Source organism: Nicotiana tomentosiformis, chromosome 1 (assembly GCF_000390325.3).
Source record: "Nicotiana tomentosiformis chromosome 1, ASM39032v3, whole genome shotgun sequence".
NCBI lineage: Eukaryota > Viridiplantae > Streptophyta > Magnoliopsida > Solanales > Solanaceae > Nicotiana > Nicotiana tomentosiformis.
Window position 1 is genome coordinate 46,457,053 of NC_090812.1, and position 72,089 is coordinate 46,529,141.

At 34.1% G+C, this 72,089-nt stretch overlaps 4 protein-coding genes across 4 annotated transcripts; 3 read left to right on the top strand and 1 right to left on the bottom strand.

Annotated features, from left to right (window-relative positions):
* Positions 1 to 16,437: 16,437 nt before the first annotated feature.
* On the top strand, positions 16,438 to 19,222 carry LOC104119049 (probable WRKY transcription factor 41). The gene is made up of 3 exons (XM_009630451.4): positions 16,438 to 16,973; positions 17,102 to 17,227; positions 18,423 to 19,222. Exons 1-3 carry the CDS (start codon positions 16,648 to 16,650, stop codon positions 19,009 to 19,011), a joined length of 1,041 nt encoding a protein of 346 aa, XP_009628746.1. The 5' UTR covers positions 16,438 to 16,647; the 3' UTR covers positions 19,012 to 19,222.
* Positions 19,223 to 30,092: 10,870 nt separating this feature from the next.
* On the top strand, positions 30,093 to 31,951 carry LOC104119050 (hydroquinone glucosyltransferase-like). Its single transcript, XM_009630452.4, has one exon. It carries the CDS (start codon positions 30,309 to 30,311, stop codon positions 31,743 to 31,745), a length of 1,437 nt encoding a protein of 478 aa, XP_009628747.1. The 5' UTR covers positions 30,093 to 30,308; the 3' UTR covers positions 31,746 to 31,951.
* An 18,269-nt stretch (positions 31,952 to 50,220) lies between these two features.
* Positions 50,221 to 54,328, bottom strand: LOC104092552 (protein trichome birefringence-like 25). The gene is made up of 3 exons (XM_009598176.4): positions 53,862 to 54,328; positions 53,013 to 53,290; positions 50,221 to 51,118 (listed from the first exon to the last, which is right to left on the bottom strand). The coding sequence occupies exons 1-3, from the start codon at positions 54,112 to 54,114 to the stop codon at positions 50,342 to 50,344; spliced, it is 1,308 nt and encodes a 435-aa protein (XP_009596471.1). The 5' UTR covers positions 54,115 to 54,328; the 3' UTR covers positions 50,221 to 50,341.
* Positions 54,329 to 57,306: 2,978 nt separating this feature from the next.
* Positions 57,307 to 58,044, top strand: LOC104092553 (uncharacterized). The gene has a single exon (XM_009598177.1). It carries the CDS (start codon positions 57,307 to 57,309, stop codon positions 58,042 to 58,044), a length of 738 nt encoding a protein of 245 aa, XP_009596472.1.
* Positions 58,045 to 72,089: the final 14,045 nt, after the last annotated feature.

Here is a 72,089-nt window from a genome sequence, read left to right on the forward strand (position 1 = left end):
TTCAATGTTGTGTATTGCTAAACAAAGTCTTGAACTTGTGAATATTTAGTTGGAATAATTTTGAATGATGATTGTATTGTTGATATTATTTTGTTATTGAACATTTGTATTGTTGTTGTTGTGATTGGCGTTGTTGTTGCGGTTGTTATTAGCGTTGTTGTTGTGGTAGTGATTGTTATTAGCGTTGTTGTTGTGGTTGTTATTATCGTTGTTGTTGTGGTTGTTGTTGGTTAATTGTGGTTGTTGTTGGTTAATTATGGTTGAATGGCAGCAATGTAATGCTGCCATTATAGGATGGTTATTGGTTGTAATTGACAGGCGGTGTAGCTAAAAAGCAGGCATATTCTGCTAGGTTTTTACCTAGAAAACCGACCGATTTCAATTAGAATTCTCATATTAAAACCCAGAAATTCATAATTTCCGACCGAATTCGGTCGGTAATTTCAATATGCAATCTGCAAAAATTTGATATTACCGACCGAAGTCAGTCGGAAATAACTTTTTTTTTTTTTAATTATTCCGACAGATTTCGGTCGGTCTGTTAAAATTTAAAAAGAAATACAAAATTATCAAATAATTATATTTCTGACCGAAATCGGACGCTATTTTGAAAAATAAATAAAAATTAATTTACATATTACCGAACAATTTCGGTCAGTATATTTATTTTTCCAACAAAAATTATCAGTTTAGGTGGTCTACCAAAGGTTGAATTAACCGACCGACTTCGGTCGGAAAATTGCGACCGTTTTCGGTTGCCACACCTTAGAACCACTATTGTTTCGACAAATTAAAATCGATCGGAAATCGATCGGTTTTCCTATATTTTCGATCGATTTCGGTCGGTTTTCCCGCACGATTTTTGGCAGTTTTGTAATAGTGGTAGTTTAATTTTAAGTAAGTACATGAATGGTAGGTCAGATTTTTTTTTATATATGAGTTAGCTTGTTAGAGTAATCAGTGTGGACTTTCTATAATTGTCCTTTAATCCAACTAATGAGGAGAGTTGATTCGAATATGGAAAGCTAAACTGAGAATACCTAACTGTTAAAAGAAGCAGCAACACTAAGGAAAAAAACAGGAAATGTCTTGGAAACGGACCAATAAATGCTGGTGGTGACATATGAAGAAAACCTTCACAAACATCATATGAAGTAAACCTTCACAAACATACATTGAAAAAGTTCAAAGTCGAATATGAAAGTCCTCACAACGCAATTCATACCAATTGTTTCATATCCGTATATGCTAGATCCAAATTCCAAATTTCATCATTACCTTTTTTTTTCTTAATTACTTTTTCTCTTCGCAATGATAACGTTTCCTAAACTTGTGGGTAGGGAAAATTACGGTAAAATCGTCACATTAGGCTGTGCGACTCGCCTTTATTAAGGAATGTTTTACCTCTAATGTAAAAAAAATTGGCGCGAATCTGAATTTAATCGGCCTTAATGCCAGGGGCGGCTTAACAGTATTTGTGGCCTAAAGCCAATGTTAGAAACTTTATTTAAAAAAAAAAAAAATCATACACACATACGTGTGTGTGTATATATATATATATATGAATTCTATTTTTCTAATATTTTGAGATAGAAAATTATTAATAACTTTTTATAATCGATCTCTTCTAAAAATATTTTGGACAATATTATAATAGTTTTTAACTCTTTTATTTTAATTTTGAACAACTTGATTCATATTTTTCGTGGCATATTTAAATTCTAATAAATGAATAAAAGACAATATATAACTATGAAGTAAGAATAAAATGAGATGATAATAACACTTGAAAGTTATAATAATAGAATTTAATTCAAGAAAAATGATGACTTGATTTCAAGATATCTATTTGCTCCTTCAATAACACAAAATGCTTGAAACTTCAGGAAAAAACAAAAAAAAATTGCACGATATATGATATCAATAGTACTTTTAAGCTATGGGTTTTCGAATAATACTACTTCTACTAAGTTATCAGACTTAACCTCTGAAAAAAGCAAGAAAGAGAATATATAAGAGTATAAAGTTATGCGAGCGATTAACTCTTAGACAAACCAAGAAAGAAAATGAATAGTGTAAAAATATGATTTAGTACTACATATTTTCTGATGAAAAAATGGGTAAAAAATGGAATATAATAATTTCACTTGTTAGATTTTTTGTTCATACAAAAAAAGGTTTGAAAGAAATTCACATTTATAAAAAGTATTACGCTCACTTCAATTAGTTACACATCTATTCTTTTCTTTTATAAAAAAATATCTAATTTTTAAGGTAAAATCTACTCATTATTTTTCTAAAACAGCCTATAAACCTATTTTGGTATTAAAAAAATAGGGCCCTCAAATTTGGGGGCCTCAAGCATTTGCTTTAGACGCTTTACCCTATAGCCGGCCTTACTTAATGCGGATACTAGACACAGAATAAAAAATTAAAAAATGGGACTGTCGTCACCTTTGCAATTAATAATCTTTTATTCTGGGATGTACTCATAAAGTATTACTATACTTAAAGGTTAAAATCTCTTTCAAGCATACAATTTCCTGCCATTGAGTTAATGCTTCATATTTTGCCAAAATAAGCGAGTAACATTTATCCATTGGTTAGTTGTAAAAGTGAATTATATATATAATTCATATAGAGGGGAATCTATGCAGATTCGAAGAAGATGTCTATACACTGTTAGCAATCAATGCTCCTTTTTGGGGTCTTCTTCTTTCCTTAGACCTAGTAAACAATTAAAGCAAACATTTATACAGTAAAGTTGCTGATTTTTTTGTCCCACGCGTTTGAGAAAATGATATAGAAGGCTTCCTTCCATATGGAAATTATGGTTGGTTGGTATTTTCCTTGAAAACTAAAGTGTGACCCAATACGTGTTAACTCTTATTGGATGCTTCTTAGAATCATGCTACAGCATCTCAGAAAATCTAAACACAAAACTCCAATAACTGCTTTATGTCATATTTAATACTATTACCCGAAGGACTGGATAATAGGGACTAAACATCGGATATGTTGGACTAGATGTTGCCTTGTGAGACCGATCGTTATATACTGTTATTCTACGAATTGTCCCGTAAAAAAAGAAACTTTCTAAATGAGGTATCGTTGATCTCTATAGTGGTAGATCACCTCTACAATCATTTAGTACATTGAAAGTTTGAGTCACGTCAAGTGTAAGCTAAAGAAACTGTTAATTTTGTAAGTGGTGGGGGTGTTATAGCAAATAAACCAAAAAGATTGCCCAAAAAGATCTCGAATTGGCCGTATCGTGCACTTCGGGTTCAGCTCTTTCTTTTAAAAAGAAAAAAGAAAAGCAATAGTGGGTTGCAGCTTACAAGTTGTTTCTGTTCCGTTTTACTTGGTGCATCCTTATTTATTTTTTTGGAAATGAGATTTGAGGATTTGTTTGTCGATTTTTGTCTATCCGACAACAGAATCATCTTAATTTGAAACTCTACTGTTAAATTAAAGTCACTATGTCCCACACTGTTATGGCCGTAATCTATATGATATTACGTTTTTTCAAAATTTTAACGGCGGAGGATTCGAGTAAATGGTTAGTAGATAGTCGAGTTTTGGAAATCGTATATGTTCTTCATTTTTATTATTATTATTATCTTATTTCTTGATTTCTATTACTACTTTTTTTTAATCAATCCATCCACCTAGGATTTCATCTCTTGTGGTGATGGAGGTTTGGCCTAGACCCGTACCTTGTATATTAATAACTATTTGTTGTTTCTTTTGTTTCAATTATCTTATTGCTTTGTTATTTTGCTATTGTTATTGTTCTTATCTTCATTGATCTCAACATGGCTTTATCACTACTGTTTTCCTTTTCAAACTTGCTTTAAAATGCTTTTTTAGCTGAGGATCTAACGGAATCAGCCCTTCTAACTCCACAAGGTAAGATAATGTCTGCGTACATACCAACCTTTCTAGCTGTGAAAATACACCTGATATATTATTGTTGTATTCGAAAGGAAGGGATGAAAAATAAATCCAAATACAATGGAGAGAGAAAGGTGGATAAGGATCGAAGGAGTTCGATCTCTTTCAACTATGTTCGTTTAATCTATCGATTAATTAGAAAAGGGTGAAAATAATTTACACCCCTCAACTTTATTTTAAAAATCAAACTCTCCCCTCAACATTTAACAATAATCATTCCCCTTCCCCCTTTTATGTCCATTGACTTTTTAAAATACCTATTTACCCTTACATATCAACCCCTCTCTCTCTCTCTCTCTCTCTCTCTCTCTCTCTCTCTCTCTCTCTCTTTAAATTTTTTAAAATCATGAAAAATTTCTTTTGTTTATTAAAAGTTATATAACAAAAGTACCTGTAGAAAGCAGAAAAATTATTTTTGAGACGAAAAAAGAAGAGTGAGAAATAGTAATTTAAGTAATATATCCTATAGTAAAATAAATGAGCAGAATACAAATAATTTTATTTTATTTATAGCAATCAAAGCTCTAATATATATTTATAAAGTGACAATAAAAAGGAGTAAAAACTTTATAAACATATTTGAATGGAAGTAATACAAAATAATTAATAAAAATATAGATAAATTTATAATAGAATTCTATATAGATAAATGATCAGTTTTGATCGTTACTGATGAAATAAAAATAGAGATAAATGTTATAGCAGAATTCTAAAAGATTACCTATTTATATTGTAAATGCATTCTAAATTATAATTTAAAAATTATTTCATTAATGACGATCAAAACTCATTTATCTATATAGATGATAGAGAATAAGAGAGCAAAACTAAAATATATGTGTACGCATACATATATACATACATACATACATACATACATACATACATAATGCACGTAAAATTTAAATAACAATTATAAAAAAAAAATAGCGTTAGATTTTGTAATAAAATTATAAAAAGATTATTTTACTTATTATGTTAATAAACTTAAGTAAATCTAATACTAAGAGAGAAAATTATTTAAACTATACGTAGGTTAAAAAATAAAATATTATCCTATTTAATATAAAAAGGTATTACATAGATGGAGAATTAAAAATGTCAAGGGCAAAATTGATATTGCATAGGATAAGTGGGGGAGAATGACTATTGTTCAAAGCTAAGGGGGGAGTTTGATTTTTAGAGAAAAGTTGAAGGGGGAATGATTTTCACCCATTAGAGAATAGTATGTTATTTCCTATGAAGTTGAATAGCGTATTCCTTGGCAAAACGTTTTAGAAACATTAGTATGTGAATAATTTTATTAAATAAAATAATAGATAAGGACTTGGTGAGTATATCCTCGCTAGCAGATTTAATATATTTGAACACCTAAATATCCTTTGTTCGATAGGTGACGTCGTCACTATGTATTACCATAACGAACTAAATTCTTAAAAAGTAACACCTTGGGCAAATGGCGAGCTAAATGAAATTTGGGTAACTTAAAATGAGTTGAGTGACCTTCCCAAATATTGCTTGTATTACAATGGATTAGATTAATCTAGAGTCTGGACTAAACAGTATGTCATAATTCAAAACTGTTTTTTCGCTTGTTTGTGCCTATTTAATAATTATTATAATTACCAAATCAAATAGAAACAATTTATTTATTATTTTAAGATCAAGGAAGTAGATGAAATAGATCTCTTAATTCCCTAACCCAATCTGTTCAAAATACAACAAACTAAACATGTTATATTTATTTGGAGTAAACATGACCGTGAAAATCGGCTTGAAGATAGAATGTGGCAAAAAAAAAAAAAAATACAATGTGCCCTTTGGTTAACAAGTTAAGGTGGAGATATTATTGGGACATGAGGGTCTCAAATTAAAGTCTATTAAATAAAATACAGGCTTGTATACTTAAAGGTTAGTTTGCACTTAAGTATGTTAATAACTTCCGGTTGGTGTTATAACTTATAAATATCATAAACCAAAAAGAAGAGAAACAAAAACAAAAGTTACACACAATCGGTATACCAACCATAATAAATTTAACATACATGGAGTAAATGCTTCAAGTGAAGAGGACAATATAAAACTGCAATTTGGCAATTGGGGTTCCAGTACGTTACGTTGCAGGAGAAGGATTCCCAGTTTCCATAAATAGAGCACTAATTAACTAATGCTCAGCTTCAAATGATTTTGAAGTTGACTGTTCATGTTTGTTAAACAAAACCCCTAGTTTTCATGATTTTGTTTTAAATGGCCTCTACATTATGGACTAGTAACTTAATCCAAGAGGAGGATATGTTAATTATCTCTCACTTAAGCACAACTCATTGCCAGCATCAAATTAAAAAACAATAAAATTGTCTAGCTAGGTGCATGCATGTAATTCTTTTCTGTTTAGATTAAAGAATTAAATGATAAACTGTCATCTTCTTATTGGCCTTAATCTTATGTTAGACTTACATGATACATCTCTCTCTTGTGTTTCAGCGATCTAGGATCTTTTAATTTTACCAAAGCTATATATGACATTAGACAATTCAAAGAATTTCTAGTGATTTATTATTTCTATTTTAATTTTTAATTTTATCCTATATGATATTGGACTAATTAAGATGTTCTAGCTTAAATGGAGAGATCTACAATAAGAATTATCTAAGGTGTATCTTCTTAAATAATTTTTGAAATAGTATCACTGAATATTCTTTAATCAATATGTTTACCCTAAAAAACGGATAACAATTAAATTTGTAAGTGGTTTTAAGGATACATGGATTAATTCGATACAAACGATAAATTGCGTTAGATAAAACAAATAAAGATATAGTACATTCAAACCACGTGGGAGGATAATTCCAGCCTTGATGAGATATCCACCCTCAATACGGATTCACAATGGCTAGCATTGATGAACGAGAAAAGAGCTATGAATTGAATAACAGTGAAAATAATAGTATATTGCTTTGGAATACGTGTTAAAATGTGTTCAATGAATGATCAATCCTCCCCCTTCCCCTCCCCCCCTCCTTTATATAGTAGGAAAATCCCACTCTAGGTACAATTTCATAAAAGGTAAAAATATCCCGTTTAACTAATTACTGGATTTCCATCGGTGCGTGCCGAGATCCGCGCCGTGATACCCGGTTGGTCACGGATATTACGGCCTTCTGTTAATCGTGTTTGATTGCCCAATAATGCTCTCCGAAGTCTTTTGGGATTATGATCGATCCCGGGGTCATAACCTCGATATACTCGAGGGCAGGCGTCGTGCCCCCGGTGCCTGCCTCAACGAGTCCCTTACCTCAATTCTGGTTCCTTGTCATCACGTTCCTTGCTCGATTTATTTTATCGGGAACCAGGCCGGCTTATGGGTCCGATTTCACCCGTACACAAATAGTTCCCTCGTTTCTCGGAGAGTAAGTTTAACGAAAACGATGAGGAACGACATGAGTTCTTCGATCTATTCTTCAACATGCTGCGACACAAAATGACAAAGAAACCAAAACGTCCCGTCAGTCGCGTTACAATGACCCCTAACGCATTTCAGACGTCGGCAGGTCGTGCCTGAATGTGAAACGGCGCTAAGCCCCTATAAATACTCCTTCCTTTGTTCATTTTTTACTTTGGACCAAGCTTCTACCTTTGAGGGTGGCCTCACGCCTCTCATCCAACAGTTCCAGGCTCGTGCTGATGGATTCATCGTTTGACTCTTCGGTCACGTATCGGAACCTGAGACTTGGTTCCCCTACTTCGACCGGTATTAGCGCTTTAGCACCGTAGACCAACGAGAACGGGGTGGCCCCGATACTAGATTTTGAGGTCATTCGATATGCCCATGGGACTTCGGGCAAAGTTTCTTCTATTTTCCTTTGGTGTTGGTCAACCTCTTCTTAAGATTTTGGAGTACGGTTTTGTTCGTAAACTTCGCCTGGCCGATTCCACTAGGGTGATAGGGTGTTGATAGGATCCTTTTGATCTTATGGTCCTCGAAAAATTTACTCACCTTATTGCCGATGAATTGCTTACCGTTGTCGCACATGATCTCGGCCGGCATTCCGAACCGGCATATTATGTGGTCCCAAATGAAGTTAATAACTTCTTTCTCCCTCACTTTCTCAAATGCTTGGGCTTCCACCCATATAGAAAAATAGTTAGTCATAAATAATATAAATTGAGCCTTACCGGGTGCCCATGGCAGGGGGCCAGCAATGTCCATTCCCCATTTCATGAATGGCTAGGGTGACAAGACTGAATGTAGCAGCTCCCCGAGCTGATGAATCATCGGTGCATGTCTCTAACATCCGTCGCATTTTCAAACGAACTCATTTGCATCTTTTTCCATGTCGATCCAGTAGTATCCGACCCTGATTATCTTACGAACCAACGATTCGGCACCCGAATGATTCCCGCATGTGCCTTCATGAACTTCCCTCAAAACACACTCGGTATCTCCGGGTCCCAGACATATGGCGAGTTGGCCATCGAACGTTCTCCTGAATAGGGTGTTGTCCGAACAAGCTGAACCTGGCCGTCTTCGTGTGTAGAGATCTCGATTCTTTAGGATCCGAGGGCAGTTTTCCGGTCTTCATGTAATCTATATACTTATTTCTCCAGTCTCATGTTAAGCTTGTCGAGTTTATCTCGGCGTGTCCTTCTTCCACTACCGATTTCATAAGTTGTACGACCGTTCCCAAGTTAAATTCATAGTCATCAACCGACGATCCTAAGTTGGCAAGAGCATCGGCTTCGCTGTTTTGATCTCGAGGTATATGTTGCAAAGTCATTCCTTGAACCGATGTAACGTCACCTGTAGTTTATCTAGTTACCTTCGCATTTATTCCTCTTTGACTTCGAACGTTTCATTGACTTGGTTCACCACAAGTAGGGAATCGCACTTAACTTCAATCACTTCGGCCCTCAGGCCTTTAGTCAGTTTGAGACATGCAATCATGGCCTCATACTCGGTCTCGTTGTTAGTCTATTTTACAATTCTAATAGATTGCCTAACTACATTACCTGTCGGTGGCTTCAACACAATGCCAAGTTCGGACCCTTTTGCGTTCGAGGCACCATTCGTAATGAGGATCCAGATTCCGGAGAAAGTCCCCGAGTTCAACAACAACTTCTTCTCGACCTCCGGTATCATGGCTAGCGTGAAGTCGGCCACGAAGTCCGCCAAAATTTGAGATTTGATGGCGGTTCGGGTTCGATATTCAATATCGTACCAGCTGATTTCAATGGCCCATTTGGCCAATCGTTCCGAGAGCTCGGGCTTATGCATTATTATCCCAATAGGTAAGTAGTCACGATACATATGGGATGGCATTGAAAATACGGTTTTAACTTCCTAGATGCGCTTAGCAAAGCGAGCGCCAAATTTTCCAAGTGAGGATACCTAGCTTCGGCCTCTCCTAGATTCCTGCTAACATAGTAGATAGGAAATTGCGTAACCTCCTCTTCCCGGACTATGACTCCACTTACCGTTATCTCGGATACCGCTAAGTATAAGTATAATTGTTCATCTGCTTTCGGAGTATGAAGCAAAGGCGGGCTCGAAAGGTACTGCTTGAGTTCCTCCAAGGCTTGCTGACACTCCGGTGTCCATGAGAAATTCTTCTTCTTCTTCAATAACAAGAAGAATCGATGGCTCTTGTCGGAGGACCTTGAAATTAATGGCCCAATGCGACTATGCGCCCGGTTAACCTTTGAATGGCCTTGACATTGTTCACCACGGTAATGTCCTCTATGGCCTTGATTTTATCGGGATTGATCTCGATTCCCCGGTTAGACACCATGAATCTGAGAAATTTCCCGGACCCGACTCCAAATACGCATTTCTCTGGGTTCAGCTTCATATTGTATTTCTTCAATATGTTGAAGGTTTTCTGCAAATGTTTCAAATGGTCCTCTGCTCGTAAGGACTTAGCTAACATATCGTCAATGTAAACCTCCATTGATTTTCCTATTTGTTCTTCAAACATTCGATTTACTAGGCGTTGGTAAGTGGCACCGGCGTTGTTTAGTCTGAATGGCATTACGTTATAGCAGTAGGTGCCATACTTAGTGATGAAGGACATTTTTTCCTAGTCACGCGGGTCTATCCGAATTTGGTTGTACCCGAAATAGGCATCAAGAAAGTTGAGGATCTCGTGGCCGGCCGTCGCATCGATCATGCGATCCACGTTGGACAGAGGGAAAGAGTCCTTGGGGTATGCCTTATTCAAGTCTTTGTAGTATACATACATTCTTAATTTATTCCCTTTTTTAGGGACTTCCACTAGGTTTACTAACAAATCAGGGTATTTAACCTCCCGAATGGACCCTATTTTAAGCATTTTAGATACCTCGTCTTTGATGAATGCATGCTTGACTTTGTACTGGAGCCTCCTTTTATGTTTGACCGGGTGGAACTTCGAATCTAGGCTCAGCTTATGGGTAGTTATCTCCGGCAATATCCATGCCATGTCGATGTGGGACCAAGCAAAACAATCTATGTTAGCCATAAGGAATTTAATGAGGTTTTTTCTGAGCTCGGGATTTAACCCCGTGCCCAGGTATACCTTACGATCGGGCAGATGCTCGATCAATATGACTTGCTCCAGTTCTTCTACCGTTGATTTGGTGGCGTCGGAATCGTCGGGGACTATGAAGGATCTGGGAACTCCATAGTCGTCGTCCTCATCCGTCCCCTGCTTCTCCGATCCGGTCGGGGCCGGTGTCGGTGATTGCTATTTAGTCCCTTCCTTAGCGACCGAACTCGGATCCTTTAGTGTATAAAGTGCGGATATCGGGACCACCTCGTCAACCGCAAATATCTCTTTTGCATCCGGTTGTTCTTCGTAAATTATTTTAATCCCCCCTGGCATTGGGAATTTCAATACATGGTGCAGTGTCGAGGGCACTGCCCTCATGTTGTGAATCCACGGCCTCCCGAATAGAGTGTTGTATCTTGTATCTTCTTCAATTACGTAGAACTTTACTTCCTGAATGGTTCCGGTGGTGTTCACCGATAGTGTTTTCTCCCCTTAATAGTCTCACATGCCATGTTGAATCCGTTTAGAACTCGAACTGCATGCACAATTTGGTCTTATAGACCCAGCTGCCCTACGACTCTTGATCTGATGATATTGGTTGAACTACCTGGATCAATTAACACACGCTTAACTCGAGATTTATTTATGAGTACATATATTACTAGTACATCATTGTGTGGCTGCACGATGCTTTCAACATCCTCATTGTTAAAAGATACGGCTCCTTCTGGCACGTAATCTTGAGTCCGTTTTCTCTAGTAATGGACACTTTGGTACGCTTTAACATCGACCCCTTGGGGACGTCGACCCCACTGATGATCATGTTAATGATGTGCTGAGGTTCCTCTTGCTTGATCTGCTTATTAGAGTCCATATTCCTAAAATGGTTTTTGGCTCGATCGCTCGGGAACTTTCGGAGATATTCGTTGTTGAATAACCGAGCTACTTCTTCTCTCAATTGTCGGCAATCTTCAGTTATGTGGCCGTGAGTGCCATGGTATTTTCACATTAGGTTGGGGTCCCTTTTGGGCTGGATCGGACTATAAAGGTCGAGGCCACTTAGTGTCTTTGATGCTCCCGATGGCAGATACGATGGCAGCGACATCAATATTGAAGTTGTACTCCGATAACTTCGGCGCTCCTTAGGCCCGATGGGCCTGTCAAAATCGCTTCTTCTCATGAGTCCCCAGTTATTTTGACCTCGATCGCTTCTCCTTTCACTTCTCACAGGGTTTTGTCCGATCCTATTACCTCTTCGATCTCCATTGTATGGTTGATACCGGTCCATATCCGATCGTGGTTCACGATCAATATCTCTTTTGGATATGTCAATAGCTCTGACGAGATAAACGAACCCGGAAAGGGCCCTAAGCTGATCATCTTCGACCCTAATTTTTGATTGATATCGATTATGTACCTAGGCCCAAGTTATAGCCGGATACTCTATCAGATTTTGCTTCAACTACTGTGAAGCCAACAAGCTTCGAGTATTGAGTCACTGGGTGAAGACCTGAACGGTGCAATCGTCAGCGACCGGAGGCAAGTCCATTCATTCCATTTGAAACCGGGACACGAAATTTCTGAGCATCTCATTATCTCTCTATTTCACTTTGAAAAGTCCGACTTCCTGGTCTCGACCTTGATGGCCCCGGCGTGTGCTATCACGAAGGCGTCTGCAAGCATAGCAAACGAGTAAATAGAATTAGGGGACAAGTTGTGATACCATATCATAGCTCCCTTTGACAAAGTTTTCTCGAATATTTTCAGCAGGACAGACTCGATATCATTATCCTCTAAGCTGTTCCCTTTGATGGCGCACGTGTAGGAGGCCACATGCTCATTTGGGTCGGTTGTTCCGTTGTACTTAGGAATCTCGGGCATGTGGACGTTCTTCGGGATTGGCTTCGGAGCTGTGCTTGGAGGAAAAGATTTTTGAACAAACTTCTTGGAATCCAGGCCCTTCAATATCGGTGGTGCCCCTGGGATTTGGTAGACCCTGGAATTGTAGGTTTTCACCTTTTTGTCATTGGCTTCGATTTTCTTTTCCCACGATTCTACCTTTTTTGTTAGTTCATCGAGCATTTTTATGATCTCGGGGTTAGTCCCGGATTCGGCATCACTCGGACTCTCCATGACTGGTTCGTTTCTGCGAGCGATTTCACGGGGGCGGCTTAGGCTCAACCCTGCTGGGGGCGCGGCTTTGGTTCTCCAGCTGGGCTATCGCTGCATGTTGAGCCTGTAGCATTTCGAAGATCACTCGCAAGTTGATCACATCTCCTTCACCGTCGTGTGTATTTTAGGTTACCGATCGGACTCTCCCGCGGACGCTGTTCTCAGAATCTGTAGGAAAATTCGCATTGATGGCCACATGTGAGTTAGCGTCAATTGGGTCAGTGGCCGAAATTCCGTTGGGATTGACAGGGGGCACTTCGTTACTGGGTACCATATCGTTGTTCTCACCATGATGACTAGACTCAGCATCCACGTTTAGAGGGGCAGATTGGGAGTTCGACATTTTAAACTTTGACCTGAAATTAAAGGCACTCCAAAGAACAAGTGTAAAATAGGGTGTGTTATGAAAATTTGTATCAAATTGCCACTATTATTCTTATCCCCACGGTGGGCGCCAAACTGTTTACCCTAAAAAAGGGATAACAATTAAATTTCTAAGTGGTTTTAAGGATACGTGGATTAATTCGATACAGACGATAAATTGCGTTAGATTAAACAAATAAAGATATAGTAAATTCAAATCACGTGAGGAGGATAATTCTAGCCTTGATGAAATATCCACCCTCGATCCGGATTCACAATGGCTAGCACTGATGAACGAGAATAAGAGTTATGTATAACAGTAAAAATAATAGTATATTGCTTTGGGTTGCGTGTTACAATGTGTTCAATGAATAATGAGATCCCCCTCTATATAATAGGGGAATCCCACTCTAAGTACAATTCCATAAAAGGTAAAAATATCCCGTTTAACTAATTACTGAATTCCCGTCGGTGCGTGCCGAGATCCGCGCCGTGATACCCGGTTGATCACGGATATTACGGCCTTCCGTTAATCGTGTTTGATTGCCCAATAATACTTTCCGAGGTCTTTTGGGATTTTGATCGATCCCGGGGTCATGGCCTCGATGTACTCGAGGGCGGGTGTCGTGCCCCCGGTGCCTGCCTCGATAAGTCCCTTACCTCGATTCCGGCTCCTTGTCATCGCGTCCCTTACTCAATTTATTTTATCGGGAACCGGGCCGGCTTATGTGTTCGGTTTCACCCGTATAAGCAATATTATCGAAACAAAGTGAAACGGCAAAAAATTAAAGAAGCAGACACTCGCTGTTTGCTAACCCCAGATGTTTATATTTTTCGAATGCAGCAGTAGGATGTTTCATGGCAAGTCAAGTGCAAACAAACCATTTTCAAGAGAATGAGTCAAATACATGAAAATGTATTTACTAGGTGCGTGAAATTTGAATAAATTTCTAAAGCATTTAATTGTACGAATGTCAATAAGCAGATAAGTAATATATATCAAGTTACATAAAATTTAACACGTTAGCTACATACGCTTTCTCGGACAAAGCCAATGAAACTAAAACCATTATACAACGACAGATTCCACACACTCACATAAATCAATAAATTCTGATAGTTGGTCCGTAAATTTATTTTAAATGTTTGACACTTTAGAAAAAAATGAACCATTTATTACTTTTTTGTTCAAATCTACCATCACTTTTCTAATTTGTAAAGTGTTATTAAGTGAGACATTTCAGGATATATATATATATATATATATATATATATATATAGCTATCAAAAAATTTCTTAAGAGGTAGGCAAAAAAAAAAAAAAAAAAAGAAGAAGAAAAGAGAACATATATATGGACACAGATAATAGTAAATTAATGCACTGTTAGTAGCTTAAGATCTTGAATTGCCTCTCGGTGTTAGTCTAACAAAAAATTCAAAACGCAGGAAGCTTCTTGTTGGCTTAATTTTGAGATAACAACAAAATAATATAAGCCACAGAATTATAATAAGATTATATTACATGATATTATAAATGCGAAAATAAGTCAAATGAAGAATCTTCAAACGTGGTTCCGCGTTATTGCCTTTAAATGACGTTTATGGGGTGGCGTCATATATATACAACCCATTTCTTACGTTTATCCAATTATCTCACCCATTATTTATACACTATCACTATCTCAATGCATTTTTTTTTCTCTTATCCTTTTTCATTTTTCTGAGTCCTAAAAATAATATATGGAGATAATTAATGGTTAATATGTGGTCTAATTAGAAGATAAATAATATGGTCGAGATAGTGATATATGTTATCTTATAAATGTGTTTTACAAAAACAAAAAAAAAAACATAGTGTATTTGGTAAAGGTTTTTTTCTAGCTGAAAAATTGCGGCGCTATTTATTTGATCGAATTTCTTCTTATATAACAGTTGGAAATATTTTGTGGAGATACATTTTATTAGTAGCCAAAGATGATTTTTCAGTTGTTTCGCGTTCGCATTATGAAAACCTTTAGGGTTTTAACGTTGTTTTCTTTTGAAAAGGATATCTACAGACATATCTATCGAAATCAAATTAATTAAACACTAAAAATTATTTTTCCAAATAGTAATTCAAAAAAGATTATTCTTCCAAAACGAAACAAAAGCGAATCTATTCTCTATATAATCTAAATGTAGTTGAATATTGAAGCACGTGTTTCCACGTTCACACATAACTTGGACATATAAAATAAAAAATGGATTCCCTATGTCTCTTAGCTAACGAAGATGACGATGAGAGATGCAAAATAGATTTAATTAAGACAGGATAAGCCATAGTCATATATGACGCTATGATTAACGAATCACATTATGAGGACAGCAAGAAAATTAATATATAAATCCTAATAAACGATGATTTTAATATAATTTATACAATAAGTCATTTTGGTTTATTTATTAAAAGGGCAGGTCATGTGTTGAGCATATATATATATATATATATAAAAGCATAACTACATCATTCGATGTAGTTTAAGATATTAAGTTATTAAAAATTAAAAGGTAAATTATATGCCTAAGCTTTTCAAAATATATAACAGAAATTTGCTCAATGAAGAAATGAATGTAGTTAATAACATAAACAAATAATAAATTAATGAAATGAATTATTTAGTGCCACTTAGTTAAACATTAAAGGAAATTATTACTAATGTCCACTTAACTTGATTTTATTTGTAAACCAATAAGCTAATCTCTATAAGTGTAGTTTAGTCAATTTGAATCATATATGGGAGAGCACCTTGATAAACAAAATCATCCTTGATATATTACTTAAATTTGTTATAAGACATAATATGATGTTGCAAATATTATACCGGGAGAAAAAATCTACTAGCGCATATTTTATACAAAACCTAATTAAATCAGATTATTAAGTAAGAAATTATTCAATCTGAGGTCTAATAATTTGTGATAAATATCTTATAATGCTTGATTACATGGCCATGCTCGCCAATATAATAGTTAGGGAGGTTTTGTGTTTGTTTTCTAGATGTGACATTTGTACCTAAACTGGAATTTCCTTCTCATGAATAAGTAAATCAAATAAAACCCGACATAATCTTCAAATTTAGACTATTATTAGTATTTGATCGATTAAAACTTCAACGTCAATTAGTGATCAAGAATGATAAAAGACTAAACCGAGTAAAAGAGGGGAAAAAAGAGGGAGATGTGAACCGTGGTGGCCCGAAAAAACGCCGTTTTGAATCAGTCAGCAGTAGGGTCTCTTGAATATTTTCTGGAATTTAATTCTTCCATAGGAAAAGGAAAAGAAATTCAAGACATTACAAAGAAAAATCCAACAAAGCATAATCACAGTCAATATTTGCTCCCCCTCTCTCTTTCCACTTTTTTCCCTCTTTATATTCCTTTCCTTCCTTCTCTTTTTTCTAAAACTTACAACTCTTCACTTGCTCCCTCCTGCTTCCTTCTTGGCAATTGATTTGAATACACAATTGCCTTTATCTTCTACTTTCTTGTTTTTTTCCTACCCTTTTGTCACCATTTATATAGTTCTTACTCATCTCAAATAATACCTATTTAATTTGTCATCATCTTTTTTGTAAGTTGAAGATTCCAAAATGGAAAAAGTTAAAGCTTTGGAGAAAAAGAAACTGATCACTGAGCTAACACAAGGGAGGGAGTTTGTTAATCAGCTGAAAAAACAGATTGGTCCTTTGGCTTCTCCTGAAGAATGTGATTTACTACTTGGGAAAATACTATCTTCACTTGAAAAATCTTTGTCAATTCTGAATTTGAAGGCACTACTTTTTGAAGGTGGAAATGCTAATTCGACATCTTCATGTTCATCAATTTCATTTCTTGGTAATAATAATAGTCCAAAGAGTGAGGTTTTGGATTCTTCAAAGGATCAATTGGTTGGCCAAAATGTGTTCAGCAAGAAGAGGTAATTTTAGGACTCTTTTGACAATTTTTTTGTGGTTTCTTGCAAATCAATCATTTCTTGGATTAAGGTTCTTTTTCTTCTTTTTTTTTGGTCCATATTTGTAATTTGGAACTTTTTTTGGCTTACAGAAAGACACCAGAACAATGGAGTAAACAAGTTAGCATTTCTGGAACAGGACTTGAAAGTCAACATGATGATGGATATAGTTGGAGAAAATATGGCCAGAAAGATATTTTAGGGTCTATTCATCCAAGGTAACAATCCTTTTGCTTTTATTTCCCTTTATATTTTCCTGTGTTAACATTAATATTTATCTTTTATGGAGTCGACTCACATTTGATCACCAATTTTTACTAGGATTATGCACCAAAACAAAACCATAATTTGGTTTTTCCTACTATACTTTTTTTTAGCTGTTTGCTTAATTGTTAAATATCCTAAAATTGGACTTTTTCTCTCATATACAAACTACGTAATCAACAATTGAATTTAATATAATTTCATTTCACTAATTTAATGGCTTAAACTCAGTTTTACCTGGAAGTTAGTAGTAATAAATAAGGAGGTAGGCAGCTACTGTAATGGCCACTTGCCAGTTGCTCCAAATATAAATTACAGGGAACAAGATGGCAGTAGATGGGATCCCTGAATCATTCTTTTTATTTTCATTATTATTACTCCTTCCTCACGGTTTTAATTGTTCACTTTTGATTTTGTATTCCCTAAAAAAAAAAAAAAAAAAAAGTGTGCATTTTACAATTTTACCCTAATAGTGATAGAAATAATTCAGGGAATAAGTAGTTTATGATAATGGTAAAATAGAAAAAAAAAGATTGTTTTTCTCTTAATTCAGTATAGTAGATAAGTAAAAATAAAAATATATTTTTAGTATAGTAAATAAGTAAAAGCGAGAGAAGTGTAGTATATTGCGACCCCTATAGTAGGTCCTAGGTTTTGTCTTTGACAATTTTGGTTTTTTTTTTTTGGCAATTTCTTCTTTCTGTTTAGGCTACATTCAGTGCATGAGTTTTGGATCATTTCATGTGGTCCCCTCCTAAATAAAACACTTCCAAATATTATGTCCTTTCAGTAGCTGAAGAAAGTACCTTTTTTTATTTCTTATTAAAAGCAAACCAATATGATTTCACAACACATATGGAACTTTTAAGTTTCAGAGTCCAGACAACAACTTAAAGTTTGAAAGGTCTCTTTCTTTTGGCAACTTCTTGTGCTATGTGACAATAATTCATAGTGAAATGGATAAAGAGCATATGGAAAACATTCATATATTACTTTAATGCAAGGAGTAAATCTATTTGGATTTAATTCAATACAAATTTTACACCATCATTATTTTTATTCTGAGTTGTTGATTCCACTTATTATGGACTAGTTAATATTAGAGTTGCTTAATATTGTTGGCCTAATAGATTTTTTTTGTAAATGCAGGGCTTATTATAGGTGCACTCACAGGAATACACAGGGCTGCTTGGCAACAAAACAAGTCCAAAGATCAGTTGGAAACTCATCAACTTTTGAGGTCACATATAAAGGAAGGCACAGTTGCAAAATTGCACAATCAGAAATATTTTCACTTGTAACCCAAAAACGTCAGAAACACAACAAAAAACAAGAATTGGGTTATCAAAGACAAGAACAAGAGATGGTAATATTCAACTCTGGACCAAACCATAAAGTTGAAAACTTTAGCCTCACAAAAGAAGAAGTTTTCACTCCCTTTTCATTCCCTCCTACCCCACTGAATCTCGAAAATATTGAAGAAACCCAATTCTTTTCCAATTCCATGGTACCATTTTCACCTCCAATTACCTCAGAATTGTCCTCCTATTTGTCACTGTTGACAAATCAAATTGAGGAATTTGCAATGGACAACATTCTACAGAGCTCAGAGTCAGATGTTACTGAATTAATCTCGACCCCAACTTCAATATCTAATTCCCCATTTGATGGAGATTGGGATTTGTCTGTGGGATTTGAACCTAGTGTTACATTTGACATTGAAGAATTTTTCAAATAATTAGACATTAGATAAGTACCCCTTGCAAGTTTGTAATAACAGCAAGTAAGTGTTGTGCAATTATTATACTTATTATTTTTTTAGCCTAATTGATCCTAGCTAAATTCAATTGACTGATGTTTAGAGAAATGGTTAGTATTTCCTCTCGAAATGTTGTAGATGAATTCATGTTTGTGATTATATGGGCAGTTGAAATTTTAGTTATGCATTAGCACCATTTTGTTTTCTGTTATTAACTTTGATATTAAATAAAATACCTTTCTTAAATAATGAGCAGAATCACAAAGTTGTTACGGATCACAACGGCAGGAGTAAAAGAGAAAAAGAAAAAGAAAAAGAAAAAGAAAACTCAAGTCCTAAGAGCAATTCAACAATTCTTGCAAATTAAACTACAATTGAGGACAAATGGCATAATAATTTTGAAATCGTGGCCTTGAAGGTAAAATGCAAAACACCGAGATTGTAGATGGATAAAAGTAATTTTTAATTTAAAAAAATGAAAATGAAACAGAAAACAAAAGAAAAGTTATGTAATAGTCATAAACTGTCAATTGTGTGACGACCAAAGAAGATTAAACAAGAAAGACATGGAATCAGAAGCGAGATAGAACTATTCCCCTTAATGAGTTGGAAGTGTTCACTGATTTGCCTGCTTTGAATCTTCTGAAAATTTCCAAATATTTCTGATATAATTAGTAATATCGTATACTTTGCATTAGGGATGTCAAATGGACGTACTGAAATGAATTTAGACGGATCAAAACAGATTGAGTGTAGTGAATTAGGCTAGGTCAAAATAGATAAACAATAATTCTTAGTCAAACTCACGCTACTCTTACCGAGTTTTTATTTGTTTGTTTGTTTTCATATAATTTGTTTAACTATTCAACAAAATTAATTATTTTTTTCTTTAATAGCTATATATATATATATATATACACGTACTGAAATGAATTTAGACGGATCAAAACAGATTGAGTGTAGTGAATTAGGCTAGGTCAAAATAGATAAACAATAATTCTTAGTCAAACTCACACTACTCTTACCGAATTTTTATTTGTTTGTTTGTTTTCATATAATTTGTTTAACTATTCAACAAAATTAATTATTTTTTTCTTTAATAGCTATATATATATATATATATACACGTACTGAAATGAATTTAGACGGATCAAAACAGATTGAATCTATTTAAATATTTATAAATAAATCTATCAAACATAAGTTGTATTGTAAAATCATATCGTCCAAAACATCCCTAATTAGCACGCACGTTTTCCTAACACATCCTTTTTGGGTCTTCTTGTAAACCGGGCTTCAGGTGAAGGGACCTCTTATTGAATTGTGATAGCCCGTTCATGAAAATGGTCCACTTAGAATGAAAATTACGTAAAAATTGTATGGGCGCTCTTATTCGTCGTCCCTTTATATCTTGTACTCGTTTTATTTTTTTGTTTGTATCTGTACCCATTTTTTTGTTTAAAGCATTTTAAAAAGACAGTTTTGTCCTTCTTTAACAAAAGACTATTGACAAAAATGTAGACTGCAGGACAAAACTTCAGCATGTTTTGGTATGAAGTTTTAGCAAATAAACTAAATAACTCCAACATACATTAACAAAAACTCATTAGAAAATTACATACTGCAAGACAAAAACTTAAGCATGTTTATTTTGAAGTTTTAGACTGAAGTTTCGGATAAAACTCGTGACAAAACTATAGACTGCACGACAAAACTTCAACATGTTTTGGACTTTTGGTATGAAGTTTTAGCAAATGAACAATAACTTCAGCATGCATTAGCAAAAACTCATTAGAAAATTACATACTGCAAGACAAAAACTTAAGCATGTTTAGTCTGAAGTTTTAGCAAATGAATTAAAAAACTTCAGTTTGTTTAGACTGAAATTTCGGATAAAACTCATGACAAAATTGTAGACTGCGGGACAACTTCAACATGTTTTGGTATGAAATTTTAGCAAATGAACTAAATAATTTCAGCATGCATTAGCAAAAACTCATTAGAAAATTACATACTGCGGGACAAAAACTTAAGCATGTTTAGTCTGAAATTTTAGCAAATGAACTAAAAAACTTCAGCATGTTTAGACTGAACTTTCGGATAAAACTCATGACAAAACTGTAGATTGCAGGATAAATAATTTCAGCATACATTAGCATGAAGTTTTAGCTTCAATGTGAAATTTTTCCCGAATGAGGTTGCAGATCACACGATTAATGCGTGATGCAGGTTTTATATCTTTTTGTCATGGGTATAATTGTCATATTATTACGAATTTTTTGTCAGGTGGCTACCAAATCAATAATTTTAAAAATAGGGTACAAGTTAAAATGTGGCAAAAATATAGGGTACGGCTACAAATCCCCAAAAATTACGGATAAGGCCATTTGAAGTCCAATTGACCTTGTTTTTCTTCATCTTAAAATATGGGCCAATTTAAAAAAGACTCTAGATTTGTTTTGTTTTTTTTTCCTTAATAGACTCAAACCTACTTCTCCTTTCAGAGCAACAATGGAGACAATTTCAGAGAAACAAATTATTGGTCAAGATGTCATAATTTGAAAGTTGTATCTCAAATTCTTCAGTTGGAAATAGCATGGGAGAGTTTCGGAAAATTTATTCCTCCTCTTTCCAGCGATGTTATTCCAGAAATTAAAGGTAAATGTGTTTCAAAGAAAATATCTTTTTAATATATTTAAGCCAATTAAACACAAAAATTTTAAAATTAAATTCAGAAATCACACCCTAGGAGGAATCAACCCAGCAAATTAATTGACTCACGTGTGCAAAGTATTATTCAAGTATAGGCTTAGCGTGTAGGTTCTAGAAATCATGTATTGAGACTTGGTTGGTAAGCCTCCTCAAAAAATTTATTTGATTTGATGTCTTTATCCAGCCTCATAGTAAATATTATCTGCTATAGCTTAGTAAATTTTGCAAACTTGTCTCTTAGATTATGCCATATCAAAGCCAAATAATATGCATAACAATAAATTTTTGATCCATATTATATAAGTAGCACTTTATGACTTTCTCCCTTCTTAATAATGTAAGATTTATCAAAAATGCCATATGCATTTCTTCGGAAGTTTGCCAGCCTATCCTTGTTGATACACCGTTATCATCATCTTAATCATGAATGTTACATTTGTACACTATTACTACACTAAATTTTATTTTAAAAAAAAAGTTTTAATGATCAACAACCGTGAATTAAAGTCTCATGTGAAAGTAAATCAATAAAAGCACAAGTTTAAACCCAGTCTGCTTCACATTTACAAGCAATCCTCTATCTCTTGCTAAATAGAATTTGAAGTGATAATGAAAGATAACCCGATGAAAAGTCATTCAAAAGAAAAAGGGAAATATGGATAATAAAAAAAAAACAAAAAACAAAAATGTGGAAGAAATCAAGAACTGTAGAAAGTGGACTATGAGTTACTAGGTTATGGCACTTTTGCCTAGCATTCTTGATGATTAATATAAAAAGGCGCTTTTAAATTATTGATGGGTGCAGTTTCACTGCTTTGCATTTTGGGTAAGTGGCCAACACATTAAAATTATTTAGACTAACCTCATGCATTTGGATAAAACTACCAAAAAGTTGCAATAAAGATACTTTTGCTAGATCGGAGTATTATAATCCAATACAAACGCAATGTGCCAAAGAGCATTCACCACGTTATTGACTTCACTTTCCCATTTTCCATCTTCTTTTTCTTTCTTTTTTTGTGCAGCTCCTACTACCAAATACTATCAATTAAACGATTTCTGTTTGTACACTCTTTTAATTTATTATTAAATTTGTGGAATGAGACAGAGTTTGGGAGATAAGAACAGAGGAGAAAAAATTGGAGAAGGAAGGAATTCATCTCTGTTAATTGATCACTTTACAATGGGATCTTTACTTTTATACACGTATAACTTCTATAACTAACTGCTAACTACAGTTGGCTAAACTATAGTTAAGTTAAGTTACACCACTAACCACATAACTTGTATTACTATTGCTACTCTCAACAATCCCCCTCAAGCTAGAGGAGGTGAAGATATTCTTCATCCATAGCTTGGATAACAAAGTAGCCATGCAAGCTAGGTAGTAAGGAAGCAAAGCACAAGCATCCTATGATGCTTAGACGAGATAGGGAAGGTTGTTTGTGATACAGCAACTCAAAGGGTGATTTGTTGTCAAGGACAGTGGATCGCACTCTATTTATAAGATATACAACTGTCTCAATACAATCTCCCCAAAATCTAGCTAGTAGATGACCTTGGAATCTGATAGCCCTTGTAATTTTTAAAATATGTTTGTATCTTTTCTCTACTACCCCATTTTGTTGGGGTGTGTAAGGGCATAAAATTTGATGTAAGATCCCATGTAACTGAAACAGTTCTCTACAATGAGTATTGAAAAATTCACTTCCATTATCTGACCTAAACATCTTGACAGACTTGCCAAATTAAGTTTTAATCATAGTAAGGAAGGTTTTAAGGATGAAAACTACATCAGATTTCAGTCTCAACAGAAAAGTCCAAGTCCATCTAGTGTAATCATCTACTAATGTAAGAAAAAGCTTTATTCCATTATAGGTAGCAACCTTGTATGGTCCCCAAACATCCATGTGAATTAGTTGAAAAGCCTGAACACTTCTAGTAGTACTTATTGGAAATGACATTCTAGTTTGCCTTGCCAAAGGGCAAATCTCACATCTATGAGCATTATTAAAGTCTATACTATTTCTGAAACATTGTAATTTCCTAAAAGCTATTGGTACATGACCCATTCTCTTGTGCCATATATTTGGATCTCCTTGTTTGATAACTGCAAAGGCTTTGCAAGAATGTAACATGTTGTGTGACTCCACTGAGGTCATGGTGTACAACCCATCTTCCTCCCTACCAATCTCCTTCACCCTCCCAGACAAGAGGTCCTGAAATACGCAAAATATAGGAAAGAATGAAGCAAAGCAGTTCAGGTCTTTTGTCACCTTGGAGACAGACAACAGAATAACTTGAAGGCAGGAACATATAGAAAATTCTTAATAGTGTCACCTCCTAACAATTGACAATCTCCTATGTGAGTAATTTTGGCAGAATCCCATGTTGGCAGCTGAACTTGACCTGCGTTTTCTGTTTGTGTTCCATGGTACAATAAATCTTTATTTTCTATCATGTGGTTTATAGCTCATGTGTCCAATATCCACTTAAGAATGCTAATATTGTTGTAAAGAAAAGTACCTGCCATTGCTGCCATAGTGCCACTTAATTCACCAATTGAGCTTTTGTTCAATAGCTGCAGGATCTGAGAGTATTGTTCATTGTGAACATGTGTGTTGGAACTCCTTTGTTTGCTTCCCGTGAGACATTGTTTTCTATCTACGCTGCATTAGCTCTTCTCTTAGGCTTAAAATCATATGAATAGCCCATTATTTTGTAGCAATTCTCTTTCGAATGACCTGGTTTGTTACAGAATTCACACTTCATCAACCTATAGTAGCTTGCCTTTGTATGCCCCTTCTAGTGACAATACTCACATTCTACGCCAAAATTCTTCCTTGGCTTATTCCCTGACTATGTGGTGAACATGGCAGTGGGCTCAACCTATCCTATATGTGTGTTGAAGTGGTTACCTGAGATTATTCTTCTGCTTTTATCTTGAACTATCATAGCATATGCTTGATTAATGGAAGGGACATTAGGCATCATCAAAATCTGACTTCTAGCTTGCTCAAAACCGTCGTTCAACCCCATTAAGAACTGCAGTAACCTCTGAAATTCCAACTGTTTAACATAATCCTTAACAGGAGGTGGTGGTAACATAGCATCATACTCAGCCCATAGGTCAGTTAATTTTGTAAAATAGATGAAAACAGATGATATCCCCTGTGTAGAAGTGAAAATTTCTTTGTGCAAGTAATAAAACCTCGAAGCATTTACTTTGTCAAATCATTCCTTAAGTTGTGCCCAAACAGTTTGAGCATTTTCTGAGAATAGAACATCAGTAAGGAGGTGTGAATTAACGTTACTCATCAGCCACGAAGTAACAATGGCATTGCAACGATCCCATTGGTGAGCTAATCCTGGTCCAAAATCACTTTTCGAGGTAGTACCGTCTACCTAACAAAGTTTATTCTTTCCTAGAAGACCTACTTTCATAGCTCGATTCCACAATGTGTAGTTTTCCATTCCAGTTAATAATAAATCAATCGACAACGAACCTGGTCCATAATATGGATGCAAGTAGAGTAGGTGATTGTGGTCGAGAATCGTTCCAGTCGGTGTTGTTGCGGTGGTGCTATCGCCGGAATTATCATCGATCGCCATGGAATTGAAGCAATTACGCAGTTACGCAATTGAAGCAAAAATTAGGGTTTCGATCACAAAATCGTCGTTCCCGATTTTGAAAGAAATTGAAGAAATTTAAGAAAATTGAAGCTGATTCTCTCGATTTGCTTCGACTTTGCAAAGAAATCCCTAGAATCGCTTAGTAATCCGCTCTGATACCATGTTAAATTTGTTGAATGACACAGAGTTTGGGAGCTAAGAACAGAGGAGAGAAAATTGGGGAAGAAAGGGATTCTTCATTTTTGTTACTTGATCATTGTACAATGGAATGTCTACTTTTATACACGTATAACTTCTTTAACTAACTGCTAACTATAGTTGTATGGTTAAGCTAAACTATGGTTAAGTTAAGTTACACCACTAACCACATCACTTGTATTACTACTACTACTCTCAACATTTATAAAATGATAAGAACTTCCTCACGTTCGTCGCTTACCGACGTTGAAATATTTGTAATTTATTTACTCGAAAATGTATGTTACAAACACAAAAGGTTAAAAGAACAAATAAATCAACGCGTTGGATTGATGGTCAATTTTAAAAGTATTTATTAAAAGGTCTTTAGGAAAATGATGATCGAATGTAGTTGGATGTTCTTAATACACAAACTCATTAATTCTTCTAGAAGTGTTGAAAATATGAGTTGATTAATACTTGATGAAGGAAGATCCCTAGTTTATCTTCTTTGCTTTTGTTGCCAAAATTCAGTTTTTCAAATTCAGCGTCTTCCCCTTGTTCCTGAGGAGTAATGAAAATAATTAACCCTCTGCTAAGGCGTGAATCTATTTTATTTTTGTTATCACATTATTTTGATTTGCTCTGATTATTTAAAATCCAGACGAACACTTTCCTTAATTCCTTTTTCTTTTGTTAATTGTGTTTATTCAAAAAGAAAGGAATCTTAAGAGTTGCTTTATTGTTTTATGCCTTTGTTTATTCAACCAGGACAGAATCTGTTTTCTGTCTCGAATCTCTGCTTTATCATATAAGTTTGTTTAATTTGGCACCCAATCCTTTCTTTACTGGACTTATAATAAGATATGTTGTCCCAAGAATATTTGGAAGTTCCATGCAAGTGTGAACAAATGGCCATTGAACTTTGTACATTTGCAGAATAAATAGATAAAGGCTGTATTAAATCTTAAGGAAAAAGTCTGACCAAACCTTTTGAGTTATACAAAATTGAGCTCTCTATGTAATTAATACATTTGTAACTTTTACTTTCTGATAGTCAAAATCTTAATATTTTTAACACGAATTCTTTTTTTAACTTGTCTTATGTTTAAAAGAACTTGTACGTAGTAAAAAAGCTGTTGGTTCCTGAAATGTTATAAAGCCATATAAAATGGGAGATTAAGTAACCCCTGTAAGGAGATAAATTAATTGATGCAATTTGAGATCTACCTAGAACGGAAAAGGGAATAAAGAAAATACTATTACTATTCGTATCACGCTTCTAATAGAACATTAAGGCCCCGTTTGACCATAAATCTTTTTTTTTTTTTTTTTGCTTTTCTCAATTTTTTTAACGTTTTTCGAAATCAGTGTTTGATAATGAAAATTTCAAAATTTACTTGAAATTGAATTTCGGAATTTTTCAAAAAATTGAAAAAATCCAAAAAGTAATTTTTCAAAATTTTCACGTCAAACCACTTACAAAAATTCAAAAACATCTTCAAATTGTATTAAAATCCAAACACAACTCTAATTTTCAAATACCATTTTCACTTAATATTTTTTTCATTTTTTCGGAAATTTCACTATTCTTATGTCCGAACGCCCACTAAACCTCCACAAAATGACACCTTACTCAAATGAATTACACCATTCTAACTGGACCTTATTGGTATCACAGTTGTTTCTCTTCTTCAACTTTGGTGATTCTCATTTAAAGTGTTGGAATAGGTACTCTAAAACTGGTCACTTTTCTGGCATAATACTAACAAAATAATCTCCTGCACTGGCCCAAAAATAATAAAGAAATAGATACTAATAAAATGGTCAAGATGCTCGAGCAATAATGTAATACGAATGTCAAAATAAGCTGCCATGTACTTTGGGAAAAATTATTGGCTAATGGGGAATCAAGCTCTAGAATTCAGAAAGTCTAATTAAGGAAAAAAATTTACCTTAAGCAGCCATGTACTTGAGACCTCAAACAAATCTTGGTAGCATAGTAACTAATTGCAGATTTGTTATTTTAAATCATAAATGCAGTGAACTATTGCACTTATTATTTGTTCGTCACAGTGTATTTCAAGTTGGTACAAACATATTTTTTCTATAAAAATATTAACCATATATTATACGGCTAAAGTTGAAGACATCCACTGATAGAGGCCACGACAATAACTTAGTTAGCGTTTGGACAATAGATTTGATTGTAACTTAAAAAAAGAGTTTTTAAAATTGTATTAAAAAATAATTTTTAAAAGTTGAAGTTGTGTTTGGAGTTTGGACATGCATTTTATTTGGAGAAAAGTTGAAGTTTAGGGCAGTTTTTGGGAAATTTAAAATTTTTATTACCCAAAACATGATCATATTTCATAAACAAATAATGTTTTCAAAATTTTTTGAAAAAAAATAAAGCCAAAATTTATGGCCAAATAGGAGCTTAATTTAACCAAAAATAATTAGCCAAAAAGGACAATTACTTAATTTAAGAGTTGACCAGCCCCTTGCGTTAACCCTATTTTTGAGCCGGCAGTGCAGTGTTACTGGCTTACGGAGTACGGACGCATTCGACGGACCTTCCTTTTGGATTTTTACTCTAGTACATTTTTAAAGCATGCTTGACTTGAATTTTGATTTTTAATTAATTACACCTAATTTTAATTGCAAATAAATATTTGATAATTATGATAACGAATTAAAGTTTTGCTGGAAACAGCATCGGTTTAACGATGCTTACGAAAATTATTTATTTGTACAATGAAAACAATGTAAGTAAATTCCAGTCCAACACGTTTAATTAAAGGTAAGCAAAAAGAGATGTAAAATAGCTTCCCCAAAATCAGAATAATCTGTTTGGTTGATACTGTATAGGTCGAAATCTGTCTCAGTACTTGGGCAAAATAACATCGAGAAAACAGTCATCCGAGGTCGACCAGGAGATAGCGAGGCTCGTGGTCGAGATGCAAATGATGGTCGATGCCGAGTATCACAAAAAAAGTTGTAACTGCTAGTTTATAAGTAAAGGGAATTAAAGAGAATATTTTATTGAATATTCTCTCCACTTGTACTGCTAGAGTCTATTGGGGTATGTCTCATGTAAATAGAAAAAAGTTAATGAATAGAGGCATGTGATATTCATTGTGATAATAGCAGACTTTGCTAAAAGATTTTTTATCTCTTGTAAAGATGTAAAGACTACATTTTTATCAAGATTCTTTCTCATATTATTCCACACGTTTTCATCAGATTCAGAATATTTCGAATGTGCTAAGATCTGTCTATCACTCATCATTGTCATGAGAAATAATTACCTAGCTCATTGTTTATTGGGTGAACCACTTCTCCTATTTATTTAAATGTCATTTATTGTTATTTATTGCTAGTTACTTATCCATTAATACAGATATCTTTCAAAACACATATTGAATGCTCCTGTCGATTCTCTACTAGATCTGTTTAAACGTTAACCATTTTGTTAGAATACATATCCAGAGATATTATCATTAACCAGGTTTAACCCGTTATTGTATAAATATAATCAGTGAGTATATTGTTACCATTGGGGGATTGTTATAATCATTGTATATTTATTTTCTTATCCATGCATTCCCTTATCATGAAAAGAGACTAACCAAACGTTTTGTACAGCAAAAAATAGTTAGATAATTTAAATTTTAAATGATAGTATAAAATTATGAATTTAATATTAAAAAATGTGATTATATTAAGAAAAGAAAAGGTATGAGAAGTGTAAACTTGATAATATGGAATATGCTATAATATATGGTCGTCTTTATAACATAATCGGTTAATTTCGAAGTTAAGGTTCAAGATTGAGATTTCAAACACAAATTGCTTTGCATTTATGTGTTCGTTTATGCATTTTGAAACTTTTCCTTTCATTTTGCGTTCTGTCCCAAATTGAAATTCGTCTATAGTCCTTGCGATAATGTAGAATTTCAATATTTACCTTTTTATTCCAAACTACTCCCATTTCTTTTTTACGTTATTTAAGTTCACCATTATTTAGTATTAATTAAGTAACACATTTAAGAAAGTGATAACGCATGATTTAGACAAATGCTGTTATGTATTAAATATCATTCTTAAGTAGCATGTTATAAGGCAATAACATGCACTATGAGAGAGTATTAATTTACAATCTGTGAATAATCTATTTGTATTAAATTCATCAAATACTATTAAGCTATTTCTATTAAAGGCCACAGGTAAAGTAAAAAGCATACAGTAGTGGGAAAAAAATTAAAAATTGTCAGGGAAAACAAGGAAAAACTTTGAATTGACGAGAAGAATATAATGACATGAGGCTAACGTGTGCCTTGACATCACTGTATAGGTTTATCATGTCAATTGTGGCACCGCACCATTAGGTTTGAATTTTCTCATCTAGAAAACACCAGTCCCCTTCAAACAAAACTGACTCCTTTTACAAATACGACCACCCACACATGTATTGTACATTTAAAAATTAAATAAATTTAAGTAAGTAATCCGATTATTAGATTACCTAGCTTTATTATTAGTACAATTCTGTATTTGGGTAACAAAACAAATCAAATAAAGCTGTCATTGTCCTTCCACACGTACCAATGATATCATCTTTCTATCTATATAAATAAAGGCCCTCCCTCCTAATCTTATTGCTATCAAAAAGTAAAGCGCAAATAAATCAGCGTAATTTTACTAGTTCCCATCATCATTTTCTCTCCATCTCCTTTTTTAAGCTCATTACAATGGCGGAAACTGCTATAGTGACAAAATCACAAAATCCCCATATCGTAATTTTACCAAGTCCTGGTATGGGTCACCTAATCCCTCTTGTTGAATTTTCTAAGAGACTAATCTCTCAACACCAATTTTCTGTCACTCTTATTCTCCCTACTGATGGACCTATCTCGAATTCTCAGAAAATTTTCCTGAATTCTCTTCCCTCTTGCATGGATTATCACCTTCTTCCTCCTGTTAATTTCGACGATTTGCCTCTTGATGTTAAAATTGAAACTAGAATCTCCCTTACTGTTACGCGTTCTCTTCCTTCGCTGCGTGATGTTTTTAAAACACTTGTTGAATCCAAGAAAATAGTTGCTTTTGTGGTTGATCTTTTTGGTACTGATGCATTTGATGTTGCCATTGATTTCAACGTTTCCCCTTATATTTTTTACCCTTCTACTGCCATGGCTTTGTCTCTGTTTCTTTACTTGCCTAAGCTTGATGGAACCGTGTCATGTGAGTACAGGGAGTTGACTGACCCGGTTCAGATTCCGGGTTGTATTCCTATCCATGGCAAGGATCTTCTCGACCCGGTTCAGGACCGGAAAAACGAAGCTTACAAATGGCTTCTTCATCATTCAAAGAGGTATAGAATGGCTGAGGGAATAGTAGCTAACAGTTTCAAGGAATTGGAAGGAGGAGCCATTAAAGCTTTGCAGGAAGAAGAACCCGGTAAGCCACCCGTTTACCCGGTTGGACCACTTATTCAGATGGATTCGGTTAGTAAGGTTGATGGGTTGGGTTGTCTGACGTGGCTGGATGAACAGCCACGTGGCTCGGTTTTGTACATCTCGTACGGGAGTGGTGGGACCCTCTCTCATGAGCAGCTCATCGAAGTTGCATCAGGATTGGAAATGAGTGAACAAAGGTTCTTGTGGGTAATTAGATGTCCCAATGACACTGTAGCCAATGCCACTTATTTTAATGTCCAAGTTTCAACTAACCCTCTTGATTTTCTCCCAAAAGGGTTCTTGGAAAGGACCAAAGGATTAGGTTTAGTGGTGCCCAATTGGGCCCCACAAACTCAAATACTTAGCCATGGTTCGACGGGCGGGTTCTTGACTCATTGTGGATGGAACTCGACTCTGGAAAGTGTGGTCCACGGAGTAGCACTCATAGCTTGGCCACTTTATGCCGAACAAAAGATGAATGCGGTTATGTTAACTGAGGATATTAAAGTGGCACTGAGGCCAAAAGCCAATGAAAATGGAGTAGTGGGAAGATTGGAAATTGCTAAAGTTGTGAAAGGATTAATGGAAGGTGAAGAAGGAAAAGGAGTGCGCACTAGAATGAGAGACCTTAAAGATGCAGCAGCTAAAGTTCTGAGTCAGGATGGTTCTTCTACAAAAGCACTAGCTGAATTAGCTATTAAATTGAAGAATAAGGTGTTAAACAATTGATATAGCCATTAATTATTTACCAGTTTCTAGTTACTTGTTATAAGCTGGTAGTAATTGTGCTTTTGCAGTTGAAAAGTTAGACATGTATGGCTTATTGCTTGCTTTGTGTACAGCCATGAAAACTAGTATCTACTCAACTACTCCCTCCTATTTTAAGTACCACCCGTTTTTAGCAAATTGAATTCCAAAATATTTAATGTTCAAGAGATTACTTCGTTTTCCAAATCTATTCTTCCAACCTCCAATTAGTGTGTACACACACACACTCTCGCAAATTCTATTTCGGGATTTCTAACAAAATAGATTATATTTTTTTCATTTACACTTAATAGTAATTGTTCTTGAAAAATGAGATAGCACATAAATAGAGTAAATATTCAATAAGGAGAGGTCATATTTTAAGAGATAAATAAGGGTAAAATAGTCTAAAATCCCTTCTAATTAATGTTTATTAATGAGTGTATAAAATAGAAACATGACAGATAATTTGAGACGGAAGGAGTAGTAACATATTCAAAGAGAGAAAAAAAAAGAATAATTTAAATAAATATTACTATGTTTAAGGTTATTAAATATTTTGCTTAGGGAGTGTACAAAGCATTAATCAAACGACAAATAATATTAGATCATAGGAGTGAGTAAATTTTTTCTTTTATCTGGTTAATTATTTTTGTTACTATGAAGTAGTAGGTAAGCAGGGTGGGATGAGTGATCAGCAGTGGAGGAGGACCCAACCACTAAGAAATTGTGTTAAAATCATGTTTAAACATGGTGGGCACTTGGAAATTGGAAATAAATGGAGTTGTTGGCTGGCATTGACAATTATGTCTATCACCAGCAGGAAAGATATTTACTGTATGTGTCTTGTAGTGTGAGTACTGAGTATAGTTATTTAAAAATCGACTAAACTAATTGTACTGTATCGAATCGATTTTTAGGTTTCTTTTAATAAAATTATAGATTTTTATATAAATCTATAACCGTACTGTTGCGGCCAAACGCACACGCAAGTATACGCGGTCGTCAAGTAATAAAGTGACTAAAAGTCGGATGTCGAACCCACGAAGACTTATGATTAACTATTAACTAAATTAGACTATCCTAATTATCTAAACAAGAATTAAACCTAAAAATATTTGATTCTAAACTAATTAAATAAAAAAATATAAATAATAAACTTTGAACAGAGAAAGAGCAGATTTTTTATGATATCAATGTAATGAAAACGATCTAGGGTTATGGGCTATCTAACAATCATATTGTATTCTTAAATTGAATTTACCGACTAATTTATCTAGCTTATTGGTTGACAGGGTTAATATTGCTCATAAGAATCTGTCGAGTTCTTACTTGCCTATTCAAGCTAACTTAACGCCTATATGTCTATGGAGTTAGAATCAACAAGAACGCATGTATAATTCCTGTAAATCAACCAAGCAAGGCAATTAGGTATATGTCTATCCTAACCACGAATCCGTTCCCCGATGCCCGAGTTCAAGAACTTGCCCTACTCAATCCTATATGCAATATAGAATTCCCACTTTCGAGTTCAATTCTAGATTCGTAGATAATATTCAATTGGTGATCAAGCAATTAAATAATTAAATGCAAGATTGAATAAATAAACTAATATGATAAATCAAGAAGTCAAAATCAATATCCGAATAACAATAGTCATGAAAGAACCACAACCCTATAATGTGAAGTTTAGCTCCATATAGACATGGTAGCCAAACAACAAATCATACAAAGAAACATAAAAATTACTAAGTTTGGTGGGAGAAAGATGGAACTTGATGAATTCCGGCCTCCACAGCTTTGTCGTGGCTTTTTCTCCCTTCCGAATATGTTAGATAACCTAAAGGAGGCATTTTTGGCTTATATATTGCGTACAAAAGTCATGGGCCAAAGTTTTCCTATTCCTAGTCCAAATCGGCTTCACGGATTGATGCTAAGGTGGATGCGACGCATCCACCTCGTCCTCCATTTCTCAGCTTTGCATGCGAGGGTGGATGCGACGCATCCAACCCTTGTTCCTCCATCTCAGCTTTGCCTAGGTGCGGATGCTATGGCGGATGCTATGGGCTGACTTCACTGCTAAGGGTGCACGAAATCTGATTTTTTTCTAGATTGGATGCGACGCATCCAATCTCTCTTCCTCTACATAGAGCACCTTTTCTTCATATTTTTTGCACTCCAAACACCCTAATTCACCACACACAACTCAATTAGTCGTAAAATCAATAATTAAACCATGTTGGGCATTTTAAAGATCAAATAACATCAAAAAGCGGTTAAAACATGGGTAAAGTAACATCAACACATATCGAAATATGCCAAACATCACTACCCCACACTTAAACCTTTGTTCGTCCTTGAACAAACCACTATAGTAGACAAAATAAAATTAAGATCTTATCATTCAAAGCACACCACACCTATGACTATGGTCATTTGCCACAATTAGGCTCTAGAATATTCATCATATGCACTTACCTTTACTTGTGTCATTCTTTTAAAAATATTCAAACAAAGACAACATGCTCATAACAATCCTAACCTCAAAAACCGACTCAATGTCACAATGCACTCATGGCTTGAACACCCAACATCATAGAGAAGTCTAATAACGTTACATATCCCTTGTGAAAACATGTGCCCTCACAACAAAAATAAGAGAGCGAGTTCAATCCACACATTCGAATCTCATGATCAAATATATTTTAATGACTCACATATATCAAAGAAAATCGCTCACTCTCACAGAGAAGTCACATGCATACAATTGGTACCATAGGCTTGCCCTTAATGTAAATCTCTACTAATGTAAGCTCGCTCGATCTAAAATCAATTAGGACTTTTTCATGGTTGTAATGTGGGCTAAGGGAAAGGTAGGATATATTTTAGGAATAGTGACTCAACCTCCTAAGCACTTTAACACATCATCAAATAACTTAAGCGCAAATTCTTCAACACCACTTCAATTTCACAAATAATATCACCCCCAATAATATTTTCTCTTTCTTTAAGCACTACTTTAATTCATACCCACTAGCAAGAACAAGACAACAATTTATTCATCTATATTTTTCTTTCTTTTTTTTTTCCAGATTTTTCTCTTCTTTTTTTTCTTTCAATTTCCGCTAGTGGTGTATTATTTTACAAAATAAGTGCACCCTTCTTTCTTTCATTGGTTCCACTCAAAAGTCACCCCACACTTAGTCCCTTCTTACTTCTTTTAGCGCTCATCTAACAATTAAAGTGCTTTAAGAGGTAAAAGGATCAAAACAATGTCAATTAAGAATAAAAAGGGTATAGGCTTGTAATGTGGGTACCAAATAACAGGTCTACAGGCTCAAAAGGGTTAACTAGGGATAGATTTTATTTGTGATAAGCAATAGGCTCAAAAAAGATCAAAGAAAGCCTAAAATCATTTTTCAAACCGAGTATCACCTAAAATTTCGCTTCAACTCACATACCGGGCAAGTTCTAGACACAAGTACAATACATGGACAACACAAAAACCTCACCACACATGGCACATGACTCACTAAGGACGATCACATTCCGACTCTCAAGCAATGCAAGTATTCACGGAGCTATGAGATATTAAGTATTAAATACAAGGTGAACATAAGTCATGTAAACGAGACATAGGCGCCACAAAACATGCTATCCAATTTAACAAGGCATCATCAATAAATTCAAATCATACAGAAGATACTACACATGCCAAAGCATAAATATGTTACTATCAAACAAGTCAAGGGCGCCTAGGTTCATCATTCTTGCTCATTTTATTCACTAAATTCCTAATCTACTCGGAAAGAAAAAAGCTACCCGGTTCAAACTACATCCCATGGAAAAGAACCGAGGCACAAAGAAAAATCACATGAGATTATTACTACCTAAAGAAAGCTAAAAGACATATTTTGGATTTTTGTTTAGACTTTAATCCCTCAAGAAAACTGTCTAGGAGATCAATCGTTGGGAAAAGTCCAATTTTTCTACTTTTTTCGTTTTTTTTAATTTCTTTTTTTATTTTTTCTTTTTTATTTTTTTTATTTTTTCTTTTCACAAAAGCTACTACACTTAAGAATGAGTACTACAACTAAGCTAAAATAGCACAGAAACTCATCCAAACGATCTCCTCACCCCACATTTAAAATTTTGCAATGTTCTCAATGCACACTATAAATAATAAGAGGGTAAACGAGGCTCCCTGGTAGGCCAAAGGCCGAAGTAATAGCGGCTCACGAGGTACTCAGACTTTCCCCAGGCATCGTCCTTTGTGTGGGCACCCCACACTTAGTCCTCACCATCTATTCCCGCCTGTCACGCGGGTGACCCGAGTTCGATCCCCGATAACGGCGCCAAAAACTTATTGCGGCCAAACGCACACGCAAGTATACGCGGTCGTCAAGTAATAAAGTGACTAAAAGTCGGATGTCGAACCCACGAGGACTTATGATTAACTATTAACTAAATTAGACTATCCTAATTATCTAAATAAGAATTAAACCTAAAAATATTTGATTCTAAACTAATTAAATAAAAAAATATAAATAATAAACTTTGAACAGAGAAAGAGCAGATTTTTTATGATATCAATGTAATGAAAACGATCTAGGGTTATGGGCTATCTAACAATCATATTGTATTCTTAAATTGAATTGACCGACTAATTTATCTAGCTTATTGGTTGACAGGGTTAATATTGCTCATAAGAATCTGTCGAGTTCTTACTCGTCTATTCAAGCTAACCTAACGCCTATATGTCTATGGAGTTAGAATCAACAAGAACGCATGTATAATTCCTGTAAATCAACCAAGCAAGGCAATTAGGTATATGTCTATCCTAACCACGAATCCGTTCCCCGATGCCCGAGTTCAAGAACTTGCCCTACTCAATCCTATATGCAATATAGAATTCCCACTTTCGAGTTCAATTCTAGATTCGTAGATAATATTCAATTGGTGATCAAGCAATTAAATAATTAAGTGCAAGATTGAATAAATAAACTAATATGATAAATCAAGAAGTCAAAATCAATATCCGAATAACAATAGTCATGAAAGAACCACAACCCTATAATGTGAAGTTTAGCTCCATATAGACATGGTAGCCAAACAACAAATCATACAAAGAAACATAAAAATTACTAAGTTTGGTGGGAGAAAGATGGAACTTGATGAATTCCGGCCTCCACAGCTTTGTCGTGGCTTTTTTCCCCTTCCCAATATGTTAGACAACCTAAAGGAGGCGTTTTTGGCTTACATATTGCGTACAAAAGTCATGGGCCAAAGTTCTCCTATTCCTAGTCCAAATCGGCTTCACGGATTGATGCTAAGGTGGATGCGACGCATCCACCTCGTCCTCCATTTCTCAGCTTTGCATGCGAGGGTGGATGCGACGCATCCAATCCTTGTTCCTCCATCTCAGCTTTGCCCAGGTGCGGATGCTATGGCGGATGCTATGGGCCAACTTCACTGCTAAGGGTGCACGAAATCTGATTTTTTTCTAGATTGGATGCGACGCATCCAATCTCTCTTCCTCTACCTAGAGCACCTTTTCTTCATATTTTTTGCACTCCAAATACCCTAATTCACCACACACAACTCAATTAGTCGTAAAACCAATAATTAAATCATGTTGGGCATTTTAAAGATCAAATAACATCAAAAAATGGTTAAAACATGGGTAAAATAACATCAACATATATCGAAATATGCCAAACATCACGTACCGGTAATTAGGGTAGGTTTTTTATTTTATGAAAATAAACCAAAAAAATACCGAATTGTACCGAATAAATTTACATATGAAAAATATATTTGTATATTAAGTTAAAAATAATAAAGTACTAAATTTTTCCTTGGGTCACGGAATTATGAAAACTTTTACAAGCCAACAAGTAATTAAGATCAAAATCCTAATTCCCAAACATATTATGCTACTCCTACTGAAACTAAATTATATCCGGCATATTCACTAGCAAGACACAAAGTATTCTAACGATTATGAGTAGCAAACTACAATGCATTTAATATTTTTCCTTTTGTATGATTTAGATTTATCTTTTTGAGTATTTTACATTCTATAGACTTTATTTTTGAGTCCCGACTTAGTTAAGATCTTTTTACTTGTGTAATTTATCTTTTCTTTGACTTAGTGTAATTTCTTTTACGCAGCGGTAGAGTAGTTGATAGATCTATACTCTGACCATCTTTTATGTTTTCATAATTCATAGTCATTTATACAGTAAAACTGTCAAGACAATTTTGTTAAGTCCTATAAAAGTATGTATGTTATTGCATTATACTTTTACTAGTGACTTTTATATGGCATTTAAAAAAATATCGAAAATTAACCGAACCATACCGATACCGATACCGAAGAGAAACCGACATGATTGGGACGGTTTCAAAAGGTTTAATTTTGGTTATACATAATAGAATAACTGAAAAAATTGATATGATACAAATTTTATAAAATAACAGGTCGAACCGAACCATTGACACCCATGCTGAGTAGTATAAATTAACGATAGTTTTTGCATGAAAGGACAAGCAAGAGAAAGTGCGAAACATGATTTCTTTAGTGTCATTTTTTCTTTGCGTTTTGAATTGCTAAATGGATTTTAGTTGTTTTTTCTATTTGTATGTTATATAAGTAGGAATAATTGTTATGCAGATCCTATTCCTTCAAAATTCTTTGCGAGTTTATGTTTTATATATTATCCGAATATTTTTCATTCATATCTTGGTAATTTTTATCTCCCTTAAAATTCAAGTTCCAAACGGGTTCCAATTAATTTAAACTTGCTTCTCGCAAGAGCAACCTAAGGTTTACCTCTAATATAATTAACATTTCTCTAAATGATGTGGAGTAATTAATTATTACCTCTTCGAAGCTTTTCTTGCTTCTGGTTTGTTTCCTTCTGCATAGTATTTAGGGGTGTACAAACCGAATCGAAAAATTGCACCAAACCAAAAAATCAAACCAAATCGATTAAAAAACCCGACTAGGTTTAGTTTGATTTGGTTTGGTATTGAGTAAAAAACTCGAACCAACCCGACATATAAATATTAATTTTTATGTATACTTTTAAGATTTTATATAGAATTTTCTTTAAAAATGTCTAGATATATTTGGGATTTCCTTGCGGATATAAAATTTAATAGAATATGAACTGCTTCATATTTATTGACCTTAAATGCTGGGTTGTATGATCACTTTCTTATCAAGTGTTACTAAAATGTGTCTATCTCTTTGTTCTTCCATATTCATATCATATGTTAAGATCTATTAGATTCTTATATTTTTTTCGAATGTGAAGTGATTATTAATATTTAGGTATCATATTGATTTTTATATTTAATTACTAAATTTGGTTAACCTGAAAGTGTACATCAACAAAAAATTATTGTTAGACGACTAAAAAAATAACTATTATGTGTTACTAATAGAATTCTCCCATAAGAATTTTTTAATCAATAATATGTTTGTCAGTTTTTTATATTTTTACTAAATATATATTTACTTATCAAATATTTAACAAAGTAAGATTGAAATAATATTTAAGTAACAAAAAATCCGAAAAACCCGACAAAACTGAACCAATCCAAACCGATATAGTTGGTTTGGTTTGATTTTGATAAAAATCGAACCAACCCGGTCCATGTACACCCCTAATAGTATCCATCAATTTGTTAAACAAAATGGTGGAACTTATTTTATTTCTTATCTTTGTCTCTAAGTTCATCTTTTGAACCCCACAAATAATCAATGTTGCAAGTTTATTTATAGAAATTTTACCTCATATAGCAAAGGTATACCCCCTATTTATTATAAACTAAAATTATTTTAAAATATTATTTTTTATAGCTACTTTTTATATTTTATAGCAAAATAGGTATTTATGGTATATACAAGCATTGAGGCATAAAATACGCTATTTATGTTTTTCCTCTCTTTCTTTCAATTAACACACGATTCTCTCTTAGAATTTTTCTTTTTTATCTCTCTCTCTCTCTCTCTCTCTTCCTTCTCTCTCTCTTCGAGCAACTCAAGATACACGCCCTAGTATTGATGGCCGACGAGACATTAGAATCTCTCTCTCTCTCTTCGAGCAACTCAAGATACACGCCCTAGTATTGATGGCCGACGAAATATTAGAATAGAGTGGAAGGTAGCAAGGAAACAGAAAAGAGTGAATTTTTTAAACGAAAAAGAGCAATGTGATGAACTCTTATCATAAATTTATTGTACGGATCCGACGAACTTTCTTCTCTTCTTGGCCGGAAAATGCCATCCCCGACGAACTTTCTTCTCTTCTTTACTATTTAGTCACATACAAATGATACGAATATATTGTATTATGTACAAAGTCACTCAAACACATTGTATTTTTGTATAAATATATGTTTTTGCCTATATTTATGTATTTTAAAGGTTTGTATTCTTTTAATACAACTGAATACACATGTATTCATATAGACTGTACATACAGTATGCATGAATACAAGATATAAATATTGAAATACACTAAAAACAAACATTAAAATAGAACAGAATATAAACAGTGAATACATTTAATTTTAAAATACAGTGAAATATACTGAATACAAATAGAAATACAATGAATACAACCAATGAAATATACTAAATACGAGAGTAATAACTACGGGTGTACATAGGTCGGGTTAGTCCGGATTTTTTAATTACCAAACCAAATCAATTATGTCAGATTATTAAATCTAAAACCAAACCAAACCAATAAAACTCGAATTTTTTAATCTCGATTTTTCTCGGATTTTCGGTTTTTTCGGAGTTTTTTTCGGTAAAATCTGTATATAACTTGCGCTCCAAATATATCTTTAATCCTAGTAAGATACAACTATATAAGGTGTTTTCCAAGAAAATAATACAAAATATGAGATGTGTCATGGCATTATCCTAATAATATTCAACAATAAAGATAATAAAATCACATAATATAAATATTGCTAATTAAAAAGCCATAATAAAAATAAACATAATCTAAAAGTACTAAGTCATGGTAAAATAAGTAGACTAATAAGGGAGTATTAATTACATGACTAAACGCTAAAGAAATAATAAAAATAGGTTATGCATTTTTATCTAAATCATTGCAAAACTAAAAATAGATATCCAACATATTGTCATTCATAGTATTGAATTGAATATCTTTTGTTAGCATTAGTATTGATTTGATTTTGGTTTGGACTTTTGTTAGCATTATTTGAGTTACTAATATTTATGGCTATAAAACTTATTGGAACATTCAAAAGTTCTAAGTCTAACATTGAAATAATACCTTAAAAGATAAAATTATGAAAAAGTTTAAGAAATATTTATAAATTACATCACAATAAGTATATTTATATATTAAATATATCTAAAATTTCTATACATGTAATGTCGGGCTGGTTTGGTTCGGTTTGACTTTTTTAGTTAAAACCAAACCAAACCAATTATGGTCGAATTTGTTTCCAACACCAAACCAATTCAAACCAATCTATGGTCGGGTTTTTGTTCTCGGTTTGACTCAGATTATCGGTTTAGTATAGTTTGTCGGTTTCCTTTGTACACCCCTAGTAATAACATGTATTAGGAATAATTAAAATATTGTTAATACAAATACAATTGAGTATACTGAATATAAAATAGCGAATATAGTAAATACAAACATTGAATCTACTGAATGCAACAGCAAAAAAATATATTGAAACACACTAAATACAAAAGTTAAATACAATCGTAATATACAACCGAAATCATTCTAATTAATTGGGTTGATAATGAGGCATGTTAGAATTGATTTTGTTGAGTTATATTAGGAGTGTATCATGCTAATTGATCCTATTTTCGTTATTAGACAGTTGGACATACATATTTTTAAAGTGATTGTTGATACTGTATTCATGAATACATGACGCGAATACATGTGAATACAGTCGCGTACAGCTATAACCCCTTATTTTTAGGCGACTTTTGTTACTGTATTCATGAATACAGTAACGCGAATACAACGAATACACTACCGTAACAACTGAATAGTAATTATAGAAAGTAATTTTTTATATATATAATTATCATATATATATATATATATATATATATATATATATATATATATATATATATATATATATATATGTGATAATTATAATAGCAACTAAACAATAGTGATTTATAAAAATTCCTCTTTAGTTATTATATGTTTATCCTTAAGCTATTGTCGATCAGGATGGCCAATTGTAGGTGATCAAACATTAATTTAGCAAGTCCGCCATTTTTGACTCGATTTCGAATAATTTTTCACACGTTTATCATAGTATCATTTGTGTGTTTAGTGCTTATCCTCAAAATAAAAAGAAGAAATAAATATTTTATTGAAGATATAAGTGATGGTCATGTACATCAAATCATAAGACGTGATGCTAGTGAAACCACACGTCAATAGTTTGAAACCGATTTTTGACAATATCTTTTGCATTATATATAGCTTTGGTCTCTCGCAGTACAGGACAAAATGAACTAACAAGCCAGCGGTTGATATTTCTCTAATCATTTTATTAGCATATAAATTTCCTACGATGACAACCTCCATCACGTACCAAAGTTCAAATACCAAAAAGAATAAGTCATGTTTACTTCTAGGTAACTCGAAATATTAATATAGTCTTGCTTGGACCTTTCTGTCTAATTAATCTACTAAAAATGTTTCACCAATAACCGGGTTGTGGGGGTGGATATCCAAATTTGTCAGCAGGTACAGTTAGCTGAAAAACTCTATATATAATTGGACAATTTATCAAAATATATGTTTATATTAAGTGCGCATCGATTATCACAAAAAAGTAGAGAGTACACTTAAATTCCATTACAGTAAAATAAGAACTTAGATTTACTTATGCAAATAACACAAGCCCTTACATAAGATAGAGTATTAGTATTATATTTTCGAAATGATATCCTCTGCGTGGCATCAGAATATGTCGATCCACAATATAATGACATTAGAATGACCTAGAGATGATGCAAGTAATTTGAATATAACTTTTTTACCTGACTCTCTCGTGTTAATGAAAGATAAATAATCTTTGGGATAGTACTTTTGAGCATGACATTACACGATTGAGGGGAAAAGAGGTGTAATTAATAATTAATGAGATAGAACTAAACCCTGATTTATCTAATGCTTGGACAAAAGTTAGAAAATTCTACTTCTCCCGTTCACTTTTACTTATCCACTATTCTAAAAATAAATTTTCAATTTCACTTGTCCACTTTCGCATATCAAGAGAAAAGTAATTTGGTTTTTCTATTTTGTCTTTAGCATTAGTTACTCATTTCAAATTATTTTTCAAATTCATTAAGACTATACACCAATTAATATGGGTATCATGGTAAATTATACACTTTATTTATTATTTCTTAAGAGGTATGCAAAGTCAATAGTGGACAAGTAAAAAAATAAACGGAGGAAGTACTAATAAATTCATAGATAATGAAAATTAGCTGAGTGTCTATCGGAAACAACCTCTCTGCCCGTCCAAGATAGGAGTAAGGCTACTTACATTTCACCTTCCCCAGACCCCACTTGTGAGAATACACTGTGAGCACATGATTTTTGCCCGACAAAAATATTCCTATAGAAAATTCACAGATAGAGTTTTCTTAATTATTTTTAGTTTTTATAGAATTCATAGGATTTTGGTTAATTATTACTTGCATTTAGTGACATATTTAATATTCTAAAAATCATAAGAAAAACACCAAAATGTCTAAAAGTGTTTCATACATAACACTTTAGGTCTAGTTGCATTTAGGATTTAATTACATAAGTTAATTACTTTATTAAACAGAAAATCACAAAATATGGGTCATTTTTATATTTTTAGCTTTTAATCGCAAATTAAGTAATTCTTCCTTCATTAGTCTAAATTAATTAATGGTAAAATAGATAACTAGGTTTATTCCTACAAATTAGATTGATTTAACACTTAATTTAAGTTTTTGATTAATTAATTTTATTTAAAATCAAGAAAAAGAAAAAGAGAAGGAAATTCGGTTTGGTTTTAAATTTGGGCCAAAACAATTTGGCCCAAACAATCACCTGAAACCCGCTAAGCCCACCCCCACACCCGGCTCAGCCTCGCCACTTAACCAAAACGACGTCGTTTCGTTAACGGTTGATCTCGACCGTTGATCTCTTTCGATCGAACGGCCCGCAACTCCCTTGCCTTAACCCTTATATCTGTCGGGTACACCCCCCAAACCCTTCAGACCCCCCTCACTTTTCTCTTCTTCTCTTTCCCTCGCCAAATCCTAGCCGCCCCCAAACCCCTCATCTCTCTCTCTCTCAAACTCACCCCAAACCCTAGCCGCCCAGAATCCCCACGCCGGCGGCTCACTCCAAATCCTCTCAAACTCGCATCCCATAACCCTCATACCCTCCTAATCCCTAATCCCTCATCAATTTCATCACAAACCCCACCAAAATTAGCGAACCTTAGATCTAAAAATTCCAGAAAACCCTAGTCTGGTTTATTTCGGAATTACTTGTTCGTTTCTATTTATTTCTAGTTCAATACCCACATGCATGGAGTAATCCCGTTGAAAGTATTTGTTCTGGGCTGGTCTCGACCCGTTTCGAAGTTACCGGAGATTTTGGGTCTTTTCGTCGATTCGCGGCTAGAATCCATCATTTTCACTGCTCATCGGGTTATTTCATTTACTCTCTTCTTTAGCATTTAGATTAGTGTTTTTGTTTTCTTTTCTTGTTTTGTTGTTCTCTTTCCTGTTCATTCTTTTTCTCTTTTCTTTTCTCCTCATTTGTTCCGGCTCTGTGCTTTTCTGGTTGGTTTTGTTTTTGTTTTTGTTTTATTGTTTTTCCTTCTTTTTCTTTTCTTTCAGTCAGTTAATTAAACTTAGTCGTTAATCGCATGCTCAACTAGTTCAGCTAATGGATTGATTTAGATTAATTGAAGGTTAAGCACTTAGTCAAATCTCTGATTTTATTTGAAATATGACACTTGTTTGTTTCGTTTTTTTTTGGGCTATTTTCTGGGCTTGGCCTTGGGCCATCTAGGTCATGGCCTCTAGCCCAAGTTTAAGCAGATAGTTTGCTTCTGGAAGCGGACAGCTGTCCATATTCAATTGCAAAAGATGCTATTTCCCTGATTTTCAGGGAGCTGGCAAAAGATTCCCAACCCCCTATTCTTCACACACAACACATGCTTACCTTCTATAAAGGGACGCATTCTTTTCTTCATAAGCAGAGATTTTTTTGGGGGTTCTCTCCCGAGTTAAAAGGGAGAATACAGAAAATTGGCTTGACTGTACTGTTCTTGGGTCTTCATTTGGTTCTGGGTTTCTTTTGGAGTTGGGTTTATCTCCTCTGCTCCGCTGTTTTCTGCTGCTGCTATTCTTACTGCTATTGTTTCGCTGCAACTTCAGAGACTTATCTTATTTTGTTGATCTTGTTGGCCAGGTACCTCTTTTGAACCTTGGACTGTAAATCGGATATGAAATATGCCTACGTGGAAGAGATATGCGTGCTTTGAAATTAATGAAATCAGTCATTTTCTACCTGTATTTCTTGTGCTCTGTTGGAGTTATCTAGTTCTCTTTCTTGTGAATTATTTTTTTTAGTATCACGCTTTCTTATTTATTAGCAAATCCAGTTATGAAGTTGGTACCTAAATCTTCATGTAATGTTCATGGTACTGATTGAATATCACCTTTCAATATAACATCATATATGTTTTCAGATTTGAGACATGGTTACTTTCAATTGCTGTTGTTTGGATCGCTCTTCGAACTCAGACTAGATTCTCCTTCGTGGCAGAACCTGTAAACGTTTGGTATATGAAAGTTAGTAGCTATAATATGAATATGATACTATTGTTGAGTTTTGTTAGGATCTGAAATCAGTATGTCTGTTCTAGTTTTCAGATTCGTCGTGTATGTCTGTTATTGTAAGTCTTGGCATTTGAGTTGATCGATTGGCCGAAAAATGAAGGTTAAAATTGACTGTTACTCAAAATGGCCATCACTGCAATGTCCAAAGTGGCCATTAATTCGTTTCCGGCTATACACGAAATTCCTCAAAAGTTAAATTGTGATCCAACCACCAGACCTGCTTACTTTGCTTCTCTGTTGAACACATGGTCGTAAGTGTCTGTTTTGTAGTTATCTTAGTAATGTTGAAAACGAAGGTCGGGCTTTCTAGTTCGAATGGAAATCCAAAGTATGTTGAATTATGATTTCTTATTTTTATTGCAATAAATCTGTCACAATTTCGCAATTTGATTGATTCTGTGGTAATGTTTAAGAAATCTTGTAACCCATCTTCCATAATTCTGGACTTGCCACATGATCTCAAGCATCAGAAAATTAAGCAATTTTGAACATCGTAGCTTGCTTTAGACGCGATTAATAATAGAGCATCGTGACTATGGGTATGGTTCCCATGGCATAGTCATGATACGTAATCCCCAATTCGAGTGCGTGTTTCACGCGACTCGACCATAACTTCAAATAATAATAAAATTTAACATGCTGTAAATCGCGGGTGCATTTTATGTGGCGCAATTTACGATGTGTACCAAAATAACAAGTGTACGACATCGTGACTTGTTCCAGAAATAATTTCATAAATAATTAAAAGTGATTAAAAAGTAAAAATGCACAATAGGCTTTAAACATGTATTAAATCAGATAATTAGGCTGATTATTGATAGTTGAGCGACCGTGCTAAAACCACGGAACTCGGGAGTGCCTCACACCTTCTCCCGGGTTAACAGAATTCCTTACCCGGTCTTCTGTGTTCGCGGACCATAAATAGAGTCAAATTTCCTCGATTTGGGATTTAAAATAAACCGGTGACTTGGGACACCATAAATTATCTCAAGTGGCGACTCTGATTTAATAAATAATCCCATTTCGAATATTGTCACTTTAATTGGAAAAACTCCCTTATCCTTTGTCCCCGCAGAAAAAAGAAGGTGTGACATACACCGGATCGTTTTTGTTGTTATTGTTGTTATAGTGAAAGTTAGGATTGCATGGATCAATTCTGAAATGTCCCACCATTATATTATATATGGTCACACAATATATGAAAGCCGACTTATTAAATACTCCGTATTATAAAGTTATCCAATATATTCATATATCACTTTCTTCTTTCATATATAATTTTTCTTAGCATGGGTTTATAGAAGAAGTGTGTATTCAAACCATACGCGTAGAGTTTTGGATTATAATCCTTTTCAATTTATAAATGCACAGTAAAGGTTCGAAAATTCTTTTTAGAAGAATTAACCTAAATAACCGTCTATCTAAACCGTTTAAATTAAAAATAATCAGTAGATATTTATATATATATATATAATTAATATATAATTAATATATATCGGTTAAAAAAATAAATAATAAATCTAATCTACTATTTATGTAAAGTTCTCATCATAAATAAACTAACCCCATAAACTTTGGAATAGGAGAAAGAACTGTGATGATAGCCGTCATGATTTTTCGTTTGTCTTCCGTGACTTTGGGTCCCATTTCAAATTGTGAGACTCACAATAACGATATTTCTTACTTCTTCAAATGGTAGAAATTCAACTTGTTAGGAATTATTAAAGTAAATGTATTTATATATCTAATTTAGAATAAATTGAAACTTTTCATTTTCTGCTTCATTATTTAAAGAAAAATTGATACCACTTTTTGTCATCTCAGAAAAAAGATAGGAGTATAAGTCTTTCCTTTTTAATTGAATCATCAACATCTCAATGATTTAAACAAGCTTCCAGTCATTATGACCATGTGATTGTTTGACACCTATTTCATCTAATTACTATTACTTGAAAGAGAAAAAACACCTTTTCACTTACCCACTTCATTAATTATTCTCCTTCTTACATGAATACTATGTATCTGATGGTGCTTATTACCTAAATTTGTTGCAATCAACTGATTTGAGACAATTAGGATTTGTTTGGAAATCCATCAGGTAATTGAAATTTGTGTAATTACTACGATAGTAATTACATAATTGTGTAATTACTACTCCATGTTTGTTTGTTATAGTGTAATTATACTGTAATTACAAGTTTACTATTTGATTGCACAAGTATAATTACACAGTTAGATTAAATGTTAAATGAAATAATTATCAAAACTTAAAAGTTAATATATTAAATATATGCCTATAAATTTTTATAAGTATAAATGATATTATACTTGGTATTTAGGATGTATATTTTTTCGCGAATATAATATACATTAATTAATAATCATATATTTATAACTAATATTGTAAAAATAATTTATATATATTTTCCAAATTAATAATATTTAGTTTAGATACTTACAAAAACTAAAAACATACATTTTGTAAGAATATCATGGAATTCATATTTGATAAAATAAATTAATATTTATAAATATAATGTCATAACATTATTCAAATGTTTGACAAAATTAATCTATCAATTCTAACTAAAAAATGAACAACATGCAATATGAGCCAATACTACTAAAACAAATAAATTGGAACCAGGAATATAACACAATTTTAAAATCCAAAAAAATAAAGTTTAATATATGTCAAATTCCAACATAATAATAGTAAGTTCCACTATAACTTAAGATTAGGAAGCATATAGTTTATAACCACATTCAACAATGAAATTCCACTTTAATTGCATCACTCATTATATACCAAGTTTGTTAATGACCCATTATTTCTAATATTAGAAGGTGTAGTTTCAAAAATAATAATAATAATAATGAATAAAATATAAGCAATTACATGAAATCATAAGAAGTAAAGGTAGAGAAATAAAAGATAAATACTATACAAAGAAAAATATATTTTAAAATTTCAAAAAAAATTTAAAAGTAAAAAAATAAAAAAAAATAGAAATAAAAAGTTATAAAGAAAATAAATTAAAATAAAAACAAAAAGGAAAGAAACTAAAAAGCAACCTTGTAATTAGTGTAATTACCGCCAATTCTCACCCCCCCCCCCCTTGAGAATTGGAGAGTGTAATTACACCCCTTCAATTACATCAATTCTATGTTGACTAAGTAATTACTTGACCAAACAAATATATCAAACTATATAATTACATCCGATTACACCCAAATCGGAGCGACTTTCCAAACATGCTCTTATAAATTTGAGGAAAACATCAAAAGAAAGTTGAATCGAAAATAGTGAGAAGTTGACTCGAGTGCGTGGCCAGACCTTCTTGAGGCTCAGCCATATTTTTGGGCAAGACTAGAGCATTTGTATATATACTCAATTTAGGGTTACCATTAAACTTATATTCACTTTGCACAAAAATTTGTAAGTCTATCCATTTTAAGATCAACTTTAAATTTATCGGGTCTAAAGGTGAAGGAAATAAAGTCTGAAGTGCAATGCGCTTAAGGCCAACTTTAAATTAAGTTTAAAGTACAAAAATTACACTTAAGATACACTTAAGGCCAAATGGGTCAAAAGTACAACAAATATTTTCATGCACATAAAGCCAAATAGGTTTGAAGGAAAATTTTTGCATTTAAGGTGCACTTTAAGCCAAGTAGGTTTGAACTGCAACCAATGTTTCATGCACTTAAGGCTAAATATGTTTGAAGTGCAAGTTGTCCAGAAACAGAAATTTATTTTTCGAATTTCAACAATTCAACACACGATTCAACATCTAAATCTACTCAAAATGATCTCAAATTTGAAACATTACCTCCAAATATCATAAAGAACAAAACTCAATCATCAGTTTGTCAAAATAACAATAAATTTAACAAACCGATTTTGCAATTAAGAAGAAGAAGAGGCATAAGTAAAAGCAAAGAAAGGAGCGCCACAACAGCTCACTATCGCAAAACACTATAAATCACCTTAAAACTCGCTCACAAACACCATGCAATTTCACTGTCACCTTTGTTTTCACATTGACGAAGGAGGAGGAGGAGGAAAAGGCCTTAACTTGTGTGTACTTTGGATACTAATTAATTTTTGTGTTTTAAATATGGATACAAGTTAAATGGGGGCGGCCAAATAGGGCACCCGTGAAATTTTTACAAAAATATTCCGGAGTTAAGTTGAGAAAGAACCCAAATTCATGGTCCTTAAACAATATTTTTGAAAAGAAATATTGCGGACAGTTATACATTTGTCTGGTTGACCAAAATAATTATATTCGCTAGTGAAACATATATTATATATATGTTACATGTATATTATACATTAATATATAAAATTACATATTTTAGTGACTATTATTTTTGGAAGCGGCTATACTGTGTAATGTTTTTAGAGATACTAATATTGGGCCAACAGTGTAGATTTTGTTATAAAGCATCTTCCAATGGTTTCAAGTTCCTTATACATGGATTTATTAGCAGTAGTCACTATGCACAATCTGAAGCTTTGAGTGTTAAAATATTTACTTGGAGAGGAAACAATGGTGAGAAATAGTGTGTAACCATCTTTGCAGATGAAACAATTACAATTGCTGGAGCAAAATCAAAATCTAATGTCACACCATTTTCAACTGGTGAACAACATTTCCATCATTACATCGTTCCACGAATCTATGGGACCGGGCAAGCACCAATGTAGACAATCATTCTGAATTTTTTTGTTCTTATTTTCTTTAGCAAATGGCTGATATTGTCTGTAGATTCCAGGGTGCCCATCTGGCCTCAGCAGCGAAAGGAATGTAGTATCGAACAATTTCATTGTCAACCTGTCTGCAGATTCTGTTCTCGATATACTCTCGAATTCTTCTAATTCAATTTTGCGCATCACCTCATCTACATAACCAATATCAACCTCATCTTGTTTGAAGGGTCCTGTTCTATTACAATAACCTCCTGTATTCCATTCACCATTCTCAAAGTGATCGGGGGTAGTCGTTCTAAAAAATGTATACGCCTTGTTCTTCGAGCTTGTGATGAATTTCATGGTCGAATTCATTGCTTTGCGATATGCGTAGTCAAATCCCACTTCTGTAATGTTCTTACCAGGGCAATAGTGGCAGCCAACAATCTTATCGTTTTCATAGTAAATTGCAGATTTCAGGTACCACTTGCCACCAGCAATGACTACATAATCAAAACTGTCAAATTTTCGAGTCCAAACATCATCCAGTTTGTCAAGATGAAGCTGGATTATATCCGTGGAAACTCCATTGTCGTCTTCAAAAATAGTGGCTTTTGCAAGAAAAGGCGACCAGACCACAGAAAGAGTGAAATTATGGGTTGGGAAGTACCATCTTCTGCTTTTAAATTGCTTGTCATGGTATACCTCATCGCCTTGTTCCTCCTGCATTACAACGTAAACGTGATTAGGAGCTACTACCTTTCTAAATTCAAAATAACAGACATGGACTTGATGTGGTGAATGATGCTTGGACTACTCAACAATATCAAATTACAATCTATTCCTTTTATAGACAATTCTGATTTAAGAAACCCCTCATAATAACAAGAAAAATAACTCAACCTCATCTTCAGAGTATTTGCCCATTTTGCACCTGATTAATGTATCTCTCTACTAAACGTCAACCAGGCAACTAAGAACTAAAGAGGTATGCAGGAAATATTTATATACTTGATGCTGATTAATGATGTTAATTAGATTACTAATTCAGGATGGAGTTTCTCCAAACGGCAGCCTCTGATTTTATGCATAAAGAAAAGTCCATAATCAATCAGAGATATTTTCCAACTAAAATAAGTATTACTGAGAAAGAATCAGCATGCTCAGCCAGCTGCCTATAGACTAGGACATTTCAATAGGAGGGTTCTTTCAATAGGCGTAACAGACTAGAAAATATCCACAATGGCATTTCCTTATTCTCTTTTGTAACCACCATTAAGGGGTTATTGTTTCATTTTCTTTGAATAAAATGGTCTGCAACCTCTTAAACAATAGTGAATAAGGCCAGGGGGGTCAAAGATCCTCAAAATCACTTTAAAACTACTCCTTGATTTTGTTATCACTTGTCACTCACATTTTGCTGAAGTCCTAAGGAGATAATAATGAGGCCAGCTAGTTTTCTTGGTCAAAGGAGCTAGACAACAGCGAAACCTGAGCGATAGTCTTGAATGTTCATCTAGTTTGGCTTGAGACTAATAGACTGGCCAAGTTTCTTTTTAAGCTTTTTTTTTTTTGTCAAAAAGTTTTTTTTTTTTTTCTTCTTCCGTGTTTGACCAAGTTTTTGAAAGGAAAAAAAGTGTTTTTGAAGAGAATCAGAAGTAGCTTTGGAGAAATAGAAAAAAATAGTTTCTCTTTAAAAATACTTTTGTAAAAAACACATTTTTGATAAATAACTTAGAAGCAATTTTTTAAAGCTTGGCCAAACACTAATTGTTATTCAAAAGTGTTTTTCAAATTAATTAGCGAAACACAAACTACTTCTCACCAGAAATACTTTTGAAAAAAACATTTTTGAAAAAAAGCGGTTCTCAAAATAAGGTGATTTTATGTTTGAATTAACTTATTAACAACTTCAAAACAAATGTTACAACTAAAAAGAGCCTTTACAAGCTGGCTTGCGGGTCCAGTATCCATGTAACTGAGAGTGACACTACTGATAAAGCCAATTTGCAGAGGCATGCCCACTTCATACACAAAAGATCCTAATTATGATTTGTGAGATACAACTGGATAAGCCAACAGCTTATAAAACATGAGTGTCCCACAAATTTTAATGAAATACACTAAAATCCACAAAAATCTTGCTTTTACTTGTCCACTATATTAAAAATATATTTTTACTTTTATTTGTCCACTATACTAAATCAAGAGAAAGAAAGATGATTTTTTTTTCCTGTTTTACCTTTATCGTTAATTACTCATTTTCAAAATTATTTCCCAAGACTTTTTAAAATGCTATCATTATTAGGAGTTATATGGTAAAATATATATTAAAATTATTATTTCTTAAGAGACGCAAAAAATTCAAAGTGGACAAGTAAAATTGGAGGGGGAGTATTTAGTTGAGATCCAAATTGACCATTTAAGAGCAATTATTGATGTTAGCAAGTAGTTAAGAAAAAACATCTAAGTCATGAATCATGATTCTTGTGGTTGCATTAGCCAGCTCTCAGCATTTGAATTAAAAATATCAATGACGAATAACAAAACAAAACTGGAAAGCAGAGAACAATTAGAGCAGTTAGTTGCACTGATTTTATTTGAGCTTGAAATGTACCTGTGAAAGAATGCAAAGCAATGACTGTACATGATTGCGCATAATTGAATCGCCAATGAAGGCAAATGATTTGTTCCGCATCAAATTGAGGAATTTCTTGGGGCTGAATCTTGGTAACTCACAGTCTCTGGGTTTCCATCTCCAGTAAAGATAATCAGTATCAGGTCTCCCATTTTTCATACAATTCTGGTGAGATTCAATTGTATAGCAAGTACTGTTAGTGTAAACAGGACCGTTGGGATCTGACACCCAATCTCCTATAAATAAATTACATTTTCCTGTAACCAAAAAAAAGAAGAAAAAAAAACACAGCTTTTCAGAACTCATACACCAGAGACCAAGCTCAAAGTGCAAATCCAATTATTAATTCAAAGTTGTTCCTTTTTCTGTGTAGTAGTACATACTAACATTCACTAGAATCACTACCTATCAGCCAAAGACAATATCATAAACCAGAAATAACAAGTGCTTCTAAGTCCTACTTATTTTCAGTTCTTTTAGCACCCAAAAAAAAAAAAAGAGAACACAAATTCCCCAGTCCATTGTTATCCTAATAAATTAATCCGTTTTTAATGGAGAATGTTCAGTTTCTCCTTTTCTTAAGGGGTTCCTCAGAACATAACACAAATTGTTAAAAAAACTTGTTCCTCCTAACACAAATTAATCACAAACTGGACTGAAGTGAAGGGAAATTATTCACATCATTTGATACCAGAAATTCCAAGCATACAAATATGATAAGCTAAAAAGAAATATAAAAAAGGGAGCTTTCAAGAATCAATTTTTAAAATAAGTGGTCGTTCATGCATGGCCAGAAAAAGCAAGATAAGAAGAAGAATATTAACCAACCATTTTGCAAAGTTCGGTCCATTACGTTCTCTGGAAGATAACCCGTTACCGGCGGCTGATTCATGGTGGCCGGCGGCGACAATGTGTTGTCGGAAACAAAAGCTGTGTCATTCACCTCAATCTGAGGAAACTGTTGAAAATTGGACAAGAACAGACGGTAGGCAAGCCCAAACAACAGAAAACAAACTGCAAACTTTACAAAAACTAAGGAAAGTTGTTTCTTGATAACGTTGTTGCTATTCAAGGCCTTCATTATTCTTGGTCTCTGCACTTGTTGTTACCGAGACCGAATAGTATAATAGGGATACTTGTTCATTAAGGTCTGTGCAACAAAATAATATAGAAATAGAAAAAGATTAGGAGTAATAAACAAAGGGAAGAAGAAGAAGATGATGGTGCAATAATGGTAGGAAAAAATAAAGGTTTAAAAAATTGAGTATTTTTGGCAACCAACTGTTAACTACTACTAAGAAAGAAGAAAAAAGAAGGGTGGGGTCGTTAGAAAATAGGCAAAGTAACACAAAACTACAAAAGAGAAGCATACAAAGGAAATAAAGTGGGGCTTCACTTTAACAGTGACATGGTGCACACCAATGTGTGTTCACAAAGTATAACATGTTACTATTATTTTATTATGTTAATACTGGTATGACATCAAAATGTAAGATTTAAACAGTTAAATGAATTTATTTGTAAAAAAGTTGTGAAGGCTGTATAGAGTGTTTTGAATTATTTCAGAATGAAAGTTTAAAGAAGAAAAAGGAAAAAGAAAGAAAGTGAGGATTATTCTAAGGGCTTCTTTAGCCCATATTTTGGCTCCTTTTTTTTCCTTTTCTTTTCTCCTTTTCTCACATTTTTCCTGGTTGGTTGTCAACTAACAAGAAGCTAGCTTAAGAGTTAAAGAGCAAAGTGGCGTGGGTTTGAAATGACAGCTTAAATTTCAATGAATATAAGTTAATATTGTCAGTACCAATGGAAATAACATGACCAACAACAACAAGTATATTTTGTAGGAATACTTTGTGAATTCAATTTTACAATTCTCCAACCAATATGATTTTTTATGTGAAGAGTGAAAGAGATAAAGAGCTAATCATAGTTTAATCTCTGCGATTAGAGAAAAGATAAACAAATGCAATAAAGTGGGGGACCATAGTGTCTTTTGGGGTAACTTTCAAAGAAAACCAATGGAAATGTCTCTGACTCAACTGTTCCATTTCTAATTTAGTTTCCATTTCCCAAAGTTCAAAGCTTATCTTTTCACGCTGGAGGAACAGAGCAATCAGCGAATCACCAAGTATTCAATTACTCCAAACAAATATTTCCATTTCTAGTAAATTGTAAATGGTGATTAACGAAGCTCATACCATAGAAGTTAACACCAAACAAATGTTTAGATATTTAGTGCTTCTAATTGGTCATCTTTATGATGTAGAAGCGTAGATTAAAAAAAGATTTATAGATGCTTTAATCTGTTTTTTCTATTGGCACTGCTCCTTGATCAATCTTCTATCTCAATTAATTGTAGTTTATTTTTCAATTATCTCAATTAATTGTATACTTTATATTTTTTTCATAAAGGGGGGCAATTCAAGATCTAAGGCCTGAGGTCATTGTAATATTTAATTCCCCCCTCCCCCCCCAAAAAAAAAAAACAAAAAAACAACAAACCCCACATTGATTAGGCACATCATGCAACTTTATCAGGGAATAAAGACATCCACTTTCCCACAAATAAATCAAAGATTATTTGTAAGATTCTGGCATTTCCTTATATCTACCCGGATTCGGTTATTTTTCTGCAAAATTCCTACTTTAACTTATATACTTATTGATTTTTTATTATAAAATTGAAATGAGAATGGATCGGATTAAGGAGCATTGCTGTGAAGCAGATTGCGCATAAGACTTTTGAGTTTTCATATGAAAATTTGCTTGCTAGTGGCTCTTAGAGAACTTACATGGCTTCAAAATAAATTATAGAAATATTATTATTTTATTATGAGTTTAAGGAATATCTTTATCTTGCACGAAAATCCTTTTGTATAACTCCATTACCTAAACCACTAATTTGTTTCTAAACATTTAAAATTAACCTCCAAGTAAAATCAGAGGCGGATCTAGGATTTGATGATGACGGGTGCCATAATTTTCTTTGATATACACCTTGTAATAATTAATATAGAGTTTGTTAGAAACATGTATTCGACTCGATTCCGTTTCTTTTGAGTTTATTTGGGTCAAGTTAATAGATGTTTTTTATTTGCATATGAAAATTACATCTCAATATCAAGACAAATGTAATTAACATTTTATACCGGAATCATACCTTTATTATTAACAATACAAGTAAAGTCAATACTTTCACTAGGTATTTAAAATAAATTTACGCAAGTAGAATAACATCTTGAATTAGAAAATTACACCAATTAAAACAAGAAAAAATATATTTTCACTTGGTAAATTACACCCCTAATAAGTAAATATAGAATTCGATGAAATATAAATTTTCAAAAATAAAAATGATAAATTTCATATTTTATCTAAGCAATATTTACAAAAATTTATCATAATTTAATAGTAAAGTGATTTAAATTGAACTTAACAACCAAAGAATAACACCAATTTTTATGATATAATAAACAAAAGAAATTTCGAAAGAAGAAAACTCGCAATTTTCAGATTAAGAGAAATGCTTATATTTATGGAATTTTAAAATTTTGGTGTCTCTTTTTTTTACTATTCTCGCTAGAAGTTAGAGAAAAACCAATAGAACAACGGAAAGAGAAATATAAAAAATAAGAAAATGACAAGTAGAAAATTGGGAGATAACAGAAAAGGGAAATAATTGAGACAAAAGAAAACAAAAGCACAAAAAAGGAAGCCAAATAAAATTTAACATAAATTCGAACTTGGATATTACACACAAGAAAAGCTCTCAAAAAGGTATCTCAATCATTGCACTTTTGTTTAGTTTGCGACTAGGGGTGGCAAGATCAAATATTTAACCTAATTTAAGAAAATTTTAACATAGATATATAATGATTTTATCAATCTAGTGGGTGCCATACCACCCCACCCTAAGGAGTGGATCCGCCCCCGAGTAAAATGAAGATAGAACATATGGATATGTAACTTGGTATTAGAGCCAAAATCATCCCTATTATTATGTTTTTCAATTTTTGCCTCGTGTTATGTTATCTATGCTATAGTTTTATCCGAGCATAAGTTTGCTTAATTTGTAGTACTTTGACAATCTTCATGTCATGAATTAGGCTTTGACGTTGAAATTTGATCCAAAATTCATTTTCTTAACAAAATGAATCCTACATTGTTTTTGGGATAAAATGTATTTTTTTTGTGACACTATTTGATTGGCATGGTGTTAAAATATTAATTTGACTTATGACAAAGCACAGGAACTGGGGGGGGGGGGGGGGAGGTGATGGCTATGGGAGCCTGGAGGAGCAGTAGGGATGCGAGTTGTATGTGGACTACGATAACGGAGTGTATTAGATTAGTTGTGGGAGAGGTGTTAGGGGTCTCGAAGGGTTTCATTGGTGGCCACAAAGGTGACCGGTGGTGGAGTGAGGAGGTACAAGAGAAATTAAAAGCTAAGAAAGCGACGTACTTGAAGCTTGTAGAAAGCATGGACGAGGAGGCAAAGAGGATGAACGGGGAGGGGTATATGAGGGCTAAGAAGGAGGCAAAATTAGCGGTTACGGCGGGTAAGACTGCGGCATTTGAGCGTCTGTATGAAGAGTTTGGGGTCAAAGGCAGGGATAAGAAGTTATACAGGCTAGCCAAGGTGAGAGAGAGGAAGGCCCATGATCTGGATCAAGTTAAGTGCATCAAAGATGAGGAAGGTAGAGTTTTGATGGAAGATGCTCAAATTGGACGAAGATGGCAGACGTACTTCCATAAACTCCTGAATGAAGAGGGTGATAGGAATATTGTGTTGCGCGATTTGAAGCACTCTGAGGATCGCCGGGATTTCGGGTATTGTAGGCGCATAAGAGTAGAGGAGGTCGAGGGGGCTATGCGCAAGATGCACAGGGGTAGAGCAACCGGGCCAGACAAAATTCCCGTGGAATATTGGAAGAATGCGGGTACTGCAGGTTTGGAGTGGCTCACAAGGTTGTTCAATATCATTTTTAGGATGAAGAAGATGCTCGAAGAATAAAGGTAGAGTAGGATGATTCCGTTGTATAAGAACAAGGGAGATATTCAAAGTTGTAATAATTATAGGGGGATTAATTAAGGTGCTTAGTCATACGATGAAAGTTTGGGAGAGGGTGGTTAAAGTGAGGGTGAGGAGCAGTGTGTCTATTTCTGAGAACCAGTTCGATTTTTTACCGGGACGTTCGACTATGGAGCTATTCATCAGGTGAAGAGATTGGTGGAGTGGTATAGGGATATGAAAAAGGACTTGTATATGGTATCCATTGACCTAAAAAAAGCGTATGACAAGGTCCCGAGAGAGAAGCTTGGAAGCTAAAGAGGTCCCGACAACCTATATTAGGATAATTAAGGACATGTATGATGGAGCTAAGACTCGGGTTAGGACAGGGGAGGAGACTCAAAATATTTTTCGGTTGTGATGGGGTTGTACCAGGGATCAACTCTTAGCCCATTTCTATTTTTCTTGGCGATGGATGCATTGTCGCATCACATTCAAGGAGATGTGCCATGGTGTATGTTATTTGCTGATGACATAGTTTTGATTAACGAGATGCACGGTGGTGTTAATGAGAGGCTGGATGTTTGGAGGCAGACCCTGGAGTCTAAGGTTTTCAAGTTGATCTGGAGCGAGACGGAATATTTGGAGTACAAATTCAACAACATTACCCAGGAAATGGACATGGAGTTATCCCCAAGATAGGTAGTTTCAAGTAGCTTGGATCTATAATACAAGGTAACGAGGAGATTGATGAGGATGTTACACACCGTATCGGAGCTGGGTGGATGAATGGAGGCTCGCTTTGGTGTCTTGTGTGATAAAAATGTGCTGCTGAGACTTAAAGGTAAGTTCTACAAGGTTGTAGTTAGACTGACTATGTTGTATGGCGCAGAGTGTTAGCCGGTCAAGAACACTCATGTTCGAAAGATAAAAGTAGCTGAGATGAGGATGTTAAGGTGATGTGTGGGCATACCAGATTGGAAAAGATTAGGAATGAAGTTATTGGGAATGGTAGGAGTGGCTTCTGTAGAGGAAAAGATGCGGGAGGCTAGGTTGAGATGGTTCAGGCATGTTAAGAGGAGAAGTATAGAAACCCTAGTCAGAAGGTGCGAGAGGTTAGCCTCGGTGGGTATCAGGTGGGGTAGAGGTAGGCCTAAGAAGTTTTGGGGCAAGGTTATTAGGCGGGACTATGAAAACTATTCATATCTGGGCGTTCGACTATTGAAGCTATTCATCTGGTGAGGAGATTGGTAGAGCGGTATAGGGAGATGAAGAAGGACTTGTATATGGTGTTTATTGACCTAGAAAAAGCTTATGACAAGGTTCCGAGAGAGATGCTTGGAAGCTAAAGGGGTCCCGACAGCCTATATTAGGGTGATTAAGCACATGTATGATGGAGCTAAGACTCGGGTTAGGATAGGGGAGGAGACTCAAAACATTTTTCGGTTGTGATGGGGTTGCACCAGGGATCAACTCTTAGCCCATTTCTATTTTCCTTGGCGATGGATGCATTGACGGATCACATTCAAGGAGATGTGCCATGGTGTATGTTATTTGCTGATGACATAGTTCTGATTAACGAGATGCACGGTGGTGTTAATGAGAGGCTGGATGTTTGGAGGCAGACCCTGTAGTCTAAGGTTTTCAAGTTGATCAGGACCAAGACGAAATACTTAGAGTGCAAATTTAACAACGTTACCCAGAAAACGGACATGAAGGTGAAACTTAAAACACAAGTTATCCCCGAGATAGGTAGTTTCAAGTACCTTAAATCTATAATACAAGGTAATGAGGAGATTGATAAGGATGTCACGCGCCGTATCGGAGCTGGGTGGATGAAGTGGAGGCTCGCTTCCGGTGTCTTGTGTGATAAAAATATGTCGCTGATACTTAAAGGTAAGTTCTACAAGGTTGTAGTTAGACCGACTATGTTGTATGATGGAGAGTGTTGGCTGGTCAAGAACACTCATGTCCGGAAGATAAAAGTAGCTGAGATTAAGATGTTAAGGTGATGTGTGGGCATACCAAGTTGGAAAAAATTAGGAATGAAGTTATTGGGGATGGTGGGAGTGGCTTCTGTGGAGAAAAAGATGCGGGAGGCTAGGTTGAGATGGTTCAGACATGTTAAGAGGAGAAGTATAGAAGTCCCAGTCAGAAGATGCGAGAGGTTAGCCTCGGTAGGTATCAGGAGGGGTAGAGGTAGGCCTAAGAAGTCTTGGGGCAAGGTTATTAGGCGGGACATGGCGCAGCTGGAGTTGACTGAGGATATGGCCCTAGATAGGAGGGTGTGGAAGTCGAGGATCAGGGTAGAAGGCTAGTAGGTAATCGGGCGTATCTCTTTGTCTTTCTTTCCTAGTTCGCTAGCATTAATGTTAGTATGATATCCTTTTATTCATAAATTACTATTATTACCTAGAGTTTAACTGCTTTCGTGGCTTCAGTATTTTTATCTTGTTGCTATTCCTTCTTGTTGCCATTACTTATGTCATTCGTTCTCCAGCCGATGGTCTATCGGAAATAGCCTCTCTGTCCTTTTAGGGTAGGGGTAAGGCTGCGTACATCTCACCCTCCCTAGACCCCACTCGTGGAAAACTACTGAGCTTATTATTGTTGTTGTGTATAATATAAATACAAAAATATCTATGTAATATATGCTACAAGATGCTTTAAATCTATATAGTATTCTTTAAGTGGATATTCATTATGAATCGACTTCTATGATCTTTCTTCCCACTTACCTATAGCTAAAATTTGAATTTTTGAAGAAGAAAAAAAAGTACCTCGTATAAAAAACATGCGATGTACTGTTTAAGTTTCACTACGGCTAATTTCGTCATTTAATACGAACTTGTGCTTTTATATAGTAGCACTAGAGAAAAGTGGTTCCTTTTTATGATGGGCTTACTCATAATCTTGTGTTACTAATGATATAGAGCCCGCATTCTTTATTATCTTCATCTCATTCTTTGTCACATATCCCATACCAATCATTGCATTGGTCCTTTCAAGTGGTTTATAGTAGTTTTTGCCCTTCACCTATGCCACGACCAATAATCTTTTGCCAAGAAACGAATAATTGTTATGTCTACTACAGTTTTACGTATCCAGTGCGAAATATGCACATCAAATCATATGCCAATTGAATTTTGTTCTAGGGTGTGGTACCCTTTAGAAAAGCACTTATCACTCATGATCGTCATATCAAGTAACAATTGAATTTTGTACTACCGAATGATTTTTAGCTAAGACTTAAAAATGTTTTAATTCATCATTTTAAACTCAAAATAAAGTGTTACTGCCTAATTCTGATTTTCATTCTTGTGTTAATGGACTAACTTTCAATTTGTTAGAAAAATAGGGCGAAATAATTAGATCTTGATAGTGTAATTACTGTCATTAAGGAATTTAAGCCTCCCACTTTCGTTGCTGCAGGGATTATGACAAAATTGCTCCAGGATTCTACAAAGTCTCTTAACAACTAACTCGAATTTTCACTGGAACAAACTTTGTGAATTATAGATTGCAGAAAAAGTATAAGATGAAAAATTGTTGCTTTTCTGACTAATCTAACACAATTAACGCTCTTAGCTTTAGATACCTAACAACTTCTCCCGGGAACTAACAATTGCACTTGGTGTGACAGAGAAAACATTATACTCGTACTGATTAGAGTTTAAACCTTATTTACTCCATCTCTACTTTTCATGCACAAACACGCTCTCTCTTTCTCTCCGGCTAACCTCTCCAACCCCAAACCTCCAAATAAGAACAGATCACGTTAGCTGCAACCTATTAAGCTAACCTAGTCTTAAGAGTGTTCTTATTACTTAAAGTATATGCTAACGTCAAGTTGAACTCGGTATAAGAAAACAAGCTATAATTAATTCCCAGCAAATATGAGAATAAAGATTCCAGATGAAGTTAAGGACTAAAGGAAGGAGCCGGGAAGGTGATAGGGTGGCTATTTGTCGGTGGTATTCGACTCTGGAGAGTGTTTGCAGTGGAGTGCCAATGGAAAATTGATCATTGTATGAAGAGACAATAGAGTAATGCTTTTCATCTGGATCTATGGCAGTGGGGTTTAAAATGGGTTATAGGAAAGGTTTCAAGTGCACAAATTCCTTGCTTTCTTGCTTGTTTTGTTTCGCTATATACACAAATAAGTACAAACGAATGTGGCAATTAAAAAAAGAATCTAAAACTAAGGTATGTTCTTAGTCCATTAACACAAGGATGAAAATCGGAATCTATATATATATATATATATATATATATATATATATATATAAAGCTGGGCATTGAGAAGGTTTCTTGGGTATTTATCTTTTATCTCCTTTTTTTTTGGCATTTTTACCTTCTTCCTTCACATTCAATAAATAAAAAAAACTGTATTAAACAAGAAACAACCATTGTTTGAAACATTTCTTGGGTCATTTATTGGAGAGTCCAACCGTTTCTTGGAAGCCCAAGATAAAAGAGCGGTCCCTTCCTCAAATCTCTCCATACGGCTCACATAACGGTTCTCTCCCTCAAATATAAGACGACAAATTTGGAGCCAATTGTGGCAGACTTTCAATTCGGATTTCGAGTAAGAAATCAGCGATTAGCAACTGTTGACAAATTTTTAACGGATGTCCCTGAAGAAACCTACTGTTGTATTAACTTATTGTAATCAATCGATTTCTGACTTCTCATTCTATAGTGCAGAGTATCATCAAAGCTTTATATAAAAGAAAGAACACTACCAGAATTTTGGAGAAAAGGAGACTGACAAGGTTCATGTCTTTGGTTTCTTCAAGCAACATCGATAGCCTTTACATCCTCTTAACCAATTCAAGGTATTCTTGTTGTTTAGCTGTATTTGTAAAATAATTATGGAGAAGATAAAATAACATAAATGTAAATGAAACAGAATTTAATCCGAGCCCACTAAATTCACAGTGTTTCCTTAAGGAATTTAATCCCCTCCTAGTACCCAAGGTTGTAGATTATTTCCTCCCAGAATAGAACGAATTACACACTGGTATAGCGATACTTCAAACACTAATGTTTCAGCGAACACAAAATCGGTAGCAAATCACACTTATTGATACTTTGTTGTAGTTAAAACAATACAGAAGAAAGGAGGAGAAGTCAAAAATTCGTATGGAAAAACTGAGAGAATGGACTGGTATTTATAGCCAATGTTGAGCTCAATCTGAAGAGGTGCAACTCTTCAAATCCGAAGAGGTGCCAACTGTTTCTTCAAATCTGAAGAGGTGCAAACTGTTCTTCAACTCTTCAGATTTGAAGAGGTACAAACTGTTCTTCTGAAGAGGTGCAAACTGTTTTGTAAATGTCTTTTACAAAAAGTGAAGGGCATATACTATTACGTTTGGATTTAATATTAATATTCCGTTTATAAAAAACCGGATATTTAATAATAATTCTGTTAATATTTACTATTAACAAATAAATTTGGTCCAAAAAATTAATCAATCAATCGATCATTTGACCGAATCCGAAGCCGAAGCCGAAGCCGAAGCCGAGCCGAGCGAGCGAGCGAGCGACGACGGCGCGAGACTTGCCTTCTTCTTAACTCTTTAAGAGCTAGAAGAAGTGCACTTGTATATATACTCATCAAAATCTCTTCCTCTTCCAATATGAGACAATATCCCTTTGTCAATGAGGGAAACTCAAATATTTTCAATTTCCCTCTATTTCCCATTTACCCTCTTTTAAGCTATATTTATGCTTAAAAAACCCAACAATCCCCCACATGAATGGGGAATGATTATATCACGAAAATATGCATGAAAAACTGTGTGATTCGCAAGCAAGGATTAATTGTATCAGGATAAATAGGTTTCCCTTTGAACTTTCCGTAGTGAACTTATGTCGGATATACTCGGTCAATCGGTAGATTTGATATCTTTGAACCGTCGAACTTTGGTGTATACCTAGACAACCATAAGGTACACAACCGACCCTTAACCGTCTTTGGCTCTCATTGTTGTGTTCGTTTCAACCATGAACACCGCCTGGTTTAATAAGTGCGTAGAGAATTGGCCTTACAAAATTCTCCTTGAAGCGGCTAACACTTCACACTTACATAGGTGATTCCTAAACATGTCATCCCGTAGATACATTATTTGATATACCTCGTATCAAATTTAGAAATCATTAAAAAGCCTTAATGCTTTATCCTTGGTACTGAACATTATCTCATCACGGGAATGGACCAAACTTTTAGTTGACAATGTTGAACCGTCATTAATGACTTTGTTTGATCTCCTTGAACCTAGATCTTGGGATCTCCAGTCTTCTAGGTAGAATTACCGCCACAATGGCTTGTTTTCGGCCATAGTCCCATTCCCCTCGATGATTTCTCAACTACCTCTCTAGTTAGGCCTTTTGTAAGTAGATCAGATACATTATCGCTTGACTTTACATAGTCAATCGTGATAATTCCTCTAGAGAGTAATTGCCTAACAGTTTTATGTATTCGTCGTATATGACGAGATTTACCGTTATACATCACGCTCCCAGCCCTTCCAATTGCAGCTTGACTATCGCAATGTATGCATATTGGTGCCAACGGTTTGGGCCAAAATGGAATGTCTTCCAAGAAATTCCGGAGCCATTCAGCTTCTTCACCGGCTTTATCTAAGGCTATGAATTCAGCTTCCATTGTAGAGTGAGCAATACAAGTTTGCTTGGACGACTTCCAAGATACCGCTCCTCCACCAATAATGAATACATATCCACTTGTGAACTTAGAATCAGTTGAACCGGTGATCCAATTTACATCACAATATCCCTCAATCACCGAAGGATATTTACTGTAGTGCAAAGCAAAGTCCTGGGTATGTTCTAAATATCCCAAAACTCGTTTCATCGCCATCCAATGAGATTGACCTGGATTGCTCGTGTATCGACTCAATTTGCTTATAGCACAAGCTATATTTGGTCGTGTACAATTCATGATGTACATTAAGCATCCCAACACACGAGCATAATCCAATTGTGATATGATTTGGCCTTTGTTCTTTGCTAATGCAAGATTCACATCAATTGGAGTCTTTGCAACTTTAAACCCTAAATGCTTGAATTTTTCAAGTACTGTCTTAATATAATGAGATTGTGACAATGCCAGACCTTGAGGAATCTTATTGATCTTAATCCCTAGAATTAAATCAGCAACTCCCAAGTCCTTCATATCAAACTTGCTAGTTAGCATACGCTTAGTCGCGTTTATGTTGGCAATGTCATTACTCATTATTAGCATATCATCCACATATAAGCAAAAAATGACTATGTGATTTGGAATATTTTTAATGTACACACATTTATCACATTCATTTATCTTAAAACTATTTGACAATATTATTTGGTCAAATTTCGCATACCATTATTTGGGTGCTTATTTTAGTCCGTAAAGAGACTTAACAAGTCTACATACCTTCTTTTCTTTGCCAGGAACCACAAACCCTTCAAGTTGTTCCATGTAGATTTCTTCCTCCAAGTCTCCATTTAAGAAGGCCGTCTTAATGTCCATTTGATGAATTTCAAGCCCATAAACTGCAGCTAATGCTACTAACATTCGTATGAACGTAATTCTTGTAACCGGAGAGTATGTATCAAAATAATCAAGACCTTCTCGCTGTCTATACCCTTTGACTACAAGTCTTGCCTTATATTTATCAATAGTGCCATCATCTTTCATTTTCCTCTTAAAAATCCATTTAGAACCCAAAGGTTTATTTCCAAGAGGAAGATCAACCAATTCCCATGTATGGTTATTCAATATGGATTCTATTTCACTATTGACTGCCTATTTCCAAAATAATAATTCTGAAGAAGACATAGCTTCTTTAAATGTTCGAGGCTCATTTTTCAATAAGAAAGTCACAAAATCTTGTCCAAATGAAGTAGACGTTCTTTGACGTTTACTACGTCTTGGATCCTCCTGATTAAATATACTTTCTTTTGTTTCTTCCCGAGGTCGTTTAGATCCTTCACCAATCGACTCACATTCCTTGTTATACGGGAATATATTTTTAAAGAATTCAGCATTATCTGATTCTATAATCGTATTATTATGAATGTCGGGATTTTTTAATTTATGAACTAGAAATAGATATGCCTTTCTATTGGTCGCATATCCTATGAAAATACAATCAACAGTTTTCGGTCCTATTTTTACTCTTTTGGGTTTAGGAATTTGTACTTTTACCAAACACCCCCACACTTTAAAATAATTCAAGTTGGGTTTTCTTCCTTTCTATTTTTCATATGGAATGGATTGTGTTTTGCTATGGGGTACTCGATTTAGTATCCGGTTAGCCGTAAGAACGGCTCCCCCCCACAAGTTCTGTGGCAAACTAGAACTTATCAACAATGCGTTCATCATCTCCTTTAATGAGCGATTCTTTCTTTCCGCAATTCCATTGGATTGGGGCGTGTAAGGGGCAGTTGTTTGATGAATTATTCCATATTCTAGACATATTTCTTCAAAAGGAGATTCATATTCGCCACCCCTATCACTTCTTATCATTTTAGTTTTCTTGTTAAGTTGCGTTTCAACTTCATTTTTGTATTGTCTGAATGCATCTATTGCTTCATCTTTACTATTAAGTAAGTAAACATAGCAATATCGAGTACTGTCATTAATAAAAGTTATGAAATACTTCTTTCCACCGCGAGATGGTATTGACTTCATATCACAAATATCTGTGTGAATTAAGTCTAAAGAATTTGAATTCCTTTCAACTGACTTATAAGGATGTTTAACATACTTAGATTCCACACATATTTGACATTTTGATTTGTCGCATTCAAACATAAGCAATACTTCCAAATTAATCATTTTTCTCAAGGTTTTGTAATTGACATGACCCAAACGTATATGCCATAATTCATTTGACTCAAGTAAGTAAGAAGAAGCTGAAATTTTATTATTATTCTCAATAACCATTACATTCAGCTTGAAAAGGCCCTCAGTGAGGTAACCTTTTCCTACAAATATTTCATTCTTACTTATTACAACCTTATCAGATACAAAGACACACTTAAAACCATTCTTAACAAGAAGTCCAGCAGAGACTAAGTTCTTTCTAATCTCGGGAACATGAAGGACATTGTTCAAGGTCACCACCTTACCAGAAGTCATTTTCATAAATATCTTTCCAGATCCTTCAATTTTTGCCGTTGCAGAATTTCCCATAGAAAGCGTCTCTTCGGGTCCAACAAGAGCATATGTAGCAAATGCTTCTCTAACAGCACAAACATGGCGAGTGGCTCCAGAATCAATCCACCACTCCTTAGGATTTCCTACCAGGTTGTATTCAGAAAGCATAGCACACAAGTCATCGATATCTTCGTGCTTTTCAACCATGTTTGCTTGACCCTTCTTCTTATCTTTCTTTGGAGCACGACAATCTGCAGATCTGTGTCCAACTTTTTCATAGTTGTAGCAATTTCCATTGAACCGCTTCTTGCTTGGGTTGCTTTTCGGTCCATAAGCCTTATTCCTCTTTCTATCCTCAACAATGTTTGCTCCCATTATTGTTGAGTTTTCACGTCCTTTCTTTTCAGCAGCTTTATTGTCCTCTTCGATTCTCAACCGAACAATGAGATCTTCAAGGGACATCTCCTTTCGTTTGTGTTTCAAGTAGTTTTTGAAGTCCTTCCACAAAGGAGGCAACTTTTCAATTATTGCTGCAACTTGGAACGCTTCAATGATGACAAGACCTTCAGTGAAAATTCTGTTAGTAGAAACAATATAATTAATACTTTCAACATTAGTATTAATTTGACTTATACCTTCAGCAAGGAGATCGTGAATAATCACTTGTAATTCTTGGACTTGGGTAATAACAGACTTGTTATCTACCATTTTATAGTCCAAAAATTTAGCGGCAACGAATTTCTTTAACCCGACATCTTCCGTTTTGTATTTTCTTTCAAGCGCTATCCACAGTTATTTTGACGTCTCCATATTACTATAGACGTTATACAGATTGTCCTCTAGTCTACTAAGAACGTAATTCTTGCATAGAAAATCAGAATGCTTCCACGACTAAGTCACGAGAAAGCGTTTATTTTCTGGAGTTTCATCGGGCAGAACAGGAACATCTTCCATAATGAACTTCTACAAACTTAAAGTCGTCAAGTAGAAGAACATCTTTTGCTGCCAGCGCTTGAAGTCAATCCCGAAAAAATTTTCGGGTTTTTCTGCCGGTGGTGTTCGGCTTGTCGATGCGTTGGCAGTTACCATAGGAACAACCTGGTTCCCATTGTCGTTCGTCATTTCTGTAAAAGAATGACACAAACAAACGTTAAAATCACGTAGATTTTAATCTCCACTGGAGTAGAAAACCACACAGATTTTAGTCTCCAGAAATAGTGAATATAACACAAATACAGAAAAGATTAAATTCCTTAAGCTTGTTGTTTAGCTGTATTTGTAAAATAATTATGGAGAAGATAAAATAACATAAATATAAATAAAACAGAATTTAATCCGAACCCACTGAATTCACAGTGTTTCCTTAAGGAATTTAATCCCCTCCTAGTACCCAAGGTTGTGGATTATTTCCTCCCAGGATAGAACGAATTACACACTGGTGTAGCGATACTTCAAACACCAATGTTTCAGCGAATCCGAATCCGAAGCCGAACCCGAACCCGAAGCCGAAGCCGAAGTCACGTAGATTTTAATCTCCACTGGAGTAGAAAACCACACAGGTTTTAGTTTCCAGAAACAGTGAATATAACACAAATACAGAAAAGATTAAATTCCTTAAGCTTGTTGTTTAGCTGTATTTGTAAAATAATTATGGAGAAGATAAAATAACATAAATGTAAATGAAACAGGATTTAATCCGAGCCAACTGAATTCACAGTGTTTTCTTAAGGAATTTAATCCCCTCCTAGTAACACTGGTGTAGCGATACTTCAAACACCAATGTTTCAGCGAAGCCGAAGCCAAGCGAGCGACAACGACGGCGCGAGGCTTGCCTTCTTCTTAACTCTTTAAGAGCTAGAAGAAGTGCAATTGTATATATACCCATCAAAATCTCTTCCTCTTCCAATATGGGACAATATCCCTTCGTCAAGGAGGGAAACTCAAATATTTTCAATTTTCCTCCATTTCCCATTCACCCTCTTTTAAGCTATATTTATGCTTAAAAAACCCAACAATTCGTACTTTAGTATTGAATGTTTTTGCTTTGCTACTTTTACTATCCTTCAAAGCTTATATTTGTCTCCCCTTGCAACGTTTCTTTTGAGAGCAATACTTGGACATATCCTGGAATGAGTTGTGCCTTCTTTAAATAAATAAAAAAAATATTTTGTGTTAAATAAACTTTTTTTTTTGTGACAAATGGTTGGAACTTATGTGTATGTGTGATATGAGGATTTTAAGAATATTATTGCAAAGACTATTTCAAAGAGTGCGGTACCGGCAAAGCAATCGAAAATCTATGGGGATCTATTATATTTTCTAGATTTCTTCTCATAAAGTGCTCATTGTCTCTATATTTGTGTATATGTATGAGATCATTTTTTGTTACAACTTACATATATGTATGCCATTTAGATTACACAGATGCTTTACGTAGTTAAATTGTTATTTCAATCTACAATCTGAATGGGGAGGTATATGTTATAGGGTGAAAGGATTTCTCCGGCTGTGTCAAGTGGGAGATCATACTTTTGTTTATAACTAAGAATGTGTTGTACATTTTATTATTTCTCCTGCAAAATATGAAAATATATTATCTGATAGATTCTATGTCGTTCTCAAATGATGTTGTGCTTGACAATTATATTACGATTATTTGTGGTTTTAGATTTCTATAGAATGAATAGGCCTGAATAAAATTCAAAAATATGAAATGGGTCTAAATAGAGCGGAGTAGGAATTAATGACTATTCTTCGTTGTCCTCTTTCAGCTTCTTCTCTTTTGTTTTTCATTTTTGAAAAAGTGATTTGTTTATGTGTATTTTTGCCTTGATTGTTTGGTAACGAACATATATTTTGTATTCTTTGAATTAATATAATATCACAAAAATACATAGAAATACTAAAAAGAAATTAAATGTTGAGTGAACAATGATTAAATATCGTAAAAATGATATTTTCTCCTTTTTTTTGCTTCTTTTCTTTCATTATTTTCTTTTTTCAAATTCAAATTAGGGTAGAAATCCCAAAAGTTTGTATTAAGAAATTAAGTAATGAACAATCAAAATGGCTTCTTGATTCTTAGTGACCAAACAAATAACTTCTTAAGTAATGGTAAGGGAGTAATAAGCATTCAAAATTAGAAGAATGAGGAACGGCAAGACTAATTAAAATAAAGGAAGATGAGTTTGTGTTTGTCATTGTTGTTTTGGGAGTATATGCTACTATAACTTGCGGCCATACGCATAAAACATTACATTGAGGAGGGACTCAGTCATAATAGTGGAGTAAGGATTCAGGATATGAGAAGATGCCATATTCATATTTGACCAATTCTACTGTATCCCCAAAGAATGCAACATATATTGAGGACTTAAGCAATTTGCTTGCTCAAGTTTACTTTGTGTTAGATCCTTTCTCATATGTGTATTTCATTTCATATGAAGTATTTGTTGCTTTCTTTTTTTAGTTACCATGGTACAATAATCTATTTCAATGTTTAGTAGCTAGAATAAATATGCATGCTTTACGTTTCACAAAGATGTTGTCTTGTACTTTTAATTTACTATAGTTCTATTTTAGAACTAGTTTTTCTTTTATTCAGTTGTATCAAATGTTGATATATTGTTGTTATATGTGACATTAAATTTCTAAATTCAGGATATTATTTATGAATAAGATTTTGTTAAATTTATATAGCACTGTCTATCTTCAAATCAAGTACCATAGCTATTGTTATAATTTAAGTTGACAGAGGAAAATAAGGAGTATCAATATGCTTGAGACTTCAAAATTTTAAAATATAGATATCTTGTGATGAATTTTTAGTATATTTGAATTAGTATAATTTTAGAAAAATAAAAAATTATTATGAAAGGACATCAAAAACTAAAAGTGTTGAGAATTTTCCAGTATTTTAAAATTAATATTTTCTATCATTTTCTCCACAAAACACAATTTCCGACTCTTTCTCTCTCTATCTATCTATCTATCTATCTCTCTCTCTCTCTCTCTCTCTCTCTCTCTCTCTCTCTCTCTCTCTATATATATATATATATATATATATATATATATATATATATATATATATATATATATATATATATATAGAGAGAGAGATAATATATATATATATATATATATATGTATATATATATATTTCTCAATTACTTTTGTATGTTTATGATAGTTATTAATTTCAAGGATACTAAATGCAAAAAATACCAAACTCAAGCTTTTGACTGCCAACCAACAGGCCAAGATGTTTACATTTCTCCAAATAAGAAAGAAGTAGAGAACGAAGTAGATATCCTAAAATAAGAATAAAATTAAAACTTGTGTTGGATTTTTAATATTTGGTATTCTTGAAACTATTATAGTATCATAAAAATAGAATTTTTTTTTATTAAAATACATAGAGAACTAAAAGTTGTGGTGAATATTTGTGTTCAATATTTTGAAAGTAATACTTTCTTATTTTTATATCTATATTTATATATTATATAAAGTTGGTCATAGTTAAGGTGACGTGATACCCTCTAAGGCCAAGAATCGTATTTGATAATATTATGATAATATTGAAAAACTTTTTCAAGTAATAATATTATGTGATTTGTATATTTTATGTTCTCTAATTGAAAAAATATTTCTATCAGTTTGAAGATGGTGAGTCCAGAATTGTATGGAATCATACATACTATAATTTTTGACAATGATTTATTATATGAGAGGCTAAGCCCATTGAATATATAGGCTCAAAGCTGTTACTTACAATTTCCAGAGTCATTGCTAGCTTTAATTTGAATATTCTCATACGATTAGGGTTAGAAACTTTACTTACAATTTTCATAGTCATTGCTTGCTTCAATTTTTTCATGTG

Excerpts from the sequence above, each read along its gene's own strand:
- LOC104119049 (XM_009630451.4), top strand. The coding sequence starts at position 16,648 with ATGGAAAAAGTTAAAGCTTTGGAGAAAAAGAAACTGATCACTGAGCTA. Across the intron at positions 16,974-17,101 it reads AATGTGTTCAGCAAGAAGAG|AAAGACACCAGAACAATGGA; the intron begins GTAATTTTAGGA and ends TTTGGCTTACAG. Across the intron at positions 17,228-18,422 it reads TTAGGGTCTATTCATCCAAG|GGCTTATTATAGGTGCACTC; the intron begins GTAACAATCCTT and ends TTGTAAATGCAG.
- LOC104119050 (XM_009630452.4), top strand. The coding sequence starts at position 30,309 with ATGGCGGAAACTGCTATAGTGACAAAATCACAAAATCCCCATATCGTA.
- LOC104092552 (XM_009598176.4), bottom strand. The coding sequence starts at position 54,114 with ATGAAGGCCTTGAATAGCAACAACGTTATCAAGAAACAACTTTCCTTA. Across the intron at positions 53,291-53,861 it reads GGACCGAACTTTGCAAAATG|GAAAATGTAATTTATTTATA; the intron begins GTTGGTTAATAT and ends TTTTGGTTACAG. Across the intron at positions 51,119-53,012 it reads TGCTTTGCATTCTTTCACAG|GAGGAACAAGGCGATGAGGT; the intron begins GTACATTTCAAG and ends GTTGTAATGCAG.
- LOC104092553 (XM_009598177.1), top strand. The coding sequence starts at position 57,307 with ATGGCTATGGGAGCCTGGAGGAGCAGTAGGGATGCGAGTTGTATGTGG.